The following is a 72,089-nucleotide window of genomic DNA, read 5'->3' as shown; positions in this document are numbered from 1 at the left end:
CAATACAGCCGCTAGCCTGCTAAAGAAAAGGACTCCACAACAGAAAAAATAAGAAACTAGGCAAAGTGGGAAGCTGTTTGGGAGACGCCGTAAGGTTGACGGCCTAATCCACTGGAGTTCGGTCATCATGTGTGTGGCATATGAGCCTGTAAAAACAGAGCTTATTGCTGTTGATTTGATGATTGATGATCCCTATAGGATAGGACGCAGTCAGCGAGAATATATTATTGGAGACAGATTGATTGGCTAAACAGCGGTAGCCACAAAAATTTTGATGCCCAAAATAATGCATAATCGAAGTGATGAAAATTAGATGAGACAGCACCTGAATAGGAACATTTCACAATAAGTTATGGGTAAGTCTTGAAGTAACGGCAACAAAACCTCAAAACTTCATGAATAACATATAACACTTGAAAGATAGCAGCAGCCAATCCTGCATTTCATGCAAAACTTACACAAAATATAAGAGTCAAGGAAAAGATAATCCCGATGAAGGGATAATACTACAAATAATCAATGCTGCTAAAACACAGTCCCTTCTCAAATTGCACTCTGCGCTTGTATCTGTGATTTCTGAATCATTCATCTAACCTAATTCTTGGAGACCAAATAGGGTAGAGTGCTTAGATGGTAAGACCCTCAGGTTGTGCAGCCACCGGTGCCTTTGGTTTGGGCTTCTCCACAACAATAGCCTGTGTTGTTAGGACCATTCCAGCAACTGATGAAGCATTCTGCAATGCACATCGAGCAACTTTTGCAGGGTCGATGACACCAGCTTCTAACAGATTCTCATACTTGTCAATCATCGCATTGTAACCAACCTCCCACTCACTGTCCTTAATCTTCTCCACCACCACTTCTCCCTCCACACCCGCATTATGTGCTATCAAGGCAGCAGGTGCCACCAGTGCCTGTCCGGTCACGAAATAATAAGATCCAATGAATCAAGGATTATTAGCTAAGGGGAGTTTAAAAGGCCTGAAGTTTTAGCTGAAACGAATTCCTTATGAAACAACTTTAGATACAACTATTGTTAAGACTTACTTTTTGCACAATGTCAGCACCAAGGCGCTCATCTGCATCTTCAAGCTTATCCTTTATGGCAGGAACACAGGTAGAGAGATGAACATAGGCAGCACCACCTCCAGGAACAATTCCTTCCTCTATAGCTGCGAAAGTAGCATTCTTGGCATCCTCAATTCTGAGGTTGCGGTCTTCAAGCTCTGTCTCTGTTGCAGCACCGACCTTGACAACTGCCACACCACCAGAGAGTTTTGCAATCCTCTCCGCTAGCTTCTCAGAATCGTAAATAGAGTCTGTCTCTGCAAGCTCCTTCTTTATCTGGGCAATTCTCGCCTGTATCTCATCCTTGGTTGCTGCATCTGCAATAATGGTGGTAGAGTTTTGAGAGATGGTAACCTTCCTTGCAGTGCCAAGCTGCTCCACAGATGCATTTTCTACCAATAATCCAAGATCTTTGGCTTGAAACTCAGCTCCTGAATAGACAGTTGATGAAAAGAATAGTCAGGGAATTGAGAAGAAAGACAGCAGATTAATGGATACAAATAGCTACAATATGAACACAATAATTGCAAATCAGGGTTTAATTGAAGCATGAGGTCTCCCAGTTGAAGGTTTTACTGGATATAAGTTGAAACATGGTTATCACTTCAAAAATCATAGTAAAGTAGTATCTTCTTGAAGCATGATGCACCATAGTTTACAGCTTATGCCTACAAAACAAAAAAAATATCATCAACCATACTTGGACATGCGAAACATCCAGAAGATTCTGACACATGAACCTTTTAAAAATTAGACAGAAAACACCTGTATCTTATACACCTATGTCAAATAATGTAATGATCTATGTATATTAATGTGCTTGACCTATTGTTCCTTTATGTCAGAAAATCAATAAAATGTTTGTTTTTGGCCGTTACGTATTACTTGATAACTTTCACATGGATGTAGACATATAATAATGATCACATCAAATCTGATGCCATTTATAAAGTGTCAAGGAGTGTCGTTAAGTGTGGTAGTGTCCAACACACCAAAGAGCACAAAATTTGGTGTCTCTAGGTAACACTGCAACTATAAATATGCGATGGATTGTACACTCTAATAGAACAGAAATACAGTCAGGTGAATCCTTCCCCTTCACAATTATCACATAATAAAGAATTTTTATAACTACGAGCTCTAGTTCTCTCAACAATAATATAAAAGAACAGAAACTCAAAAGTGAATGATATGAAGAAAAATTCTGTTCTCAACAGTTTTCAGGAAATAGTTGAACAGGAAAATATAGAAATAGATAGAGTACAGATCTGGCATGACTCTGGACAATTATTACATGAATTTTCTATTCTTATTTGTTGTCTCTCTGCAGGCAACAGGGAAAAGAGGTCAACAACTATGTGGAGATAGGAACTCCAAATACCAGTAGGGACTTCACTTCTGAAAAAAGAAAGAAAGAATTGACCCCTCCACCAAAAATATAGAAATTGAATTGGCTCCCTGCAGCTAAGTTCTTGACTTTGTGAACTTGAAGAATAAAGTAAAACTGCCATTCTTAACAAGCTTAGCTCAAACATCAGGCTAAGTTACATGAAAGTATGCATCAATAACAACAATTAACCAATTTCATCACCTGCATCTATTATCCTTGCAAAAATGATGTGAAGAAGATTTTCCGTCAAATACAAATCCAAAATAATTTAATACTCAACTGTCGAGTTTACTTATTTTGAAACAATTAGAACAAATTACTTAACCTAATAGTGAGTTCACAGCCTCAAGAAAATGATTTGCAGAAGTCTCAGCATGCATCCACTTGAGCTGCGTAGCTAAATGACTGAAGAGAACCCTTTTGAAGTAAATATTCACAAAATGATTTGAAATTTCACGAGTCTTATAATCTAATAATAAACCAAATACCTGAGAGAGAACAAATTCAAAAAATAAGGATAAGATGCTAAAAATGCTTCAATGAGAACTGGTATACTATCAAAAAAGGATATACTAGATAAGTAAAACCACCAGTAGTAATCAGATGATACCAATTAAAACAGAGAGATGATGATCTTCGTATACATGTGCAGTGCTACCAAATTCAGTCAGAATATATATTTAAATCTGAAGGAGGATTGAGGTATAAAACTATTTCGTTTGTAATTGTCAAGGAGAAGAAATAAGCAAATCTTAAATCAATTAAGAAACAGAACCTCTAAACGTTACCTGTCACAATGGCAATATCTTGAAGAAGAGCCTTCCGCCTCTCACCAAAACTAGGAGCCTTGATTGCAGCAACATTAAGTATACCCCGCAGCTTATTCACAACAAGAGTTGCCAAAGCCTCACCAGTTACATCCTCAGCAATGATGAGAAGCGGAGCTCTCAGTTGTGTGGTTTTCTCCAACAAAGGGATTATTTCTTTAATTGTTGAAATCTTCTGGTCAGTTACTAGAACTTTGGCATTCTCAAATTCAACTAGTAACTTCTCAGGATTTGTGACAAATTGTGGGGAGACATAACCTCGGTCAATCTGCAATGATGGTTTCAGAAAACAAACATAAATAGAGTTACATAATGCACCTATTTCAAAATATAAAGGAGACAACAGCTGGGGTAGTTTGAGGTCTTGGAAAATGCAACAAACCTCCATTCCTTCTTCAACATCAATAGTAGTCTCAAAGGATGATGAAGACTCGATAGAAAGAACACCATCGGGGCCGACCTTATCAATAGCATCAGCAATCATGCTTCCCACAAACTCATCATTACCAGATGAGATAGAAGCAATAGCTACAACACCAAATAAAAGGATTTTAATAGAAATTTCTATTTACAAGGAATAAATTACTAATATCATCAATTTTTGCACTATTCAGTTTCTTTTCTAACTATACAAGTGACCACTTTTTAAAGTGTGGCGCAACTGCTGACCTAAAAAAGATGCTGATTATCCCAATCCAAATATAATGACAGTTATTAAAGAAACAATAGACACATCAAGTTTATGATACCTTTTACATCTCCATGTCCCTTAACAGGGCGAGCTCTCTTCTCAAGCTCTTCCACCAGCCCCTGTACAGTCTTGTCGATTCCCTTCTTGATGGACACAGGATTTCCACCAGACGTAACACTCAGCAGACCCAAGTTAATGATTTCTTGTGCAAGAACTGATGCGGTCGTAGTACCATCACCAGCAGAGTCATTTGTCTTGCTAGCAACCTTCAATCCACAATAAAAAAAACATGCTCCATCACTAATCCAATTTCCTGTTTACTACAAGCATAACAGCACAAAAGCATGAACAAATTTCTGACAAGAAGCAATCACAACCATAGGATCTAACAGACTGGATGCTGGCCATTCCTTGCTTTTGAATCTTATTATTAAGTTAAACTTGATTATACAAATACTCTCCCACTTTTATTGGCCCCACAATTGCTCTCCCTTGGTAAGGATTCTTTCTCTCCCTCACGCATTAAATCAACTTAAGCATCTTTTACAATTTTGGTTTACATAGGTTCAAACACCTCACAAGTAACACTTTAGATCTCTTCATGCCTTTGGCAAAGTAGGAAAGTATCACTTTTTTAATCTTTTACTACTTATTGCTCTGTTCATTTGTATGATTAATTACATCTGAGAAACCATAACTTTAATGTAATTTTCCCTCCAAAACATGAATTTGTTTGTGCACACTTGCTCTAGCTAAAAAAAGGATTAAATTGCATTAACGTCTACCATCATAATATGTGAACAACCCATGGAACAAAAAAAATATATAAAAAGCTAAAGTGGAGGCAATTAAATGAATGCTATAAAACTATCTGTCTACCTCACGAATCAACGCTGCACCAGCATTCTCCATAGGATCTGCGAGCTCAATAGCCCGAGCGATGGTGACCCCATCATTAACCACTCTGGGGTTCCCAAACTCATCCAACACGACATTCCTCCCTTCAAATCAGAATCAAACCGACACATTAGTGCAGCTACAACCTAAAAATTCCACCAATGTTCAAAAACATACAGCAACTCAATGGCCAGCAAAAAAGTTAAAATTTTTTAGGGATTTGCGACATTAAAGCACTCAGTTCAGATTTCAGACAGAAGACGTACCAACAACTACAAAATACACAAAAAGAAAAAACAACCAACAAAGAAAGGAACGGGAGGAAACAAGAATACCTCTAGGGCCGAGGGTGACTCCGACAGCATTAGCGAGCTTCTCCACGCCGGCTTGGAGAGAGCTTCTGGAGTTCTGGTCGAAGGCGATGTCTTTGGCCACCGCCCGCACGACGAGCTGCCGTTTGCCGCTGGGCCTCTGCCCCGGGCTTGCTCTCCTCCACAGGCTCTCCTGCTTCACCACAGAGACCGCAAATATCAGGAGCAAGGTATTCGACAATAAGCCCCAACCGCAACAAGAACATCGTTCTCATAGATCTTATAACAGAATTCACAGAGAAAAGAGAGAGAGACCTGGCGATGGGAGGAGCGGAGGAAGGAGGCGGTGGAGATTGCGTTGGCTGAAGCCATTTCACCAAGTAATTGAAAGCTTTTTCTCTATAGACGGAGAGGGGAGAGGAGGGATAATAGAGGAGATGGGTGGGGAAGGAAACCTTGAGGATAAGGTGACTGGAAGAATGGCATTTCCCCCGGTTTAGGAGGACTTTGTAATGTGCTCCCATAGGACTTCCAGAAGATTCGGAGTGCCCTCGTTTTTATTTTTCGGGCACACTAGGCAGGGTCTTCAGTGTAAAGCTGATGAAATATCGGGCTCCAATCGAAGCTAAATATCCGGCTACAATAGAAGCTAGGCCAATATATATGCCCAGTCCCATGGTAGGGTTGGCTTGGACATAGGCTCGGGCCGAGCCCAAGCCTACCAGACCGGGCTGACTTTGGATCGGGCTTCCAGTTAGGCCCAAAAAAGTTCAGATTGGATTTGAGTTTAAATGTAGAGTCTATTTATTTTTGTGGCGGGCTCGGATATGCCATTAGTCTGGCCCGAGCCTGAGCTTGAACAAGACCCGAAATGGAGCCCAAATTCATGTCTGAATCAATTTGTTTTTATATATTGCTATTTAGAGAGAATAATGAGAAAGTAAATAATAAATTAAAATAGATTTAATTGGAAATAATATATCATGTATCATTTATTTGTACTATAGGAACGAGCTTAATTTTTAACTAGCTCATTACTTATGAAGCAATATTATTAAAAATATTAAACATTGGTTGGGTTCATGCCAGATCTATTTTTGGCCCAAACGGATAATTTGGGCCAGCCCAATAAAGTTCAAGCCGGGCTCACGCTTGGATTATTCAAAAATTTCTAGCCTAAGCCCGGCCTAAAGCCTGAAAAAAGTCCAAACTGAATTTGGATAGAGGCATGGCCCGACCCAGCCTACTTTCAGCCCTACATATGGGCTAGGTTCAATCTAATTATATGATACAAAGTAGCATCTAAAAAGTTCATTTTAGACAAGTAATAAAATTTAATTCCCTCAACCAGTTGCAATATTGAAATAATTGGTATATTTAAGGCTTAAATGTACTAATTATTAGTTAATATAATTAACATATAATATGTATAATCTTAGATCGGGCTGGGTTCATTTTTTTAGATTTTTCCAGGCCTAACCCTTTTTTTTGATCGGGCCAACTCTTTTTGGTCCAGGCCATCCCATGGGCCAAATTTTAATGCCTAAACCTATTGAATTTTTGGCTGGACTAGGGCGGGCCACCTGACCCGTGATAAGCTCTATTTGGGTGCATCCCTTGGCAAGCTCTTTAGCACGAATTTATGATTTAGCCTTGAAGGTTGGCGGGGCTACTTCAAAGAGCTTTTTTTTTTTTTTTAATGTTTCTTTACTTTATGTTTTCTCATTATCTCCATTGTTGATTTTATCAAAAATATATAGATTTTAATGGGTTAAGTTGTAAGTAAATTTTTTTTTGAGATTTTGAATTTCATTTATAGTTTATTAAGTATAAAAACTTATGATAAAAATGTTGAGAAAGCTTATATTGTTAGTATATTACTTTAAAATCTTGTAATGTTCAAGCCCCATATTGCATAGGAGAATAAGCAACGTAATAATCATGAAAAATTATATCTACTTTTATGTATGAAAAAGATACTCAACAAGTGAATTACGTTATGTAAAGATACAAGATAGTTAGCATGTACATTCTATTGGCCATCTAATGACATATTTGTGATACATCCAAATTGGTTGATTGCTTTTGCTTTCTTTTGAAGAATTGACCTTCTATAAATTGGATTAAAGAAAACACCTCTAAAATTTCATGTAGTGTATTGTATTAGTTCTTGGTTGGGGTAAGCTGAAATTTTGAGTAGTCCCATATCAATTTTACTGCGAACTTCTATCTTACTATTTCATAACTATGCTTCATTATGATAATTTGTTAGCTTTTTCTTAAAATCTGAGATTTAGCATGCTATTATTTTTCCAATCATTTGATATATTGTAGGGATTTGTTGGAAATGGATCTTTATTGCAAAAGGTAGTTGTTGGTTCACATCCTAGGCAGGAAGTTGGCTTGGTGTTTATTTTAGAAGAAGAAAATAAATTTTATAACTCAAATTCTAGGAGATCTAATTCTAATGTTCGTAAGAGTCACTCTAACAGCAAAGGATGAAAGCATGCAGAGTAGAATATTTTTCTAGAATAAGGAAGGTACTTTATGGTATTCAACCCGCATAATAACTAAGAAAACGCGAGTTATTGAGAGATCTAATTGCATGGCTTGGGGTGAATTCAAAATTGACCATAAGAATGAATCAGTTGTGCGTAAAGTTATTAGTGACCATAACCATCCTTTGATAAGTTTTGACAAGGTATACATGTTAATTAGGTGGCGTAGCAAAACACTATTAATTCACATAATGGTTATTGATCAAATGAAAAAGCTGGATTTCACAAGCTTGCAATTTTTTGCCAAAAGATTACAAGGGACCAAAAATATAGGGTCCGCAAAAATAGATTACTCTAATTATTTATGTATTAAGAGATTGTGATAACTTAAGATTAGATATGCACAAGTTCTCATAAATCATTTGAAGAGTAGACAATCAAATAATCTTTCATTTTATTATGCCATACAAATTGATGGAGCAAGACAAGTTACCAATTTCTTTTGGGTAAATGGTAAATTGATTATGGATAGCATATTTTGAGGATGTGGTTTTATTGGTACTACATTTCAGATGAATCAATATGAAATACCTTTTGCAATACTACTTGATATTAATCATCACGAGCAAATAGTCATGTCCGGGGCAACTTTGTTAAACCATTAATTCATTTGTTTAGTTATTTAGAATCTTTTTTATTGCAATATCTGGGAAATAACTTAAAACAATCTTCATGGATCAATGTGCTTGGCAATTAAAATAGTCTTTCTCAATGCATGCCCTCATCTTTGTCTATGGCATATATTTCAAAATACTACAAAAAAATCTTTCTCATCTATATTTTAGCTAACTTGAATTTCAAATTGAGTTCAAAGATTGCATATATGGATGCCATGGAGTGTTTAAGTTACAAAGAGGAAGTGTAATTAAAAAATATAAACTTATAGAAAATAGAGTTCACACACTAAAATATTTCATAGAGATATAAATTTTAGATAAATGTAGAAAAGAGTGGAGAAGAGAACACTCGAGAAAAAGATAAAAGGCCATGTCGAAAAGGTTTAGGTTGTATTTTTAGCACAAAAGGATGATCGATTTTCTTTCACGATGTTGGTTATGGGATCGCTCCTTGCACCGATCTCAAAGCACTATAAACTCTTTCATTATGCACTGGACAGGTCTCAAAGTGACCATTATGCCATTCAATGGTGTATTCACGCAATGGAGATTCCTTTTTTTTGCGCAAAAGATGGTCATGTCGAGATGGGCATTGTCACTCATTGGAAGGCAGTGGACTTGAGCGCTGTGAGACTATTAGAAGATAGTGGGCGTCCACACTCATTGGAGGGAAGAACATTATGAGACAATTAAGTGACTCCACCACGCCGGGCGCAACCCAACCTCGCCATCATCGTTACTCTCACCTTCCGCATCGAACAGAACCAGTCATTGGCTGGTATGAACTCCAGCAGACCTTGCGAGCAATTAATACACCAATCATAGAGTTGGACATGTTATAGTTTAACCAAATTATGGCCCATTAAAGGAGCCATAAATTGACCATATTAGCTCCTTAAGGATACTTGTAATTGAGATCCCACTGGAGAGAATATCTAAAAAGAGTCAGCTCCAAGTAAAAGTCAGATGATTATCTCAATAATTAAAAACATATCTAGGCTACTACTTTAAATCTTTTGTTGGAATAAAATATACATAGAAATTGCTATCTTGCTTTGACAAAATAAAATGAATTAAAAACTTATTATCTACTAAACTTTGAAAATTAATTGGTTGAAAGCTTGCCTAGATTGAGGTATGTGAGAGCACTACTCTAGAAAACATGATTCACCCCCTACATGTTGATCTATGGTAATCTCGTCCTTGAGATAAAATAACTCAGCTTAGCCTGATTCTTATTTAATGAGCACGATTGCTGGAAGGTTTGATCCGAATGATTTCCTTCAGTTGTCCAGAAAAGAAAGGAAGAAAATAGAGAAACAAAGTCTCTATTTGTAGTGGAAGAATGAGAGAAGAGTCTTTGTTGTGGAAGTAGAGTATCAAAAAACAGTAGTGTGTATATCAGATTGTAATCAGATATCCTAAGGTAGATGGATCCCATGCCCATTTAAAGACTCTGTTTGGGTGACCAAGGAAGCACTATGGTTCTGTTCAAAATAGTTTTTCTGCATCTTCAAAACTGTTGGAGCAATATTGCCTAGAAATTTTTATATTGTTTATATAATATTACAACAGTGTTATAAAAGAATAATTTACTAAAATAAATTCAGAAGATTGAAAGTCGTTGGTTGGATCAAGACATATGATGTACACTATCCTAAGAATGTGATTAAGCCCCTATGTGCGGGTCTACGACAATATCATCCCTAAAGTATAATAATCCGGCTCAGCCTAATCTTCCTCTAACGAGTACAATCCGCGGAAGATTTGACTCGAATGACTTCCTTCAGTTGCTCAAAAAAAAGAAGAAGAAAGTGGAAACTTGAAAAAAGAGTACTTCAGAAAAGCAGCGACTTGGTCTCGAAAATAGTGCACTGTGAGAGACGGAGTATCAGAGAAAGAGGGAGTGGATGTGATATGTTCGATGTATCCCAAAGGAATCTATTTATAAACTCTATCTAAGTGACCAAGAAAATGCGATGGTTTCAAAGATACGTGATGTTTTAGAAACACCTTATCACTTTGGAAATCAAGATTCTTTTCAAAAGAGTCATAACTCTTTGGAAGGAGGCCTCAGATAAAAAGGTACTTTGAATCACTCAAACCAACTAAGATTTAAGGGATAAGGTTGGTTTATGTGTTTTGAAAAAAGTTAAATCTTTCTCAAATTAAAACTCCAACAATTCCTCACAAAAAAATTTCTTAAAAAAATATAAAGAAGAATGTCTGAGCAACTTATATTGTGCATAGGCGAAGTGTCCTATGGACTTGAACCTCACTTAATGTTGATTGTATCCATGTGAAGAAATCATTGTGGATTAGATCTTGAACTAAATCCTTTGACTTAGATTTCAACTTATTATACATATTGTACGAATTAATTGGATCTTTATATGGTCAGCGCCATTTAAAGGCCTTTGCATTTAGTATCTTGATTTTTCTTGAAAATTTTGTTAGGATTAGCCCAAATCCTTTGACTTAGATTTCAACTTATTATACATACTGTACGAATGAATTGGGTTTTTATATGGTCAGCACCATTTAAAGGCCTTTGCATTTAGTATCTTGATTTTTCATGAAAATTTTGATAGGATTAGCCCAAACCCCTGGTTGCGGCCTATACGACATTCTCACATCGGTAAATCCTCCAAAGATATTTGTGGACTAATATCCTGTAGATTTTCTTCTATCTTAGGCTCATTAAGAGTATAACTCAACTTTTCTAATTTATTTTGCCAAGGATATTTGTGGACTAATATCCTGTAGATTTATTTTAATTTACTTTTCTAATTTATTTTGCCAAGAATATTTGTGGACTAATATCCTGTAGATTTTCTTCTATCTTAAACTCATTAAGAGTGTAACTCAACTTTTCTAACTTATTTTGCCACTCATCATAGAGATAGGAGAAGACATTTCGAGAATTGTTCTGACACAATCACTCAATCAGTTTCATTTCTATCACATTGAATCTCTTTTATGGGATCTTCAATCACGGATGTTGGGTATCTAGTGTCAGTGGCTAAGTAATGGGCTTAAGCCGCATCCTCTTCAATGTTTCTGCGACTCCACTGCTAAATAAATTCTTAGTTAATTGATCTGCCAAGTTTTTCTCAACTTTGACAAATTTTAAGAAAATGATATTACTTTATTTTGATTTGTCAGTTCTATCATGTCTTTATTATCATAATATATTGATATGTTTGGAATTAACTTTGGTACTAAAGGTAGCTCTAAAATAAGATTTTTAATCTACTCTACCTCAATTTAGGTGGTATTTAGAGCAATCAACTCGGCCTCTATGGTGCTCTGAGATATAAAAGTTTGCTTGGAAGATCTTCAAGCTATGGCAACATCGTCGAGAAGGAAAAGAAATCTATTAGTTGATTTTAGATCCAGAGAATTAGTAATCCTATTTGTATTCTTTAACTCTCAACCACCTTAGGGTATACCAATATACAAGAGAGATAGATCAAGAATTTCCTTAAGATATCAAAATACTCTTTCAATAGTTGACCAATGAGATTATTTGAATTTTGTGTATATCTACTTAGTCTACCTACCAAAAATTGTCTAGTATTAGGGGACTCAATAGTAGAGATCAAATCTAAGATGGTAAGCCAATATTTTACTTGGCTTTGCTATCTTCTAAAGAAGAAACCATTAAATTTCTTGGGTTTAATTGCGCTATGATTATCAGAAAAAGCCATCTATGAAATTTTGGTTGTTTAATTGGTTCTGCAAACATAAATTTCAAGGAGTTACCTTTTATGTTAAATACTTAATTAATGGCTTTCAATAATACAATGCTAGGTATTGAAATAAATGCAATAAAGAGCAATAACAACAAAAAATTCAAATAATTACACTAAGAAATATGATAAGTAAAGTAACTTTGTGATTTTTGCATATTTTTCTAAGCAACAACAATGCGTATTTTGAAAACAACTAATAATATGCACAGTTATTAAAGCTGCAATAATTTTTGCATAGATTTTGAAGATGCAGAAAAATGTTTCCGCAGATTTTAAAGGTGCAGAAAATTTCTGCATAGAATTTAAAGCTCGTAGAAAATCAGTTTGCACAGCATTTAAAGCAACAGAAGAATTTTGCATTAATTTTAAAGTTGTAGTAACTTTATGCACAGAATTTTAAATCTATAGAAAATTTCTGCACAGATATTAAAGTTGCTGAGAAATTTTGCAAAAATTTTAAATCTGTAAAAATTTCTATATAGTTTTTAAAGTTGCAGAAAACTCTGTTTGCACTATTTTCAAAGCAATATTAATTTCTTAAAAAAATAATTTTTGTAAAGAAAAAACCTCTAAATAACACAGATAAAAATTTTCTGTTTTTATGCAATAAAAGTAAATTTTATGTAAAACGCAATTTTTAGTTTTATCATGATTATATTCTTAAACTATTGCTATTTTTATTATTTTAGAATAGTATTAGAAAAGAATAATCTACTAAAAAAATTTTAAGATTGAAAAAACTTTACCTGGATCAAGGTGTGTGGTGTACAATATTCTAAGAATGTGATTTATCTTCTATGTGTGGGTCTATGACGATGTCATCCCTAAGGAACAACAATCTGGTTCAGCTCGATTCTTCTCTAACGAGCATGATTACTGGGAGGCTTAACCCGAATTATTTCTTTTAGTTGCCTAGGAAGAAGGAAGTAGAAATTTGGAAAAGGAGCACTATAGAAAAGCAAATTTCGGTCTCGAAAGCAATGCGCTGTGAGAGACAGAGTATCAGAGGAAGATGGAGTGGATATATCCTAGAAGAGTTTATTTATAGACTCGATTCGGATGAAAGAGGAAATGCAGTGATTCCAAAAATATGTCATATTTTGAAAACATCACGTCTCTTTGGAAACTAATGTTTTCTTGTGAAGAGTCCTGACTCTTTGGAAAGTCATTCAGAAAGAGGAGTTTGACAAAAACAATATTTTAAAGCAATTAAACCAACTAAAATTTAGGGAACAATGTTGGTTTAGTTTTTCAAAAAAAATTAATCTTTTTCCAATTAAAACTCCAACAGCTTTCTAACTTCATATTCAAATATGTTGGACGCTAAGACCTGCAACATCAAAGAAAATCCAATCCCTGATTAAGACTATAAAGGAGGATGAATTTTTAGTGAAGTTCTATGAAGTATTTAGATATGCTTTAATATATGATAAAGGATACAGCTATAGACAAATACATGGAAAGTGTCATTTTTGTTCACCTTATGCTCCAAAAGACAAAAGAATAGAATTCCATCAGAGATCTATACTCCAAATCTATATAGAGTCACCTAATATAGCATTGTTTGGAGCAACATGTTTGGCATAAAATTTTCATTGAAACAAATAACAAACAATTATGCAGCATCAAGGAACAAGCAAGTATTTTGTTAGTTAGAGCAAGATTATGCAATATAATTCTTGTATCAATTCGAGCCGGTGGATTTTTCACTATCTTGGATCTTCACCATGCCCGTAACTTGCACCGCCAACTATCTCATTACTTTCTCCACCAGCCTTGCAGTGCATGGCTTTCCCCACCAGCCTTATATTGCATGGCTTTCTCCACCAGCTCACCACCATGATCATGGGCTCCTCCAGCCCTGTAGTCATCTACAGAACCTTCTTACCTTTTTCACCGAGTATCCGACGAAGCCATTTATCCATAAGTGATCTGCTGATGCTATCATATATGTGCATTGTGCTGCCATGTTCTAGTAGATGGTGTTAAGCAAGCCATTCCTTCGAATTCTAGTCTCAAGAGGGAGGGAGGGAGGGGATAATCCCAGGCTTGTAGGTTGAACCAGTCGAGGATAGCTCGAGAGGGAGGGATAGACTACGATCAAGGCAAGAGGTCTTGAAAAGATGATATAAGGAGATTTGGTGATCATGATGCCACCAGTTTCGAGATAAAAATATAAAAGAGTTTACAACCAAAATATTTCATTGGTTTTCACCATAAATAAATGGGACATTTATTCTAGACCATAAAAATTGAAGATGTTGTTCAATTTAATGAATTACTATGTCTAAATTTATATATATAATATAGAGTTAATGAATTAATAAGAGGAGAAGATCCTGTTGGGGAGAAGTAAACACTTAGTATGAAGGGATTGCAAGATGGGTGAAATGTCCATCATGCTTCATCACATCATATAACTTTTTAATGCTCCATATAGCAGGAGAGAGAGAGAGAGAGAGAGAGAGAGAGAGAGAGAGAGAGAGAGAGAGGGAGGGAGGGAGGGGGGGGGGGGGGGGGTGTGAAGGGATGTTTTAGTCATTTACAGGTACAAATAAAGTGACCAAAGCCTCCTGCTAATTGCTTTTCAAGAGTACTATAAAGATGCATAGAGGGATGTGATTCAGCACTATCACATGCATCAACATGCTATATTCTAACCTCTGCTGTTACACATCATGCGATGGCTAATGCTTAACTATCCTCAATGAAAAGGAATGAAACACTTCTGATAAAATGATTCATTAAACTAGTTAAAAGAGACTTAAATGGACCATAAGAATCAATCCACCAGTATCATCACAATTAATTTCATGGATGTGCAACTAATTTCCTGAAAATACTCTTTTTTTGTGGAAATTTCCCAAACATACTTAACCATATACATGAAGTCACCAAAACGGACCATAAACCGACTAGACAACAGTACATGCCAAATGTCTGCTATTTTATTAATCAACGATTGAAGATTAACCAAGAGTTAAATGAAACCTTTTTAGCCTAGCCTACCATAAGCCTGCAAAATCAAAAATATATATATTTGGGCAATAGAACAGATCCCCTAAACATTAAACTCCAAAATCTGATATTCTAGTATGGTATGCCTATCAAAAAAAATTCAATTCAAAAGCTAAGTAAAACATAAACAGAAAATTAACTTGTACTTGATGAAAGAGTAAAACCAATGGGAATCCTAAAACATAATTCAATGAATGATAACAATGAAACACGACTGCCAAAACTGATAAAAGAATAATCAACTTGCATAATGCCGATTGCTCTGACTCACTTTTCCTATGTGCTTAGCAATATGGTATATGCGCTATTACTTTGGTGTTCTTTTTGTGCTTCGCAATTCTTAGCATGAACGAAATGTTTGAACAAGAGAAAGCACAGACAACAATGTATACAAATTAATTTGTACCGATGGATCTATAAAGGTTAAAAAGCAGCAGAATCCCATGCCTGATAAGAAGAATGCAAGGTTCAATGGTTCTGGATGTAGAAAAATGGCTGCATACACAATGATAGCAGTCCATCTAGATGTACAACATTGTGAAAATTCTGGAATATCTTATCCAAAATACAGTGCAGAGCAAGAATTCTGAAATTCTGATCTAACATATATAAGAAAAATCTAACATACACGTATCAACCAATATATGGAACCATAAGCAAGATTTATTCAAGAAGATGGGGCTATTATTCTCATTGTGATTACAGGGAATAACAAGTATACACAATGTATTAAACTTAGGTGAGCAGTAGCATTCTCACATTACAACCTCCCACCATGCTGCTGGTAATTCATTCTTGTTGCCGTAAAGGCAGGGAATTTCCATTGCAATATTAGGCTACGCATCATCACAATAGAATGAGATCTGATATCAATATCACAATGCAAAACTGACCAAGATTCACTTGTGGTTTCTTGTTGCCGCATGACAACCAAACTCAGAAATATAGAGGTCCTCATCATTGATGTGACAGATGATATATACAAGCATTATGCATATTTCAAAACATATATTGCTGCTAACTGCAACTAAGATAACAAATTGCATAACATATATTTCTCGTTATCATTGTCATCTTCATCATCACAGTCTCCTTACAAGCTTCGGTGTCGATCCTTGCCCCACAAGCTGCATCCCTTTTCCCACTTTCAAATCCCCACTCCTCTTCGAGTTCATCCCTCTTTTTATACTTTCTTTAGAAGTTGCCTCTTCTGAAGAACTCCTCAGATGGGGCTGCAGGGTGCCAATCTCCAATTTCTCTACAATGCTTTGCACCATCTTTGACACTTCACTCATCTTAGGCCGTGATTTGGGATGGCGTGTCAGACACCTGTTTGCCACTGCTGCAAGTTTTGTTGCCGATTTTAGAGAATAGTTCCTTTGTAGCCGTGGATCTATGATCATATGAAACTTCCTAGTGTCAGATTTGTATGGTTTGACCCAATCCAAGAGCCTCTGCTCAGCTTTTGGGCGGTTCCTATCCATTGGGCGACGGCCAGTGATAAGCTCATAGAGAAGAACCCCATAGCTCCATATATCGCTCTTGACAGTGAGGTGCCCAGTTTGGATGTACTCAGGAGCTGCATAGCCAATGGTTCCCACAACCTGTTTGTTTTTTATTATAGAGGAATCAGATTTACCTTCAAAGCATCTTTTATTACATGATGCAATTCTATCTACCTTGAATACAGTTAGCGACATGACAACTACCATTTTGTGGATACTGGCTAATAAATTAGGGTAGTACTTTTTCAAAAGACCAACTCCTGATTCATGCAAACTGTTAAGTTCCTCATTAATTTCATGAATTTTAGTCACTACAGAATCATCCAAAAAAAAAGAATTTGGTCACCACAGAAATGCAGTAAACACATTCTCAGAAGGCTCTCTTGGTGCAAGACTAATACTCAACACAAACCCTCAAAATAGAGGAAGAAACCTGTATTACCATGTCTCCTAATTTGAGAGGTCAACAGGAAACACATAGGACTAATTTCTTCTTGTTTTGTGCTGCATCATCAGGTCAACCATTCATATTATGGATATGCTTTGTCCCAACCTCACCTATTGGCATCCTTACCTATCTTGGCTGCTCTACTTTATCTCTTTTTATACTTCCTGTCAACTTGCAAAACATTGTTTCTTGTTTCTCCTGCAAATTGGTAAATGTTACATTGCCTTGACCATGGTTGCTAAATCACATCCTGAGATGCTACAACAGTCCAGGCAGATTCCTCAAGGGCCCATCACTTAGAAGCAGCTCATCTAGGCAGGTTTGTCTATGCATAAACCTAGGAAGGTGTTGATCCACTTAGGCACCACCTGATGTCCTGGCAATTGTGCAAAAATGCCAAGTTACTAAACCTAACACATAAAAATACCAACATTTTGGTGTCAATTTATAAATCAAGGTACAATCCACTATAGTTTGAGAATGTTTTACAAGTGACTCTCATCCTAATGGCAAGCTTTGATATGTTGTCAATTTTTTGGCCAGGGAAACTATAGGCATATAGGAAGAATTGCAGGAATTCATGCAGTTGGAACCCTATAAAGATTCCTTAGACAAGGTAATACTTGCAAAAAGGAAGCAAGAGACAATATGATTTGACAATTTGCATTTTATATTAAAAATAACAATATAATCTATATTTTTCTTAACATACATATACGTTGAAAATTAGCTTTAGAAAATCACAATAGTTAAGTAAAACATGACTGAGCACATACATCAAAATCATATAACCTATCCCATTACCAAAAAGAATCAACTAATATGAAATTTCTTTGAACTATATGTAGATAAATTTCAGAAATTTATATAATTGATGGATTACAGTCCATGGAACATCTTAAGAAAAGGGAGATGCCACTCAGGATTCTAGGCATCTGATCATCTAGATGACCTGGATCAAGACTTTGCAATCAAAACTTTTCAAAATGCTCCCCACATTGTCCATGAACATTCATATGTAAAAGCTTATATTCTGATAGTAAGCATAATAAAGCAGCTGGAAGGAAGTTCCCGGTGCTATTAAGAGAGACTAATACCAGCTGGATAAGCAATAATGTTGAGGCATCTAGATCATCATATGTACTCACCGCTGTTGAAACATGACTAAACCCTTTTGCTGGTCCTTGTCTAGCGAAGCCAAAGTCGGACAATTTTGCATTCCAATGCTCATCCAAGAGAATGTTGGATGCTTTCAAATCTCGAAAAATTATCTGCGCATACAAATTACTTTGAGTAAATGATAACCTTTTCAGCGATCAGCATGATCATCATTAGCAACATAAGCAGGTTAGAAGTAAGCAATTAAAAATCAAAAATCAAGTTTTTTTACTGTTCATTGCAGGGGCGGCCCAATACATTTTGGGGCCTAAGGCAAACTTACTAAAAAAGGCCTTTTTTTAAAATAAATAAAAAAAAATTAATAAGTGTAAAATACACGGTCGGGCCTATCTTGCGGATAACTATTGATCTTCCACAACCATCCAGCTTAGTCAGCACCGAGATTGGGCTCGATTTCAGCGGCAACAGTATCCAACTAGAAATTTAGAACATGTCTCAAAGATATCAAATTTGTAATCCTATTAGGTTCCACAAAATTTGACCTAAATTCGAATCGAGTACACAAAAACACTACTTTTTTTTTTGCTAAAGCACAAAGACACTACTTTGATATAGCCATTATACACACGTATGCATATACGTCCGAGTTACTCTCAGAGAACACTCATACCAGGAAATCTGCAGTACGATAAGTTAGCCATTAAACAGAAAATAATCTATGTATTAAAATTAACGGAAGAGTGGACTAAGAGGTCAAATTCAATTAAGTATAAACAACTGAATCATCTCGGTGTCACATGAGAGACGTTAACCTGATGACTAGGGAATGCGGGGACCAAAGGCAAGACATCTTGCTGCATCATTGATCTATAAAATTTATAACCTAGCAACACCAATCAAGATTTTTAATCCAAGTGGAAAAAGCAAACTCGTTCACACAATTTGTCAAACAGTTGGTGGACCACGAAAAGATTCACGATGTGAGATCAAGTAAAGCCAAGCCAAGCCAAGCCAAAGCCTTGGCCTGGCCATTTAACAGAGGAATGGTTATCACAAAAAGAGTTCGGAGAATGAGACAAGAAGAAAAAAGGCATACCTTGCGAGTGGAAATTAAGTCCGGAGACGAGTGGCCTCGACTTCGGTGGATTCGTCTTGATCTCAGGCCTAACTAGAAACGACCGCGGATCAGCGGATGGGATTGGGAGCGGCCGAGGACTTGGGTAAGAGATGGGAGATGTGATTTTGGTGGAAGGCTTCTGGCTCCTGCGACCCAGTACCGGCCACCGGGGACTCAGAGAGGCGGAGGAGACGAGGTCGCCGGCAGGCGGTCGGTGAAGCAGAGCTGCAGAAAGAGCCGAAGAGGAGCTGAGGAGGACCGAGGACGATGAGGATTGAGGAGTGGAGCCGTGGAGGACAATGGGAATTTAAAAAAAAGGGACGATGAGTGATGGGATTGGGACGCCCGACGCTGACTCACCCTCACTCCCTCAGTCATCTTGTCGAGCAGTCGAGGTAGCCGTTGGCTCTGCCTTTGGCCCTCTACGCTCTACCTCCATGGAGGACAGACTATTGTAGCTAGTCGGTCGGGCGGGGGCCTTTTTTCGGGCCGGGGCCTTAGGCGACCGCCTATCTCGCCTAACGGTCGGGCCGACTCTGGTTCATTGACACAATAAAACACTCTTTAAGTAGTTTAGAACAACTGGTGGCTGTATATACTGGGATTAGTAGTTAGAATAAAAGTATAAGTGTTGTTTTATTGCTTTTCTCAAAAAAGATGCGGTTTTATTGATCTATACTAGTAACTAAAGGACAATATATAAAGATATGTTTCTTAAAATTGAACGAACATTTTCCATGCTCTAGCATTTAACCATTTTTGTAGCACTACCCCAACTGCATGCTCGAAGAATAAAGATATTTATCGACTATTTCTTAGAATATGATTTTGTAAGTTGGGGAGGGGGGGTGATTTCATCGCTCACCATAGCCACATATCCATGCCCTGTCTAAAGTGCTACAAAGTTTTGTTATGAAGAAGATGTACCATTTAAGTTGCCAAAGACCTAGCAAAGTACTGCACAACTGCTACTATATTGCCAATAAAATTCACTTCATATTGTTGGACTCAGAAAAAGTTTAAGCTCTCATCTAGTAACAACAAAACTTAAATCCTAGCCAAACAACATTGTAGATGCACCAAATGTACAAGTACATATATTATGTAGAAACATTTATCAAAGGTACATTGAATTTTAAAAAACAAAAAGCATGGTTAAGAATAATGTATCAAGAATTTAAAATAAATAGATAATATAACTCCAACTAATTAAACTAAGGATCACTGTGCCGGTATCAAAGCCCGTACGGGTTGCCTGGTGGCACAGTTCGGTAATGCCCCCATGCCACTGACACAGCAGAGAGGGCAAGGGAGAGGGAGAACATGAGAGAGGAAAAGAGAGAAAGGGGGGAGGGAGGGAGAGGGAGAGGGAGGAAGGGAGGGAGAGGGGGAGAAGGCTGGTGGAGCATGGCTCGACACGGCAGAAAGGGCATGGGAGAGAGAGAACGGGAGAGAGGAAAAGAAAAGGAGAGAGGTGGACAGAAGGAGAGGGAAAGGAAGGAAGAGAGGGAGAGAGACAGATGGTGGCGGACAACCAATGGAGGCTCACGGATGGCCACGGAGGGCTGGGGAGGGGCTCTACCCTCTAGTTCCCCTGTTTCGAACGAAACAGGGATTCCGGAGGGGGGCCCTTTTTTATTTCTAATTAAAGTAAGTCGGCAACCTCCTTATCGACTTCACTTAATTTTGTCCGAATAAAAAAAGACCTCCACCCTCTTCGCCCCTCCTCAAGCCTCCACCGACCGTTTGCCATCCTTGCTCTCTCTTCCTCCCTCTCCGTCCCTCCTCTCTCTTTTTTCCTCTCTTTCCTTCTCCCTCTTTCTTTCTTCGCCGGTTTCTCAATTTGAAAACCAAAACCATCGTAGTCTACTGTCGATACAGCTCGGTATCTCCCGAACCGAATAGTTTGGGACAATTTCGCGGATCTTGAATAACATTTGCCAGTAAAATTTTTCGATTTTGATCCCATATGACCATATGTATAACATCATTGCATGAATCATCCAATAAGACAATTTGTACATGGCATATATGGATAAGGTTATAAGGGAGAAGGTGCACGACCCTTAATGTTGAGGAAAGCTTTAAGATATAAGAAAGTGTAGGGAATCGAGATATCCTTTAAAGAAGGCAAAACGATAAAGAGGGTAGTGAAGAAAGTGATAGAGAGAAGAAGACCTAACGAAATTAATGTACTTAGTTTGGTTCAAAGTTCACCATAAGGGTGCATACCACTCCATATTGACCATATCATACTGTACTAGTACCAAATCGAGACTTAGTATGGGGAGCATACCGAGTCTCGGTACGTGAAACTGACCACCATACCTGGCGTACTGACACCGTACCGACATGGCACAGGTATGGAATCCAGTACCGAGAAGGCGAACCTTGGTTCATGTATCTTTGAAATAGGTGGCTGGCCTTAGTAGCTCAAATAAATTAACATCATTGTATTAAACATCCAATAAGACAATACATATTTGGCAAATATGGATAAATTATAAGGGACAAGGAGCACAACCCTTGATGTTAAGGAAAGCTTTAATATGGAAGAAAGTGTTGGGAGTCAAGATCTCTTCTAAAGAAGGTAGAAGGATAAAGAGGATAGAGAAAAAAAGTGATAAAGAGAAGAAGATCTAATGGAATTAATGTACTCAGTTTGGTTCATACATCTTTGAAAATAGGTGGTTGGTCTTGGCAACCCAAATATTTTACTTGAATGTTGCACCAACTCTAGCACCCAAACTTAGATTTTATTTGGTCTGTGTAAATCTTTTATTAATAGGCGGCCAGCAACAAGTCAAGGGATTAACAAATAAGCTAGGTGCTTGGGACGATTTAGAGATCTTATTTCTAAAAACAATACCTAGAATTATGTCATTTACAATGAATAAGCCAAATAATAAATTAAAAAAAAAAAAACTTATGCACTAGATGCAAAACAGGAGGGAGGATGCATGAAGATGCAGTAATAAATCCCAATATATATAGCATAAGTAGGAGAGATTGTGACATCATCTGACACTTCTGACTTGGTCAGCACAAGTGGCTAGTGCACAATCCATGCTCAAGACAAGGTAGTTGTTGAGATACTGTAAAAGATCGCTATAATGGTAGCGACTGATCATTTTGATCTTATCAGTCAATTCAAATGTTCCCATGCAATAAGGCACTCTCACATGGATCCCAATTCCAAACTAGTACACAGTGAAAAATTGAATGGACTGAAATATCTAATAATGAAATGTTGAATCTAGAATTGGTAATTTGATATCAAATAGGACCTATAGGTTTTTCGGGTCTGAATTTGCTTCAAGCAGCTCAAAAATTAATAAGCATATTCTGCGAAGATTGAAGTATTGACTAAGATAGGGCTGTCAATTGATCTGAGAAGCTCGAGCTCTGCTAGAGATCAGCTTGAATTAAGCTCGAATCTAGCATGGTTCATATTTAATTGAATCAAGTTTAAATATGAACCAAGTTTGAACTTGAATCACAGGCTCAAAATGTTATATATGCATCAGGGTTGTATTATATATATGGAGTGTTTCTTTGCATACTTAGCAGTTTTTCTAGACTTATGCTTTATGATTAACTTTTTTTTTCCAAATTTAATTATTTAAATCAGTTAAACATTGGTTCAAGCTTAATATAAGCTTGATTTCAAGTTCTAGCTGATCGATTAGGCTCATGTTTGGCTCCATTCTTGAACTAGGCTTTGATAAAATCATAGAATAAATGAAGCTTGATTTCAAAATTCAGGCTTGAAAATAATTTCAAGCTGACCTTGATCATTGCCAGCTTGATCAATCTTGACTTTATTATACCCTTAGACAAGACATCCACGATTTCTCGATAACATAAAAAAAATGACTATGATCTAGGTAAAAGCAAACTGACAAAAATAAACACAAAATACCTGGAAATCTGCTTCCTCATGCAGGTATGTCAAGCCACGAGCAGCATCAAGAGCTATCCTAAGTCTCATGGCCCATGAAAGAGGTGTAGTAGATTGACTTGACAAATAATTCTCCACACTCCTATTAGGCATAAATTCATATACAAGAAGACGTTGCATTCCTCTTTCATCATCTTCTGCACAGTAGCCAATAAGTTTGACAAGATTTGGATGTTCAACAACCCCAAGAACATTAACTTCATTTAGCCACTCCTTGTGTCCCTAAAGACAAAATTAGGAGTGAAATTTGTCAAATTAGTTTCTTTCTAGTTGAACATAAATACCAATGCAAATATCAAAATTAAGCATAAATTCACAAGCTAATAGGACAACCACTCATTTGATAAAGAAGTGAAGAAAGAGTAGCAAGCTCAGCAGTGAGGCATTTATTGTATACCTGTTATCATGAACACTTTGCCGTATAAGTCAAATCGATATATTTAATCAGAAATTTGATATGCTGCCGAATATATTGTCTAAACTTTTGCAGAGATTTGAGCTGGTCACAAAAATTCAATGGTTGATGAATAGTTGTCTTTCAAAGTGGAGGTGACTACCACAATTGAATTCATGAAACTTACTGGTACCAATTTATCTACTGCAGCAGTAACTAAAAAGCTTAGTAACTTTTATCCAGTGATATGTATGAATATATTGGGCTGAAAAGGGGAAAAATCCTATAGGACACTTTTTTCAGTGAACATCATATGTTGAGGATTTTGAGACAGGATCATAAACGAGAATAATTTGGTGAATACAGTAAATTGGATCTATTAGCAGTCAAGTTTACTCATATTTTTATTAAGCCTTATTGGATCAGGAGGCTCAGATTGTGGAGCCCAAATTTACATTAACAGTCGGTCTTATTTCACCAGTCGCTTCAAAGTGGAAAAAATGTCTTATATCATATGCTTTCTCAACACCATGAAAGGAACATGTTTCAGCGTTTCTTCCAAGGTTTGCTGAACCAATACTAGAGGCCGTACTGGCTGGTGATCGGTTCGATATGGTACTGGTATTGTCACGCCCCCGCCTCTGCGAGGCACGTGAGGCACCTAGTGCCCACGTGGGGGCCACATGAGGGGGGAACACGGGGCTCTCCTGCCAGATATTGTCCGGTTCTGGGGCTTCACGCAAGCGTCCTTCACCCCTCCTCGATTTTGTTTTCCACCCAAAACGCGTCTGCAGGATTTGGAGACACCCGCCTCATATGCCCAGGCTCTGGAACGAGTCTTTCCGATGTGGGACTATTGGGCCTCACACCCTTCCCACCATCGGACAAGAGCCGTCCTCGGCTCTGATACCAAATGTCACGCCCCCGCCTCTGCGAGGTACGTGAGGCACCTAGTGCCCACGTGGGGGCCACATGAGGGGGGAACACGGGGCTCCCCTGCCAGATATTGTCCGGTTCTGGGGCTTCACGCAAGCGTCCTTCATCCCTCTCCGGTTTTGTTTTCCACCCAAAACATGTCTGCAGGATTTGGAGACACCCGCCTCATATGCCCAGGCTCTAGAACGAGTCTTTCCGATGTGGGACTATTGGGCCTCACACCTAATGTCACGCCCCCGCCTCTGCGAGGCACGTGAGGCACCTAGTGCCCACGTGGGGGCCACATGAGGGGGGAACACGGGGCTCCCCTGCCAGATATTGTCCGGTTCTGGGGCTTCACGCAAGCGTCCTTCACCCCTCCCCGGTTTTGTTTTCCACCCAAAACGCGTCTGCAGGATTTGGAGACACCCGCCTCATATGCCCAGGCTCTGGAACGAGCCTTTCCGATGTGGGACTATTGGGCCTCACACCCTTCCACCATCGGACAAGAGCCGTCCTCGGCTCTGATACCAAATGTCACGTCCCCGCCTCTGCGAGGCACATGAGGCACTAGTGCCCACGTGGGGGCCACATGAGGGGGGAACACGGGGCTCCCCTGCCAGATATTGTCCGGTTCTGGGGCTTCACGCAAGCGTCCTTCACCCCTTCCCGGTTTTGTTTTCTACCCAAAACGCGTCTGCAGGATTTGGAGACACCCGCCTCATATGCCCAGGCTCTGGAACGAGTCTTTCCGATGTGGGACTATTGGGCCTCACAGGTATATACTATACCAACCCGACACATGCCCAAAACTAGAGGAAAAGAGAAGGAGAGAAGGGAAAGCAAGGAGAGGAAAGGTGGGAGAAGGAGAGAGAGGACTCACATGGCCATGAAGATCCTGGTGCTGACCTGAGGAGGATGAGGTCGAAAAGGCCGAGGTGACAAAAAAGGCCCTCACCATGGACGAAAGCAGCGTTGGAGTGGATGCTAGGGTTTTCCTCTAGAGAGCGGAGGATGACAACTCGAAGCAGAGGCTAGAGGAGGAAGTGGGAGAGGAAGATTGGGCGAGAGGGAGAGAGGGGAGAAGGTGCAGAGGGAGGGAGGGAGAGAGGGGGGAAGAGAGAGGGAAGGGCACTCACCTAGCCACAAAGATCCTAGCACCGACCCAAGGAGGATGAGCACAAATAGACCGAAGTGATGGAAGAGGCCCTCACTGTGGGCGACAGGGAAGGGGGTGCTAGGGTTTTTCTCCAAAGAGCGAGCAACCAAAACCTGGAGCAAAGGCCGGAGAGGAAGCTCGAGAGATAAGGAGAGAGGGAAGAGGAGGATCGAGAGAGAGAGGGAGAGAGGGGAGGGGAGAGGCAAGGGGGATTCGGGATAAAACAGGAGATGTGGAGTTATCAGAAAAAGGTGAATGGTGAGAGGTGAATTTTATCTCATAGATGACCTGTAATTTAATTATATAAGGAAAATAATGGGTGCCATGGAACATGTTAAGATTTTGAGAGAGAAAAGGAGGAAATTTAATGGCTGTCATATATGATGGTAATTGCAAAGATAGCTTTGCAGTGGATGGTATTCAAATGGACTAAGCGTTCAAGAAAATGTAACTGCAGAGTGACTAACAAAAAGTATCAGTTCCAATTCAATTTCCTAACTCATTACTATCAGTTAGTAATCTTGTTTACTTCTTTTTTTGGTATTCCATTGGTAATTTATTCGTGGCAATATATGTTATATAGAGCTGGACAAAGAAATAGTTATTCACAGACTTTGTTCCTTATCATGCCAGTGAGAGTAGTCACATGCATAAAGCGCGTAAAATTTCTGAGCTCCAAGTGACAAGCTAACGAGGAAAAAGTCATTTTTGGTGTGTGTGTGTGTGTGTGTGTGGTTGATAATTTCAGATATTGATAAGGTAATGAAATAGTGTTTCATGACATAATCTTGGATATTGATAAGGTACGTCAACCATCATATTCAGGCTAGAGCTTACCAGTTGAAATTCTGATATGTTATAGCAGTAAAGAAGACCAGAGACACAGGACCAAGCATAAAGAATTTATAATTATTTATTTGTAACAAGTTTGAGTTTATGTATTCTTCAAAATGACATGCATCAGTGGTATAACATTTTAATCAATGACCATTTTATTTCATGGAATATATTTGTGAGCAAAATTTGAGGGACAGCACAAATTCTGTATTAACCGACTTCCTGCAGCAAATCACACACTTTTAGTTTTTGTCATCTTTCTCTCCTTTCCAGTTTCTGAGTCATTTTTTCCAGATTTTCTTCTGCATGGGAATGCCTATATCATGATACCTCTGATTTGGGCACAGCTAAAAGATGACACTAACAGAGAGTTATAGATTGTTCTTTAGCGGAGGAAAAAAGTGTAGTGCATTTAAATCTCATTGGCATCAATTTCAAAAAGAAATAGCACAATGATGTGCCTCAAATTTGGTATTCTATAGTGCTCAAATCTTTCATGCACTTTTTTCTACTTTCTTGTGCTTCACCTCTTTGAGGTAGTCTTGGTGGCAATGTTCCAAGTCTCAATATCAAGTCCATACCAGTACCTTGCTAGTACAGTTTACTACTACTATGCCCCCATACTGACATGTGGCAGAGTCAAAACAGTATCCATACCATGTATCAACACCGGCATATAGAACCCATACCATACTGGTACCATATCAGGTCAATAATGATACATTCCGTACCAAACAATATAATTCGGTACTTAAAGCCTTGCTTAGTGAATCTTGTATGCAAGCAAAAAGCATAGAATTTAATTCATAAACAATTACTCAAAGAAAATAGATTCTTAAATATAATCCAGTAAACAAACAAGCAAACCATCTAGGACACTTGTACAAGACCTTGCAAATCCGAAGTATACCATCTAATTCAACCCAAAACGAGCGAAAGAACCTTACTAATTTGATTGAAGCTCAACTTTATTCCCATAGTGTAAGTTTAAGGCCCAATTTTGACCATCATAATGACTAAACAAGCTAAAACTCAAAACACAAAACTAGTAAGAAATGAAGGCATTGGCAACACAAGTACTTGCATGCCTCAGATGGCACTGTGTAGCTCAAATTATGACCAGGGGTGCACAACTAATTATAACATCTGAAAAATGATATGATTTTAATTCCAATAGAAATCCTTGTGTGCATCGGCATGCCATCTAGATCATACCTCCATTCATTTCTCTCGCAGTAGCTGACAACCCAAGAATTTATATTCTCTTATATCTACAATGACAATCCCAATGGATTGACAAAAGCAATAAGGAAAACGATGATCCTCAACTATCTGACAAATAGTTGCACTGAGAATTAGTGTAATAGACAATTCATATTTATAATTAGACTAAATGGCTGATTACGCAATAATTACCTAAATAAAAGATAATCTATAACCATGACATTATAAAACATGGATCTATGCCACTCGAAGAACTTTTCCCTCTTACTGATTATCAACAAAGTGTTACTCAATTGTATGATGAATAAATGACATAATGTTATGAAGAATGAGTAACATACAGACTATTTTGGGGAAAGTAAGATAGTAATTTTAATAAATGAGACTTATCTATTCATAACAGACTCTAAAATAACTTGCCTGCAGCCCACTGCGATGGAGTTGTTTTACGGCAACATCTTGCCATGTGTTTGAATCATCAAAGCTCCTGATTGTGCCCCTGTAAACACATCCAAATCCACCTTCTCCAATCATTAGTGAGCGGCTGAAATTCCTTGTAGCATTCCTCAGTTCTTGAAAAGTAAATGCCCTGAGATTGCATGCCCTCTGTGACAAACGAAGGAATGGAGACCCCCAATGGAGTCAGCACTCCCATGTGTGACATTTAGCGAGTTGATCTCAGACCCTGACTTCCTCATATCACGATCTGTCGATGTGGTACTGGCTTGACATAGCTGATGGATATTTTCGGGCTTGAGGCTTTCCCTTCTCTCATTTGGAGAAAGGGAAACACTTCATAACCCCACTCTGTAAGACCCCTTATTTTACTCTGCAGACTGAAATTCACAAAGGAAAGAGACACAAAACCATGAACTTTTTGTGTAACAAAGAACAAAACGTCTCCATTACATCACAGACAACATCATATAGGATCATTAAGATATGCATACACGATCAACAATCCACATCTGAAGAATTTGATTGTACACTAAGATCAAGCATCAGAGACTAATATTTTTCTAATGAAGGCGAGGAAAGACTCATGAAATATATAAGAAATATTCCAACATGCATCAACAAAAACAATGATTTCCCCCTCTCAAATCATGTCCCAAAAGCCAGCCTCTAAGAGTGGAAACATTTCACCTCCATTAGAGCAGAAGTCATCATTTCCTCTTATTCAAATTTCAGATAGCAAGACTGATATCCTTCAGGTTTCTTCGAGAGAATCCTCCACCATCTTAAATTTCATTATCAATAAGTCACATGTGCATTTAAAGCAGGAACTCTTTTCTAAATAACCAGTCCCATTGATGGGAGAATTTCAAAGGAAATTTGGAAAGAAAAAAAAGGCAAAGGTTACACGACAAAAATAACTTTTTATTTATTTTGTTTAGTAAACAACCATCTTTTAGTAAGTCGTGCAAACCCACCATTTGCACTTGTTCTTCAGCAAACCATACACAAAACCATTACAGAGTAAAGAAAGAAACTACCCAATGTAAATATATCTAAACCCATATCAGAAATTCTACATGGCAATACTAAATTACTCAATTCTTCAGAAAGTTAGCAGGCAAATCACCACATTATACCAACGTAACCTATTATCCTCAAGCGCTTAGCGTCTAAATATGGAACAACCTTCGAAGCCTGTCTCCGATATTGTTTCTCCTACGATGTCCCCAGGGCGAAAGGGGCCACCTTTCTCCTTCTTTCCTCAATCGTTCCGATCATCTCTCCATTTCATTCCCTTTGGTTGGGGGCTCGAGGTTGGTTCGTTTCCTCCTCCTATCTACGCAATTCTCTGTCTTCGTTCGTGATCATGTCAAGCGAAATGATAGGTAAAAATTTTGTAGGGGGGGCGGCTGTGGAAATGGGCGATTCCCCCTTTTCCATTGAAGTAGAGAGGGTCCCCTTCCCTACCATTCCGACTTATTAAGGGATTTGACCGATGCTGAAGCTAGTCGCCAGAAAGAAGCGAGTTTTGTTTACGAAACAAGCTCAGACGACTAAAGTTCCAAAGGCTCAATATTCAAAGAATAAACTAATGCTTTCGTAGAAATTCCAAAAATTACCGAAACGGATGCCCAAAGAAACTTCCTCCTCTCTCAAAAGCGAGACAAAAAATCCACATTTTTCTCTTCAGAATCCTATCTTTCTAACAAAATTCAAAAAAAATGGCTTAAAGAAAAGAATAAACCAATGCATTCTTACTTCAAAAAAGGAGCTTTTTCTTCTGTTCGAACTCAAACTTGCTTTACGGGGAGAAAAGAGCAAGAACCCACGAGTCTCCTTATCTCTCAGGGGCTTGGAGAATTTCAAAGGCTCAAGAGGGTCGTCAGAGAAGACTGGACAACGAGCACCCCACCTCACCCCACCCCACCTCACCTCAGCTCACCTCACCTCCTCTTCTCTCTCTGTCTTGGGAGAGAGAGAGAGAGAGAGAGAGAGAGAGAGGGAAGAGACGTGGAAAATAATCTTTTGAGAGGGAATGGACGTGGAAAAGTCTTTTGAAAGGGATTGGACGTGGAAAATAGTCTGAACGGGAAACGGAAGCAGCAAGACCCCGGAAATAGAGAAGATTAGATCCCAATTAGCAGGGGTTTTTAAGTGCACCCCCTGACCCTGTTTTTCAAAGGAGGGAGAGAGTGACGTCTACTTAGCTTTTTTTTTTTCTCCCTTCATAAAATTGTCTATAGCGATCAAGGTAAGTAGAACTAGATGATAAATTTCTAAATTGAATGGAGAGTTAGTAGAACTAGATTTTTGAGAAGAGAAATATCTGTTCGATGATTATGATCCAATCAATAAAAATTATTTGCAAAAAGATTAAATTATTTTAAATTTTAATTTTCTTTGTGGGTGGGGATAGGGTTCACTTTACTGAAGAACCAGAATATGTTTGTAATGAAAATATCAAATATTTTACTACTTTGTCTTATTGCACATGCTATATCACAAGGAAACATATAGGTGATGGAAAATTTTGGTACAGACTTGTCAATGTAGAAATTGTGTGCGGATGGCTCCAAGAAACTAGAAAATGCAAAGACTAGGACTTCTTTGGTTTGCCAGAAAAAGAAAGAAAAAGTGTAGTCAACGAAAAAACAAAGAAAGACCACTTGTTTAGTTGAAGTTTTCAAAACAAGAGAAATAAAAATAGCATTTTTGTAGGAATAAATTTTCATATTTCATAGAAAAAAAATTCATGAAGAATATGAGAAAAAGTACTTTTCTATCGATTGAAAATTGAGATTTTTTTTCAAACTACTCTTAAGCCATAAAAATTATAAATATTTATTTAGGTATAATAGATATTTCAACAATTTTTTTCAAAAATTAGATGCTCAACCAAACATAAGCTACTATATAATGTCCACTTTCTCATAGTTAACCAAACATGCCAAAATCTTTTTTCAGGCATCGTATTTTTAGGAATTAATTTTTAAGAAAAATATTTCAATGAGAAAAAAAAAATTCATGAATCAGACGAGTCCTTAACGAGTAAACTAATAGAAATTCTTTTAACAAACTCATTTCACATTTTTTTTATTATTATTATTGAAGGCATGGCTCCACTTTGCGTATTCTTACCTAGTTATTTATTAAATAGTATTTGATTTAATTTTTTCATTTTTTTGGGGAGGGTAGGGTTGGGGCTCTACTTCAATATGTTGGAGTATATTTATTGAAAAACGGAGCATACTTTGTCACGATTCACTAATGTATAGTAGCACAGACTTAGAAGACATTTATCTATTAAGAAGAAACTCTTGAGCTCTAAGTATCCATTCAAAATCCTCTCACAATGGTTTGTTTTAGCAAGGTTGTGAGAGTAATGCTGTCAAGGTTGATAAATTTCAACAGTATCTGAACAGCGTCAATTTCTGAATTTAAGACCTTTATAAATTTATGTATTCTAGAATTACCATTGCACCCATGCAAATGTTTTGGAAGATTTAAGTTGTTATATGAATATTGTTTAGGCAGAAAAAAGGTACAAAATTTTTATTTGATTGTTTATCTTTTCAGCAGGTATGGCAATTGAAGCCGCTCCATCAAATACCCAATCTGACCCGATCTTAATGGGGCGAGTTTTACCTAACCTATTTAAAGTCAGTGCTAGGGGTGGATTTGATTCTAAAATCTACAATGGATTTTGATTCTAAATCCACAATGGATTTGAGGAGGTGCCGGTATTCTCGAACCTGACTTGATATTATATAACCTTCTCAAAAATCCATTACTGAATTCCCCTTCGCACTTATCCTTCACCCGAATTGCTTGTCTAGTTATTTGTTATTTTCTATATTTAAAGAAGATTTTATTTCTTAAAGAATAATATTTTTATTTATTGTATTTCTAACGTTATTAAAAATTTGATTTGCTATGCCCTATGTCTTAGACTCTTTTTTCATTTAATATTATATGAAGTATAGATATATATACTTTATATTTTTTATGTGCCTAATTTTAATAAAAATAATAATTTTTGCAGCTTTATCTAACCCATCCGCCACAACTCGTCTTGCTAGTAGGTATGGGTACCTGGTTTCTAATTGTGGAGTGGGTACGTGATCGGCCTACCTGACCTATACTTACCTTGTTGTCATCCTACTTTTTAGCTGATCATATCTTATTTTTTAAATTCAGATTTTTCAGATTGTATAAAAATTTTCACTGTTTATTTAAAGTTGGAATTTTAATAAAATGCCTCTATATATAATTTTTAAACTAATTATAAAATTATAACAACAAAATTTATCAAAATAAAAGAATTGTATGTAATATTTTTTTAATAAAATATTATCAATAAATCTAGGACGTCATCACATTTTGCATAGCATGTACCTCATTCTAGTTCTATGTTTCATCCCAAAAGGACAGATTGAAAGTGATATTCTATTAAACTCATATTGCAACTTAATAAAATACATTACTTATCAATTTTCCCATACAAGGCGCAAACTAAGGAGAAAAGTATCAGCATAAAAGATAAACGTGCAAATAAGAGACAAGCATTATATATGCCTCAGAAGGATGATCCGGGACCTGGAGAAACCAAAACTTAAGAGTTGTATGCACGGGTAAAATAATAATCTCATTGCCTTATCCTTTCGAGAGCTCTAGTAATTCATATATGTATGTAACGCCATGCACGAGCCTTTTATATTTCCTCCAGGCAAATAAGTTACATTTTATTCACAATCTCAAGTAGTTTTAAAAGGATATTCCATTGATTATTTGTCTTGACATGGGAAGGTGAAAGAGGAGAAGTAAATCTCGTAGGAAATCAAAGTATTGGTCTTGAAAGAAGCTAACAATATGAAAGGGAAATAATATAAGTGCAACCATGTCCTCAAGTTGTATGTGCAATATGCTTTGGAGGACAGAGGTAGCAAAGATCATGAATTACGGGTGATCAAGGACACATGTAAAACGTTAAAGCAATCCGATACCAAGTCGAGGTTGAGATTGAACCAGATCTAGTATCACCACAAGAGACTTCGTTAATGCAAGCTTTTGGTGCCCTCTACTCTCATGGTATCAAACTCACTCTTTTAGTGAATTTAAATTTTGAAAAAAGGATGACGCAATATCCATCATAATTTATCCAAATCACGAATTTTAATGAAGGCGGGGATTTGAATCCAAGTATCATGTATCAACTCCAAGGGACTTTACTGAGTTGATTCAATTGGCTTCTTTAATAAGGTTTGAACGTTTCAACACTAGGATAGGATCCCAGGTTTATAAAGGCTGAAATTATTTTTAAGCTAACTTTAGGGATAGACCGATAAATTTAGATATACATTGGTGTCAACAAATTTGAGAAACTAAAGAAAATAAAATGCCATAGGATTTGTTGTGCATATGTCGCTATTGAGTCATCAAAACATCAACTAACGTAGGAGGACAGGGATGACAACCTACTTAGGACTTGAATTAATATTTGAAAATTAGAAGGATCTATTTAGAAAAAGAAAGATGAAGACAATTGTTGCCCAAGGTGACAAGCCAAGAGGGGGGGTGAATTGGTTTCTTTTAATTTTAACTATCTTACTCGAGTCAAATGAATGGTTAGTGAGCTAAAGCAAATTACAATACAAACAACACAAAGTATAGTGGGTTCGGTGCTCTCCTTAGCACCTACGTCCACTCCCCAAGCGACCCCTTGGGAATTCACTATAATCCTGCGGATTACAGTTGGATTGTTTCCAGGCTCACAATCCAAAAACCTTTACACTTTAGTTTTCTGGGTTCACCAAAAACCTTTGTTGGTTTTACGGGCTCACCAACGAACCTTTGTTGGTTTTACGGGCCTCACCAACGAACCTTTACAATTAGTTTTCCGGGTTCACCAATCAACCTATTCCGTTGGTTTTGCGGGCTAACCAACCAACCTTTACAAGTAGTTTCAACAAATAAAGAAAGAAGATTTAAACTCCTAGATGAGCAAAATAAAACAATATAAACTACAAAGAAGAGTTTAGAAAGTATTTATCGCTTGAAGTGACTTCTCACTTCTTTGTCAGGATGCTTCACTCTTCAAGGGAGGATGGAGCTCTTGATGACTCTTTTGAATCTGCTCAACCCCTTTCTTTGATTCTTGAATGAAAGCACTTGGATGAAGAAGATTAGGGCACTTTCTCTTTCTTGTTACTCTTTGATATTCTTTGGAAAAGATGTTCTATCTGATGAATAGTGCCACTTTAAATAGCTTCCTACATCCATTGGACAAGCCCCAATGGTTAGAATTCAAAAACTAGCCGTTACTCACTTTTGGAAGGACAAAAGTACATCTGCAGAACTAGCCGTTATGCTTCTGTCCGTGTTTGGGTCGGCTCAACCTGTCCTTGGTCGACCCAACTTTCACTCGGGGTCGACTCAAACATTCCTTGGGTCGACCCTCTCAGAAACACAGAAACTTGCAATTCAGCCTTCCTCACTTGGGGTCGACCCAACCTTTCTTTGGGTCGACTCAAGGTTCAGTTGGGTCGACTCAACTTCTTCTTGGGGTCGACCCCTAACAGGGTTCCAGAGAACCTTTTCTGTCTTCTTTTCTGTCTTGCCTTTGGGTCGACCCTCTCAGGGTTTGGGTCGACTCAAGCTTGGGTCGACTCAACTATATCTTGGGTCGACCCTCTCAGTAAATCCAGAGAACCATTTTCTGTTTTCTTTTGAGGATCTTTATGTTTGGGTCGACTCATGCTTTCCTTGGGTCGACCCAACTCACTGTTCATCTGTGCCATTTTTGCAGAAGTATGGCCAAATGATTTCTTGATGTGCCCGGGGTCGACCCAATCATCCTTTGGTCGACTCAATCCACACTTTGCTGCATCTCAAGGTTAGATTCATTCAAATAAACAATGAAATGTATCTATATCAATTTAAACAAATATACTAAGAGTAACAGACTTAAGCATGTAGTATCGATTTAACTTATAACATACTCTAGATAATTGCTTGTTAATCATCAAAATAACACTATCATCTTCAACAATTTTGCCAATATATTGATACCTCTACGGTCCATGTCCTAAGATATTTATGTAGGCAAAGATCCTTTCTTTATTGAGTCTATATAACTTCGCCATCATCTATTCGTTCATCATTTTGGTATATTGGATTTGTATACTTTGAATATTTGAACTAAATAATTAGACAAGAATACCTCTCGACTCTTCTATAATTGTAATTACTGGATTAGAATAGAATACTGGATTGTAATTAGACAAGAATACCTCTCGACTCTTCTATGGTTGCAATGACATGATTAGAACATTCCTCTCTCTTAGAAATGAAATGACTCTACAATTGTTGTTACGGAATAAAATACCTCTATGATTGTAGCTGCGTGATCTTGTACGCTCTATATGTACTGGTTATTGAAATAATAATGCAATATAGTCTAGTCATTAATTCCCACTTTTAACAATACAAATACATGGCTCGTATAGTGTGAGGCCCGGCCGGTCTGTTGGCCTGGCCCAATGCCAAAATATAGGCTTGAAGGCTTGTTTCGAGTCAAAAACAAGGCAGAGCCCTGGTAGAATTCGGTGGAGGAAAACTCTCCTCCTCCAACACGAACTTCGCCGGAGGCTAGGATAAGCCTAGCCTCCACATCTATTTAAGCCCTCAAGCTCCCTAGTTCTTCCTCACAGAAAGATCGTCGTAGCCGCTGTCGTTCTTCTTATCTTTTCCTTAGATTGCCAACGGCTTAAACTCTTCATGTTTCGCTAGAAAACACGGCTAATCTCTTGCTAGAAGTCCAGGTAAGAGTCTATATCTTCTTCTACTTTATTTCCTCGTTCACCAGCCTTGTCGCCGACCAAGTTTTATTGGAAAAATCAGAGAAGAAGAGGCTTTGTTTTTAGATCTATCAAACTCCTATTTTTCAATCCAAAATGCTCTTTGTTCGGCCTCCTCCACCATCAGTGCATCTAGTCGGAGATGGGGACTTGTCCCCTACGCCACTTTGGGACGTCACCGAAACCCCCACCATTAGGAATCATGAAAGAAGAGAGAGAGAAAAGGGGGGGGGGGGGGGGGGGGGGGGCGAAACTCCTGTTTTTAGCCCTTCTTTCCTTTCTTTTTGTCGTCGGCCGCCCTGGCACTGCCGCCGGTAGCCTCTGCGCCAGTCTTCTGGCCGTCGATCACCACAGCCACCCGACCATGGCCCTCACATTCTCCTTCCTCTTCTTATTCTTCTTCCTCTCTTTCCTCTTCTTTTCTTCTTTCTTTCTTCTTCTTTGTTTCTATATTATTTCTCTCTCTTCTCGCTCTTTCTCTCTCTAAGCACGCCTAGGAATCTTGGTTTAAGATCTTGCCTTTTGTTCAAGTTCTAATTGACTCCAATGTAGAGACCCTGAACTGCTCCTAGTTGACTCCATACGCTCCTTCACTACTGGAGCGCAGAGAGGCATTGGCCACCAGCTTGGCAGTTAGATTTCTTCTGGAGCCATAGAGTCTTTGGGTCTCCTTACTGTGGGCAAAGTATGGGGACCCAGCTACCCTAGTTGCCGTCTGAGCGGGTCAGGCTTCCTCGTTTATTTGGAGGGAGATTTGTGCTTTGTACCCTTAGGATGCTTCCGACGATTAGTTGGGAGGTTGGGGATGGGCGGGCTATCAGCATTTTGGAGGATAGGTGGCTGGCGGAGGATACACTACAGGGCTAGCCCACCCTGATTGACCATAGATGGCTAGAGGGCCGCACAGTCAGTGACCTATTTGTTTGGGGGGGAGTGAAGATGGGATGCTGATCTTGTCAGGAGAGTTTTTGGTGGGGCAGCTTGCTGAGTAAGTGCTATCAGTGCCGATCCCGGTGGAGGAGGTGGAGGATAGGAGGTATGGAGGTTGACTGGTCGGATGATGGTGGGCATTCGTGATATACTAAGGATGAGTGGGAGATCGGTGGCTCGGCAGATGGAGGGCGGTTGGATTTGGAGGCTACATCTTCACCCTCACATTGCACTTTTTCTATGGAAGGTAGCCTGGGGTTGCCTACCCACGAGGAGCGTTCAGGCTCGGCGAGGTGTGAGGATTTCTTCAACATGTGGATCCTGCTCGAAGGCGGAGGAGACCATATACCATGTGTCGATTGAGTGCCCATGGGCCAATCAGATATGGAGGAGTGCCGGGGTTCATCTTGACCAGGGGCGGAGGTGGCCGTCCATTGAGAAGTTCCTGCTCTTTCTGGAGGAGTCGGCATTAGGACCTGGGCTGGAGGAGGGAGGGACTCGTGCTGCCTACCTGGCCTGCCACTCGTAGTTGGACAGGAACGCTCGAGTTTTTGAGAGTAGCAGTACGCCCCCGAGAGTGGTGGCAGCCAAAACACTACTGCATGCTACAGAGTTCACTAGTGCTACCGAGATTTCACCTACTGGTCTGGTCAGGGACATCTAGAGCCCCCTTCCTGCTCTTGTAGTGCCCAGGTATGTGTTCGTATCTTGGGTGCCCCCACCCTTTGGCTTTCTGAAGATGAATTTCGATGATAATGTGGTGGGCGATGGGAGACACGGTGGTGCAGGTTTTGTCATTAGAGACCATGAGTCCAGACTAGTGGCGGCAGGTGGCTAGTGGATCTTCAATGCTTGGTGGTGTGTGCAGAGCTCAAAACGACCTGGGAGGGTATCTCTTTTGCCCGTCGGACCTTGGGTGCAGATCGGCTTATTCTCGAGGGTGACTCGGCTACGGTGATCGACTGAGTCCGGGGCCGAGGTCGTGCAGGCGAGGGTAGGCCACTGCTTCTTGACATTCGCAAACTGTTGCAGGAGTGTGATGCCCATCAAGCCACACATACCTACAAGGAAGCAAATGGAGTGGTTGATTGGGCTGCCTCCTATGCAGCCCACCACTCTGGAGGTTTTGTGTGGATGGAGGGTGGTAGAGTACCGGCTTCTTTATCTGTCTTGTTATTTTCTGATTTTGTTGGTCGCGTCCATACCTGTAGGGTATGAACCACTGCTGTACCAAAAAAAAAAAAACTACTCCGGTGCCCAGGTGATAGGCCGACCCATTACCTCGACCCTTGTCAGGTCTCTTTAAAATTCGGTCATCATTGATCTTCATTGAGTCGCTTAAATCATGTTTGATCTTAACTAGTTCAGTTTACCTTATTCAAATCGAGCAATGCGGTCGGATACCGCCGCCAAATTGACCTTACCTTTCCTCCACTTGATTTGGGCATAAGGCCATATCCACAATAATATTTTAATTTTTAACTTTGATTGGCTTTCAAGGTAATGATAAAGTTGATTATATTTTAATGATATTAAAGCATGTGAATCTAACCCATCTAATTATAGTAGAATTTTGAAACAAGAAGAGGTAAGTAACTTAATGCTTCAAAGCATATTTTTAGAATTTTAGTAAAGTGGTAATTAGATTATTCTATTTGATAGTGATATTTATTTTATACTTGATTAAACAGGTCAGACATGTTATTACAGTAATAATTGTTTGAACATATATTATGTGTTATGCTATTCTTATAAGATAAAATTTGGAAGATATGATTGGGTATAGTATAAAATTTATTATATATATATATATATATGTAGTCTCAGTACGACTATAATCTGGACCCGATAATTAGAATTATTCATTGGCCCTGTCGACTTAGAATCTAAGAAACTAGTTTTGACATGGAGCCATTGATAATTAGAATAGTGGGTATCTGTTATCTGAAATTTTATGCACCTTGTATCTACTATCTAAACCATGACACTAGGTTACTTGGCCATAGCTTGATGTTGGGTCTTTAGTATCAGTTTATAAAAATAATATATATATATATATACACACGTTTTACAAAAAATTGATTTATTTCCATCAGTATCTTAATATTATCTATTTATTTGGCATGCTTAGACTTCATTTATTGTATTATGTTGCTTACTGAGCTAGCATACTACGGCTCATTATTTTTTCTTTTTTTATTTTTTAGATCATGACTAATAATTGCTTGGGACTTGGGAGAGTGTGCTAAATATTCACAATTACTGGACTTCTAGTATAGGCTATAGTTAGGCTAGTTTAGTTTGAATATTTTATTTGAATTGAATCATAATAATTAGTTGGCATTGTTTTTGTCTTATGTTACGTTAGACCAATTAATTATGAGAATTATTTATTTAAGATCCTGATTTAAATTGATTAAAAATTATTATTATTGTTTGGAGATTATGTGATCGGGAAAGCGAGCAAGGCATAGGGCCGGTGAGACGGTTGCGGTCGAGGCGGAGGAAGCCAAGAGGAAGGGAACCGAGGGAGGGCGGGATGGAGCTAGAGAACCGGTTGAAGGTTCTTCTGTAAAATACATGGTTGAAGAGATAGTATCTGAAGTTTCAGCAAAAAAAAAAAAACACAAAAGAGATAGTATCTGAAGTTTCAGCAAAAAAAAAAACAAAAAAAGAGATAGTATCTGAAACCAGGACATTCTTGAAGGAGTTTTAAAGTAAGGATGGCATGTGTGAGAAGGTGATGCAGACTGGAGATACAGGAGATCATAATATCATAGAAATGGGTGCAAAATTAGCAAAGCAGCTGGCGATGGACGTAGAAGATGAAGAACGGAGGTGGAGGGTCTTGGCAAAATTTTGGGTGGAGTTGAAACCATTCCTTGCTCCATCAGATAACGCAGCAGCACATGCAGAAAAACTAGTCACAGGTGGGGAGTTTATTGCACATTTGTGGGCTCTATTGTACCATGCAGGCATTCTTGAACGAACTTAATCTTCTCACGTTGATACGGTCACTGCCTTCTCCGTCTAAGGTTGTCGTTCCTACATACTGTTGTAAATATATGTGTACATACATGTTGAAACCTCTTGCTTTGCTTCCATCATGTGTTGTCATCAAAAACTCATCTCTAAGCTAGGTTTCCTTGTGGAACTCTCCGTCTAGTGGATGTGTTGAAAGCTCTTCCCTTTTATTACCGAACTTTTCTGGTTTTTTTTTTTGGAAAACGGTGGTGAAATCAATGCTGTATTGATTCTAAATAATGTGTTTGGTCAAAAATCGTATCTAATGTCTATCTTGGTTGGTTTTCTTTGGGTTGATATTTTTGGTGCACTGGCCTTCCCATGAGATTGTGTTATATATTTTTTAACGGGCTGCTAATTTTGTGGATGGTTAATCTGTTTATACTTTCCATTGTCAAATTGTTTCTCTCTAGTTGAACATAAATACCAATGCAAATATCAAAATTAACCATAAGTACACAAGCTAATAGGACAAGCATTAATTCGGAAAGAAAGTGAAGAAAAGAGTAGCAAGCTCAGCAACTGAGGCATTTATTGCATACCAAATCGATATATATAATCAGAAATTAGATATGTTGCCCAATATATTGTCTAGGCTATCTGAACATTCTTGAATAACCCTGATGTCTAAACTTGCTTAGTGATTTGAGCTGATCCAAAAAAAATTCAATAATGGTTGATGAATAGTTGTCTTTCAAAGCGGAGGTGAACTACTACAATTGAATTCATGAAAGTTACTGATACCAATTTATCTATACAGCAGTAACAAAAAAGCCTAAGTTACTTTTATCCAGTGAGATGTATGAATATATTGGGCTGGAAAGGGGAAAGAATTTATAGGACATCTTTTGCAGTGGACTCATGTCTAGGTTTTTGAGACCGTCACAAACGAGAACAATTTGGTGAATACGGTAAAGTTTTGTTCTATTAGCAGTCAATATTCATGCAGATGCCCATTCAAGTTTCCTCTTTTGTTTTTTTTTATTGGGCCTTATTGAATCACGGGGCTGACTGGGGAGACCAAATTTACATAAACAGTAGGTCTTATTTCACCAGTCAATTCAAAGAGAAAAAAAATGTCTTATTAGGTCAAATGTTTCAGTAAGTACTTAAGATATGAACAATTCAACAGAACAGTTGTGTTGAAGATTAATTGTCAAGCAATAGTTGAGCGAAGAAAAGTATTTGGAAATCATACAACAATCATGAAGCATGCCTGCTTCTGCATTCTATCGCATTTTAACTCTCCATTTTTCAGCTAATGAATCAAAACAGTAATTTTTATCAGATGGAATATCCCCAGAAACAATATTTGATGGAGAGAGAACTTTTCTTGTTGTACTATATTCACATTTTATTTGGTCTTTGTTACTGCTAAATAAAATAATATATATAAATAAAATAAATGAATAAATGAAGAAGTGTTGGAGTTTTGTAAAAAAAAAAATAATAAAGGGCAATTTTGTTGACGTAGAAACGCCATGTTTCACATTATCACATACTCCATTCATCATTTTTTGCATCTTCCCAAAATTAGGAGGATGGCAATTGGTGGGCCAGGATGGACCAGCAATTCTTGTTTTTCATCCATTATTTTTAAGAAATTTTTTGACCCGAACAGTGGATTGGGATCATTGATCCTTCCAACTCCATTCATCCAACCTCATGACCCCCAACCAAACATAGCAAGCAATGATTGTCTCCCAAGGATTTATGATGTTTACCTCTTTACCTTGTGCAAAGAAAGCATACAAAGAAAAAGATGACAGAGATCTAGGCTGTCGCGGAGCTTGACCTTAGTGGGATATGGATGGATTGTTATCTGAAATGAAACTTTGGTAGCTTCTTAATCATCTTCCGTAGAGCAGGAGCCTTAGATCATCAACTGCATTAAAGGGTTCTGTGAAAGGTTTTGAGGCTTGCTTGCAGTCCTGCAGGTCCTACTTCCATGATGGTTCAGAGGAGGTTGAAAATTTTTGTAGCTTGCCACTTCATTTGACCGTCTTGTTTGTAGCTTCAGCATTTATTCTGTCTTATAAGTACACAGTACCGAGTTGTTTGGCTCTGGTTTGAAACAGGTCATTGCTTTTCTTGATGGAAACTATAGAAATGTGATACATTCATTTTAAGGTTCTCGTTGGTTGGAAGGTAAAAATAGTTTTGTTAGATAAGAAAGGAGGGCTCCTTGATTTTGCTAGACTCACTTGAAGGGATTTTTTTGAATGGGTGTGACCGGGTGGGGAAAGGTAGATTAAAGTGCAAGAAAAACAGTATACTTGACGAAAAAAATCATCACCAGAAAAAAATATATATAAAAAGTGTGTCGCTAAAGATATCTAGTGACGATAGAAATATTTCATCAACAAATATATATTAATTGGGACAAAAATATATTCATCACTAAATGATATAGTATTATTTGGTAATGATAGTTTCCACCATACAAAATTGAAAATTTTATCATAATATGACATATTTTTCACCATCAAAGATTAATATATAGTGACATAAACAAACTTATCACGAAAAAAATTATAATTTTGTGACAATATCATTAGTCAAAAAAAGTATAAAAAATTCGTCTAAAAGATTAGATAAATTTTAGAGTAGTAAATAAGATAAATATTATCCGACCAAGTCCGCTTTGATATTTGGTCGAATTAGATTTAGATATGGTTCTGGATAAATGTTTACAAATTAATAGAAAAGAAAATTCTTTTATATACCTATACAAGGAATCCAATCTATCGGTGGCAATCGGGTTTGATTAGGTCAGATATTGATTGGGTTAGATGCAGGTTGGGTCAAAAATTTATCAATCCAAACTCGACCTATTTATTAAACTAGTCAAAATTTCAAATCTATATCCAATCTTTTTATTAAATAGGTAACCCGATCCAACATATATAATACATTTATTATACAACTTAAATGAGTTAGAAGAATTTTTAACGGGTTAAATAGATTTAAACAAGTTAAATAGGTTAAGCAGATCGAGTTAAATATGTCAAAAATAGGTTAATCAGATTTTAAATAGGTTAAATAGATCGGTTATGTTAAATGGGTTAAATGGGTCGAGTTATAACCCGACCTAATTATTATATGGATCAAAATGGGTTAAATGGGCAAATGTTTAAATCTGAATCCAACCTATTTAATAAATAGGTTTAGACGGATTAAGTCATTTACGACCCAAACATATTTTTGTCACAACTAAACTTGCTTAAAATGGATCGTTCATGGGTTAGATTGACAATCGAATTATAAATTGCCATCCTTAATCAAATCCAAAATCTATTGTTGCATGCTACTCAACCACTATGACAATATTGACTTCTAATATATAGGTATGGTTTATCAGGCTTATTCGAACATATTCACATTATACAAGAATGCTCATTTCAATTATGTTATGATAATTCATATTTTAATAATTAGATTTTTAATATAAAGTTTAATTCTCTTTCTTTTGACAAAAAAATAATTAATTTTATTTTATTCTTTATAATATTTTGAAAACTTTTTATTAAAATATTTTGAAAGATCAGTAATCGGTATATTCCAATAATTGTATATATTTTTTAAACTTCTTTAAAATCACATAAGTCATAATTGTTTTTATTCATATTGCAATTAAAAAGTAATATATTTAATATAGAAAACTTTTAATATTTTATATAGTTTAATTTTTAGTATATTTTTAATTCAAATCAGATTAGATTAGTGATCCAATTCTTAGTTGAATCAAGCTTAATACAAGTTTAATATTTAAATCTTAGACTAGTATTTAGTTACTACAACTTTTGGTTTCTTATTTATTATGACGAAAGTTATTTCATGAATATAATTTTTGTTACTAAAAAATTAGCAACACTAATTGAATAGCAAATCTTAGTTTTCGTCAACAAAAATATAATTTTTAGTGATTTAATTTTATTGTCACCAACAACAGTTATAGATTTTTAATTTTATTGGGGATTGACCTTACTCGAGAAGTATTGAGCCCGTTGGATGAGTCAACTCTACCAGCCCACTGGGCCCATTCGAAACCGATACCTCGCCCCTCGTCACTCCATCCGTTTCTCCAACACCCGATCCCTCGAATCCTGGCAGCCGCAGCCGCATCCCAAACTCCTTTCCTCAAAACCCTAGCGGCTTCACCATGTCCTCCTCCTCCGCCGCCGCCTCCGCCGCCACACCGGAGCAACCAGCCGCCGTGTGGGCTCGGATCCGTCTCGCCGACAGCTGGGACGTGCCCCACATCCACCGCCTCATCCGCCAGATGGCAGAGTTCGAGAAGCTGACCCACCTCTTCTCCGCCACCGAGTCCTCCCTGTCCTCCACCCTCTTCCCCTCTCCTCCACCTCCGCCCTTCCACTCCTTCACCGTCCTCATTCTCGAGCTCTCCACGAATCCCTTCTCCCAAGGCGACGAAGAGCCCAAAGACGCGGCGAACCCCTCTCTCTTCCGCCCGATCGTCCGGCGGGTGGAGCTGAAGTCCCCAGTGGAGGACCCGGAGGCAGCGGAGTTCGCGTCGCCGCGCGGCGGAGGGGCGGTGGTGGTGGGGTTCGTGCTGTGCTTCCCTAACTACTCGACGTTCCTGGCGAAGCCGGGGCTGTACGTGGAGGATATATTTGTGAGGGCGGCGTGGCGGCGGAGGGGGTTTGGGCGGATTCTGCTGTCGGCGGTGGCGGCGCAGGCGGCGAAGATGGGGATGGGGCGGGTGGAGTGGTGCGTGCTCGATTGGAACGCGAATGCGATTAGCTTCTACGAGGAGATGGGGGCGGAGGTGCTGCCGCAGTGGCGGATCTGCCGGCTTACTGGAGAGGCCCTTCAGGGTTATGGGGTGGAGGACGGTGACCGGAGTTAGAGTGAGTTTAGTTCCCTCTTTTTTCTCTCTGAATAATTGAATTGTTTCCTTTTTCTTTAAAAAAAGCACAGAGCAGGAATGGATTTGCCTTTACTTTTCCTTTCAGTATTCCATGGATTTCTTCCTCATTGTTTTCCTGGGAGATTTCTTTGTAGGGTGGAAATGGACCGAATAATATATGATAACATGTGTGCGGGCTCTCCCGATATAAATTTAAATTTATGGATATGGATGGATAACTATTGTTGCTGTGATTCCATTTTAATCTCATAGTAACCATTGGTCCGAACGGGAGATCTAACATAAATGTATTAATTGTATTAAGTGATATCTTTGATTTTATGGCATTAAACTATTTTATGCTCACAAAGTTTAATGGGCTTATATCAATTTTTATATACATACTTTTAGTATCCAATATATCTGTATTCATTTGAATTAAAAAAACTTATAATTACATTTTCAAAGTATCAAGTTATATATCTATGATAAAACTTCTACTTTGTACCTTTACAATGTTCATTAATAAATTTAGTATATCTGGTTAAAATTTAATATCAATTCATTTATTTTTTTGTAAAAAATATAGATGACATTGTATCTCGTTTTTTATAAAAATGAGAAAAAGTAGCTTGAGATGATGAAGGAAATTGATGATCAAATATTTACTTTGGTTGATAGGCATATTGGAAGGATATTTTATTTTATTAATTATTAGATTAAAAATAAAAGGAATTTTTGCTTGAGGATTTACTTTGTAAAGTAGGTTGACACCAATGATTTGACACCAAGTAGCTGGATTCTCGGATCAATTTGCAAATAGTCATTTGGTTGAAATTAAAAACTAATTATATGGAGAAATAATTTGATGTAATTTGAAACTCCGGCAATCATATGATTCAGTGACGAGTTGACGATGCAAATTTCTCCCTCTATATGAGAGCTCTTCTGGTGCAGAGGTTGTTCTGCTGGCCTAGGTTTTGATTAAGCTTATGGACGCCCTCTTTCTGTTTCCGTTGATCGCCATTGTCTAGGCCTCTCCCATAGAATAACCCGAAAACACCAAAAAAAAAAAAAAAAGGGAAAAAGCCTAGCCAGCGTTGGTGTTGGTGGTATTATTCGGAATAGCCTCGCGAGAAAGAAAAACGGGAAAGAAACATCATTAAAGCAGCGAGGAGCCTGAAAGTTGTGGGCTGCGAGAGTGCTCGGGCCCAACCCAGATTGGCCTGGTCCCCTAGCCCAGATAGATTATTCAGCTTAGAAGTTATGCCAAGCACAATGTGAGTGACTGAGATCATGTTTTTCTTGCCAATTGTTTCATGCTAAAGTGTGGCAATATCACATGGGAATATGAATACGACTGCATTTTCTAAATTCTTTATCAACTATAAAACTTGCAAAACTCTATGCATCAATCAATTTATTATACCAAACTATCATCTTATATTTTTTTTATCAGTTTATCTTTAAAATATTTGATAATTCATATTATAATTTATCTTTATGCAATTAGCATGAGATAATGGAGGGAATTGATTGAAGTTTTATTGTAACAACAAACACATAAGCTTCGCACATCCTTCGCACATAGGTAATTTCTTTAGTTTAGAAAATATATCTTTTCTAAAATATTATTTTTTTTTAATTAAATAGTTATTTAGACAATAATATATTTTTATTAATAAATAAAATATTTATTTTATTAATAAATACTTTATTAGTTTTTAATAAAATATAATTTTGTTAATATATTAATATATAATTAAATATTATTAATTTTTTAAGAATATCATTAATAAAAATATTATTACTTTTGGTAATATTATTGATATTAATATTTTTGCTAAATATTATTAGCTTCAATTAATATGTTAAAATATTATTACTTTGTATCAATATTTTTATTAAATAACCCACGTTATGTGCTTGGAAGTTTTTTATTTAGAAAATATAGGAGCCCCAATATATTACTTTTTTATTCATTATATAGTTATTAGAATATAATATATTTTTATTTATTTATCTAATATTTATTTTGTTAGAATGCTTTATTAGTTTTTAATAAAATATAAATTATCAATATATTAATATATTAATAAATACGATTAAGTGTATAAGGAATTTATAAATTCAATAGAGGCTAGTTTTGTTGCGAACTCTCTATTCTCCTCGTTGTTTATTGCAATATTGTTCATTCTATATCTTTGTTCATTCTCTATCTTCTGTAGAGTTCTTCTGGAGATGAAAGGAAATGAGACTTCCACGGTTAGGAAATTCGGAACTTGGTATTGATGGCAGTAAAGCAATATCCCTAGTGTAGGCAATAAAGTGATATCCGTGGCGTAGGAAAGGCTTTGGTAGGTGGGAACTCGATAACGCTGAGCATGTGCACAGTTGACTCGGAAGCTCGTGGCTGGTATGTGGAGCCCACACTTGAGAATAAATCGGCAGTCAAGATTGTATACCCACCGAATGGACGAGGGCTCGTTACCTTATGGTCCGCGGAGCTCTCTCTTCATGGTGATATATAGAAAAAAACACTAGAGCTTTATATCTATTTTTATCCTTCATTTAAAAAAACTATTAAGAAAAATTAAATATTAAGATTAGCTTGGGTTAGTTATAATGAATTATTTTGCTAATTAAGAGCATACGATAAAATAAAAATATATATATGAAAAATTGACATTTTATAGCAATTGATCATTAAATTCTGGCTCGTTGGCTTTATGTAACCTTGTTGCCATATAATTTGTATTCTATAATTAGCTATAAAGATAATTATATTTATTTTTTTATGAGAGTTTTGGTAAATTATATGCTTTCATTATTTTTATAGCGGGTGCAAATCATTCTTCTTCTCCTCTTCCATCACTCTTTATTTTTTTTCTATTTTCGGTGAACGAATTGCACATTGTGTTTGTATCTTCTTCGTTGCTTTGAAACGCGGTGCCCTTCTTGTCTGAAATTTGAAACCCTAGTCTCCTGATAGGGTTTGATATATGATCTTTGGGCAAAAAAGATGTTTTTGTTAGGGATTTCTAGGGTTTGATTTCAATCTCAGGTAACATTTAGATCCTCATTTCGATCTTTGAGGTAAAGAGATCATAATCCATGAAGGATATCGCTTATTAGCTTGGGTTCCCTATGCTCCCTCCGGTGTTGCTTAGCTATTCTCTTTACAAATGCACAGTTTTATTTAGATCCTCTTTTCAAGCATCAGTTGAAATCCGCCAAAATCTGAAATTTATGCGACAAATAAGATAGAGCAGTTTCTCACACATTTAAAATCAAACGATAGTATCTATAGTAATCACTCAAATTAATCAAGAAGATGTAATTCACTTGTTTCTTAGACGATACCAAGTATGTTTATCACGATATTATCATCATTAAGAGAGAAGAACTCCAAAATCGAATCCGTCACCTATATAGATGAGAACAGGAGCAACATTTCCCTTCAAAAATAAAACCTTTCGTCTTCAAACCCATAATTAACACCACATTCCCAATTAAACCATGCACAAACCTCAATCCCAACAATCCGGCCAATTTTCCCCTAAAGAATTTTCTAAGCAGTTGACACCCGCAACTCATCCCATATTCTTAGTCATTCTTGCACTAATATAACCCTAATCAAATAAATAAATCAATCGAATCAAGCACGTTTGTTCAGGCACCATTTCCTAGTTGGTTTGTTGCTAGCAATTAAGTTTGGATACTCATATGCATACTCACATCATATGATTCTAAGCTTAACTAGACCATCCTTTGTAGAAGTACCAACGCAATGACATATCCAAGCCTGATTCGAAAAATAAATGAACTTTACATTTAAATTCAAATCCGGCCTAAGATCTTTCGGGCCTAGCCCGAAGCCCAACTCGAGGTTGAGCCGGCTCGTTAGGGCTCGGGCCAGCCCGAGCCCATTTCTAACCCTACCCCTAGTGGATGGAAGGTGGCCGGATCAAGCATGTTTGTTTAGGCACCATTTTCTAGTTTTGTTGCTAGTAATTCTCATATACATACTCACATCACATGATTCAAAGCTTAACTAGACCATTCTCTGCAGAAGTACAGGTGAGAAAGTGAATATAATATTGAGTTCCTAGGTAGGTGATTAGGTATGAACATGAGTGATTTTTTTTTTTTTGTGAAAAGTACTGGATGAGAATTACCATCTACTACCAAAGCATCCCGCATGCATCTCTTGAGTCATCTTCCAAGAATCTGGTACCGAATCAAAGAGAAATAACATAATTAACTCTTATAAATATGCAAAACAATTACAAATTGAGCCCAGATACTGGAGATGGCTCAGATGCAGGTTTTGTTGTATAGCAAGCATGCAATTAGTCTTGCCAACAGCATAAGACATCATGCATTACAACTCAAATCAAAACCAAGTCTGATTAGTCGATAATTTAAGAAGGTTCTACAAGTTTATAGCAACTCTTGTGCTTGCTGCTATGGGTCCCAGCTATGCACATGTAAATGTGGCTTTCTTTGCTATGATTGAACAAACTAATAAATGAGAAGTTGCATTCATGGGAAAAGCATCTCGTGTTCCTTGCCTTCCTTAAGAATCAGGTGTTCAATCAAAAGGACATTAGCTCTTTTAAACAAAAAATGGGAAATCTTAAGGGCTCGTTTGGTTCGCGGAAAGCATTTTTCTTCCTAAGAATATGATTCCTAGAAGAAGATTTCTAAGAAGAGAATGCCTGAGAATGTACTTTTGGTATGTTGGTTAAACATGAAAAAATGACAGATTTTCAGAGTGCTTATGTTTGGTTGACCAGCACTTTCCTATAAAAGTTATGTGTAATCCTATTATACCCTTAATAAAAATTAAGTCTTTAATGCCTCTTTAATTTTGAAAGGTTTTTTTGGAAAAAAAATAAAAATTAGAGTGATTCCTGCCTCATGGGAAAGTAACTTTTCCATAAAATATGGGAATCATATTCTCATGGGAATACAACTTTTTCATCTCTCTCCTTTGAAAACTCCAACCAAACAAGAGGCATCTCATTACTTTCCTATTAACCACACTTTTCCTTTTCTTTTTCCGTGAACCAAACGAGCCCTAAAAATAATGTCCTACCCTAGAAGAAAGATGATTTGATCTGATCAAGCTTATGGATTACCCACTGAGCCAAAAAGGGCAAAAGGACATAAAATAACTCCTAAACACCCATCCTTAATGTAAAAATCCGATGCTGATGATGCCGTTCATTGGCCTCTTGGCAACCATAACGGCTAGGACCTCTATTTCCATGTGAGCTTCTCTGGTGCAACACCAGTTGTAGCCGATCACTGGCCCCCAGTCTTGGAACCGCTCATCCCGAGATAGGGATCAGCTCTCTTCCTCCTTGAACCAGTCTATGCTATTAAGGAGGTTTTCCTTCCATCCCTGTGCGCTGCCAAACTTGGATAGGATAGAGTTCTTCGGAGTGCCTCTGAGATTATTCAGTCTCCCATTGAAATGAGGCACCGATGAACCAGAAAAAGAGCTCACATTACAATGAATTGAGAGAAATCTCAAAGAAAGATTTATTGAATATTCTTGATAGATTAACAAACTGAGTACAACTAGGGATTTTGATAGGAGAGATTTTCTAAAACCAATAATTTTTTCTTAATACCTGGAAATACAATTTATCTAAAGAAAATAAAATAAATTTAAATAAAAAGTAGAAAATGGTTTTCTAAACTTTTCTAAATTTCTGACACATCTAGCATAAATTTTTAGAAGACATAAAAATAACAAAATTTGGATAAAAATGAAAGGAAATTGTCCTCAATTTATTAGCTTGTATAATGGCATTTTTATAAATATATGGGTGGTTATCATTACGAATACGTCTTCAATAAATTAACTTTCTTGTTTAACTAGGGTGATTCAAAATCATGAAGGATTAGAAGTTTTATGAGCACCATGGAAGTGGAGATGGTGGCTGTCTAGATTTCTTCCCATCACTGTTGTGAGAATTTTATGAACGTGGTTTAACATTTAGTTGGTTGCCGCAACATATTAATGCTTTAAAAATCTCTCTGTCCCACGCGCCTATGCTACTACTTTCGGAAGTCTCTCTTCTGAATGTGCATACAAATGTGCTTATCTACATAGAAAGAACATACAAATATCTTTTTAATAATTTTATATTTTTTTACCAAGGTTTTTTTTAATACAACGACGACTCACACAGATTAAGCATGAGTACAACCAATAAAGTCAGAAAAGAAAAGTTGACGGAGAGGAGGAGCAACAAACTCATGAGTCTCCCAAAGGATCTCTTCCGAATTATGTACAGCATAGGAGGAGACCCAGTCAGCAATACTGTTCGCCTTTTGATAAATATAAGTGGTCCGAAAGTAGCCAAACTATCTGTGAGCCCGCGTATGTCCCGAAGTAGCGGGTGGCGGTCATTGTTGCTGTGCTAGCTTTGAATCTACTTAATCACCAAGATAGATGCTGTCCGCGTCTAGAACCAGCCTCACGTAAATGATGCCCTTCCATGCTGCTCCTTTTGGATAATGCTAAGGTCTCACTGTTAAAGGTTAACATATTCATACGGAGAATGCCTATCATGTGACAACTATGCCCATTAGTCTGATTAAATTTTTCAGGTTCTCTAACTATAAAACTTGCAAAACTACATGCATTAATAAATTTATTATACAATGATTAGCATCTTATATCTTTTTCTGTCAAATTATCTTTAAAATATTTTATAAATTATATTGTATTTTTTCTTTATACAATTGTCTTGAGATAATGGAGAAAATTGATCGCTGAACATTTTGGTTGTTCCTCTCTTTGTTCCCTTAGTCCATCAAGGACCGTCGGTAGAACCCACTGGAGATTTGACTTCTTGCTTTATCTTCTGAATTAGGATGTTCCTTGCACCTTTTGCCCACATCTTGAATCCATGGAGTGGTCGACCTGAACCAAAAAGAAAATCTTCATAAGAGTTATTTCATTTGTTATATTATATTGCTGATTAAATTATCTTTGGATGCAATCACATTTGTCATGATTGATATAGAAGATAAAAGAAATAAAATCTTTTTATTCCAATAGTCATCCTTCACCCCTCTGTCTTTCTTCTACGGAAGGAAGAACTAAACAGAGGATCAGCCAAAATAATTTGGTAAGACATGAAACTAGAGCCAAGAACCCAAGAAAAAAAAAGTTAAATAAAAAAATTAGTCATCACAAATAGCGTGTTGAAGTATTATGGTCTTGAAAAGTTTAACCATTCTAAAAGGAAACAAGTATTAAATATCTCGGTTCTGAGCCCCATGATTCTACTAAAGAATTTAACAATTAGAAGATCACCTGAATTTTGATCCAAACCTCTCTTCCGAGTGGTGTTTGAAGGTCAATCATAAGGAGATACCGGATTAGGACATTACGAAAACATATCAGCAATGATCATATCAAATATCCGGCAGCTTTCGATAATCATCTCCAGGAAGGTGGCAGAAAAGAGGGGCTCGAAGAAAGAAGCAAAGTATCATTGTCGAAGACCCATCTTTCTTTCTTTTTATAAATGTTAAAATATGAGAATAATGGATGGAAGCTCAATAGTACCATGGGCATTAAAATATCGGTTCTAAGCCTTAGCACGAGTGGTGGACGTTGCAACGAAGTCTCGCACCTTCAGCCAAGACCATAGAGAATGGAGAACCAAAGGGCAGATGAAATTAAGGAGTGATGACATTGCAACGGTTCAATATGTTAGAATTTGGTGGATCAAACATTTTAAAAATGGAAGGGAAGAGGGAGGCACCCTTCTACCAATAGCAAGCCTGAAACCACTCTCGTACCTCCATGCAGCATGCTTTATGTGTGTAAAGAAGGCAAGCCACTATTAGGCTTGCCACATTACATCAAAAGGGGTATTTGAGCTACAACCAATCTTGAAATAGTTGTTCAAGCTTGTCTTTTTTTTAAAAAAATTGAGTGAGTTTGCTAACGAGTTGAGCTTGAGTACTTGTAATTATTATTAGTCTTGCTCAATAGTAAGTTGTTTGATAGTAAGTTATTAAGTTGCTTATGGCGGGTTAGTTGACCTTATTCACTACCAGAAAACACGCGTATAGTGACGGAAAACTAATGACGGCCCGTTATCAGTCACTATTTGTGACGGATTAGTGACAGATAGAAATTTGGTCACCGTGGTGTGAACTTAGTGACAGATTAGTGACAGACCGGTCATAGAATACGTGGGTAGGATTGGCGCCAAAACTTAGCGACCACCGTAGTGACGGGGTATCAGTCACAAAACTAGTAACCGAAATTGCAACCAGACAATAACAAATTCAGCCGTCACAAAAATTGTAACCCAAGTGTTTATAAATTTTTAAAAGATTATTTTTGGTAGTGACGGGATACTGATAGAAATTTCCGTCACCAAATTTAATTTTTAATTTCAAAAATATGAAAAATATTATTTTTGATAATTATAAATTAAAAAATTGTAAAACAAGGGAAATCCAAAATGAAACTAAGGGTGTCCGCCGCCCCGTCCAAATTTCTTCGATAGCCCAAAACCCAATCGTTCTCCAGAAAACCCAAATCCCTTCTTTTCATTTCCAAATTCCATGGCGTCGGCCACAAAGGATGACCCATTTGCACCCCTAGTGATTAATGGCAGTAAACTGTTTGGAATGCTCCGCCAAGGTTGAAAGCGGGTCGGATTTGATCCGACCGTATCCATTTCCGTATTTGATTTGGGTTGGATTCGAATATTGTTTTCTTCATCCGATGGCGGATTCAGATAGTTAGGTCATATCGGGTCCTCTAGGATTTAGAATCCAGATGATGGATCCATCAGTAATCCTATCTATGAGTCCATGACCCACCGCGGCATCGCCTCAGGCCCAATAGCTAGAACAAATCCCGCGCCCGCAATCCATTTCGTCTTCGGTTCTTCATTTTTCCTCCCTGAGTTCGTCCATATCTTCGTCCCTCTTTCCTCCCTGAGTTCGTCCATTTCGGCTTTGGAGGCGATATTTGTGAGGTGGTTGTTGGCTAGGGGTGGTAAAATATGACCCGACCCGCCAACACGATCCGTGTTCAACCCGCCAACACGATCCGTGTTCGACTCGCCATAAACAGGTTTGTGTTTGGCCTAAATAGGTTCAAGTCGTAAACAGGTTAACCCATTTAACCTATTTATTAATTAGGTTATTGTTACGGGGGAACTTAGCCACCATGCCCCACGTGACCGGCACGCGCGCCCAGGAAGACTACGGCTGCCCCTTGATCCAGCAATCCGACCTCGGGTCGGATATCTTCGGCTCCGCAGCCCGACCCCGAGTCGGCTGCCCCTTGGTCCAGCAATCCGACCCCGGGCCGGATATCTTCGGCTCCGCAGCCCGACCCCGAGTCGGGTGCCCCTTGATCCAGCAATCCGACCTCGGGTCGGATATCTTCGGCTCCGCAGCCCGACCCCGGGTCGGCTGCTCCTTGATCCAGCAATCCGACCTCAGGTCGGATATCCTCGGCTCCGCAGCCCGACCCCGAGTCGGGTGCCCCTTGATCCAGCAATCCGACCCCAAGTCGGCAATCTCTTGACAACAACAGACTGTTCCCCTGAGGCACGCCGCGGCCCCCTGCTCCACTACTCCCTGCAACGGCCGTATCCGGCGCTGCCCCACGATCCCCTGTAACAGCCGTACAAAGCGGAGCTCCACTACGCCCTGCCATGGCCGTACCCGGCGCTGCCCCACGACGCCCTGTAACGACCATGTCAGTGGCAACCCCATCGTGCCACACGATGACCAATCCCCAGAAAAACCCCCCAGCCTGATATATATGCGGCTGGGGGGGAAGGGGAGGGTAAGAAAGATTTTTCAGAGTATCATTTTACCTGCTACCTCTCCTTCTCCTTCTCCTTCGATCTCCCCTGACTTGATCGTCGGAGGGCCCCCACTACCCTGGAGGTGGTGCGAGGCTTGCTTGCAGGTTTTCCGGCGGAGGGCGGAGCGCAACCAAAGCAATTCAAAGGGAACCCCGTTCACACCGCTGTGCCAATCATTCTCGGTTTGGACCCCCAGCAACAGTTGGCGCTAGAGGAAGGGCACCGGATCTCAGAGCGATCGTAATGGCACGGCGAGGTGGTCGTGGAGCTTCCAATGCTCCCGGTCGCGGGGCCTCTCGCGCCTCTGGCCGGGAGGCCGCTGCATCTCCAACACACTCTCAGCAACACTCCACCGCCCCACCGCCCATTCAGACGGTCGAAGCCGCCCAGTTCGACCAGCTAACCCAGCAGGTTCGCACCCTCGCGGAGACGGTGCAGAATCTGCAGGGTGCGATGTCCCGGGCGCCGCAGTGGGCTCAGGAGCCGCCGCTACCTGAGCGTTCGCCTGTCCTCCTCAACCCGCGCTCCTTCCTCTCCCATGGGGAGGAGCGTCGGCGCGAGGAGGATTCTCGAGCACGCTCCATTCTGCCGGGACCTTCCCACCGGAGCTGCGCGGGGTACGAGAGGCGGGCCCGGGCGCGTTTCCAGACCCCCCAGTCCTCGAGGAACCCGCGCTCCAGTCGGTCCCCCTCTCGCCGCTCCTTGTCTCCCACCCACCGGTCGCGCTCCCTGGACCGGCGGGTGGACGATCTCCACCGACAACTCCAGGTCCTGAAGGGCCATTCCAAAGATCCCTTCGCCGACTTAGAGATCTCCTCCCAGCCGGCGCTTGCTTCGAGGATCCTGCGGACCCCGAATCCGCCGGGGTTCAAAATGCCGGCGATTGAGCCCTATGACGGGGCGGCGGACCCGCGGGATCACGTCGAGAGTTTCAGGACCCTCATGCTCCTCCACGGAGCATCAGATCCCCTTCTCTGCAAGGCTTTCCCGGCAACCCTCCGTGGCCCGGCGAGGGCGTGGTTCGCCGGGCTGGAGGCTGACTCAATCCGGTCCTTCGACCAGTTCACCCGCCTCTTCATCACTCATTTCGCCGTCAGTAGCCGGCGGCGACTGGTCTCCGACTCCCTCTTTGATGTCCGGCAAAACGAGGGAGAAAGCCTGCGGGATTATCTTACCCGCTTCAACAGGGCTACGCTGGAGGTCCGGAACCTGAGTCAGGAGGTAGCTCTTTCAGCCCTGAAGCGTGGCTTCCGGAAGGGCAGACTCACCTTCTCCCTGGACAAACGCCTGCCGCGGAGCTTCCCAGAGCTGTTGTCCCGGGCGAACCAGTATGCGGACGCCGAGGAGGCGGCCGCCCACCAGAGCAAGGAGGCCGTCGAGATCCCTCCAAAGCTTGGGAAGAAAAGGCGGAAAGAGGCACGCCAGAGGAGGAGCCCGACGCCCCAGCGTCGGCGCAGAAGCCCGTCGCCGGCGAAGAACCACGGCGCCCCGCGCCCTCGTTCTCCGCCCCGACGTTTCAACCGGTACACCCCTCTCCTGACTCCCCGGGCCCAGATCCTTATGGAGATCAAGGGGCGGGAGGACCTCCCGGCCCCGAGACAGATGCGGAGGATACCTGGGAAGAGGCCCTCCCGGGCGTACTGTGAGTACCACCGAGACCACGGCCACGACACAGAGGACTGCTTCCAGCTTCGGGACGAGATCGAGGCTCTCATCCGTCGGGGGCGTCTCGGTCGATATGTGAGCGACCGACGTCCCCCCGCAGACCCGCGTTCGGCCGACCCGGCTCCTCCGGAGCCTTGGGAGCAGAATCGACCCGTTGCGGGCGTGATCCACACTATCACTGGGGGCTGCCCCCGGCCCGTGAGGAACGCAGGGGGCTCGACGGAAGCGTCAGGGGCGGCCGTCGCAAAGAGGCAGAGGGTCGGCAATGTAATCACCTTTTGTGATGAGGATGTAAAGGGGGTTCAGACCCCCCACGATGACGCCATGGTGATCTCCCTCACTATGGCAAACTATGATGTAAGGCGTGTTCTTGTGGATAGTGGAAGCTCAGCTGATATCTTGTTTTACGAGGCCTTCCAAAAGATGGGCTTGTCCAGACAATTGTTGCACAAAATATCCACCCCCCTCATAGGATTCACCGGTGACGCTGTCCCGGTGGAAGGTGTCGTTGAGCTGCCTGTGACTGCGGGAGTCGCACCCGCAGAAGCCACGGTGCGACTCGGGTTCTTGGTCGTCCGTGTTCCCTCAGCCTACAACGCTATCCTCGGACGACCCGGACTGAACGCCCTTCGCGCGGTGGTCTCTACGTACCACTTGCTCATGCGGTTCCCCACGGCGGTCGGGATCGGGGAGGTCCGAGGCGACCAACCGACCGCACGGCAATGTTTCCTAGCGACTCTCAAAGGGAAGAAGCCCGCAGAAGCCCTAAGCGTCGAGTCCCTTGATGCCAGAGACGAGGTGGCCTTGCGGCAGGGGGAGCCGACCGAGGGTGTGGTCGAAGTTCCCCTCGAGGAAGGCCGCCGGGACCGGGTGGTCCGGGTCGGCGCCAATCTCGACCCGGGAGCTCGGGCCCGGTTGGTGGAATTCCTCCGAGCCAATGCCGATGTATTTGCCTGGTCGGCGGCCGATGTACCTGGGATCGGCCCGGAGGTCATTTCTCACGCCCTCAACGTCGACCCGACCCACCGGCCAGTGAAGCAGAAGAAGAGACACTGTGCCCCGGATCGGATCCGGGTGGTCGACCAGGAGGTAGACAAACTCTTGGAGGCAGGATTCATAAGAGAGGTGAGTTACCCCGAGTGGCTGGCAAATGTTGTACTTGTCCGGAAGGCGAGCGGAAAGTGGAGGATGTGCGTCGACTATACCGACCTGAACAAGGCGTGCCCTAAGGATAGCTTCCCGCTTCCGCGGATAGACCAACTGGTCGACGCGACTTCCGGATATCAGCTGCTGTCTTTCATGGACGCCTTCTCCGGTTACAACCAGATAATGATGGCCCCACAGGACGAGGAGAAAACTGCCTTTATAACGGACCGGGGGCTGTACTGCTACAAAGTAATGCCCTTCGGTCTGAAGAATGCTGGCGCCACTTACCAGCGCCTCGTCAACAAAATCTTCAAAGAGCAAATCGGCCGGAAAATGGAGGTGTACGTGGACGATATGCTGGTGAAGAGCCGCCAGGCAGACCAGCACATCGCGGATCTGGAGGAGACTTTCACCATCTTACGGAAGTTTCGCATGAAGCTGAACCCAGCGAAGTGCGCCTTTGGCGTTTCGGCCGGGAGGTTCCTTGGTTTCATTGTCAACCAGCGGGGTATCGAAGCCAACCCGGACAAAATCAAGGCCATCCAAGGTATGTCCCCTCCGACCAAAGTAAAGGAAGTTCAGGAGCTCGCTGGAAGGGTCGCCGCGCTCGGACGATTTGTGGCAAAATCGGCCGAACGCTGCCAACCATTCTTCAAGGTGTTAAAACGCCCGAAAGACTTCCTCTGGACGGCCGAATGTCAAGCAGCGTTCGACCAGCTCAAGGAATACCTGGCGTCTCCTCCCCTGCTATCCAAGCCGCAGGAAGGGGAGATGCTCTACCTCTATCTGGCGGTCTCCCCAACCGCGGTCAGTGCGGTGCTGGTTCGGGAAGAGGCAAAGCTCCAGAAGCCTGTGTACTACATCAGCCGGGTCCTACGGGACGCCGAGACGCGGTATATGAAGGCTGAAAAGATCGCCTTCGCGCTGCTGACCGCGACCAGGAGGCTCCGCCCCTATTTCCAGGCCCATTCTGTCACCCTCTTAACTGATCAACCGTTACGACAGATCCTCAGCAACCCCGAGAATGCGGGACGGCTGGTGAAGTGGGCAGTAGAACTCGGTGAGTTCGACATCCGCTACCAGCCTCGACCCGCCATCAAGGCCCAGGTGCTCGCGGACTTCCTCGCTGAGTGCACGGTGCAGGAGGCGGAACCTAGACCGCCGGAAACGCCCAGCCTCGACCTCCCGACCTGGACGCTTCACATCGATGGGTCGTCGAACCCCGAGGGTGGAGGGGCCGGGCTGGTCCTTACCAGTCCTGATGGAGTGATAGCCGAGTATGCCTTGAGGTTTGGATTTCCAGTTACCAACAACGAGGCGGAATACGAGGCCCTAGTCGCGGGACTCAAACTCACCGGGGAGCTCGGCATCCGGCGTTTGAAGGTCTTCACCCGACTCCCAGCTGGTGGTCGGGCAGGTCCGTGGGGAGTTCGAGGCCCGGAGCCCGACCATGCAGAACTACGTCCGGAAGGTGCAAGCACTCATTCCCGACCTCGGCAGTGTCGACATCCAGCAGGTCCCCAGAAGCGAAAATGCCAGGGCCGACAGGTTGTCCCGCTTGGTGGGCGCAGAGGCGCACAACTTGTCGAGGGCAATCTACCTGGAGATCCTGGATGCCCCGAGCATCGGCGAGGCTGGAGCGGTGATGGCGATTGATCCGGAGCCGTCTTGGATGGACCCGCTCGTCGCCTACCTCGCCGAAGGGATCCTCCTTGAGGACGAAGATCAAGCTCGGCGACTTGTCAAGAAGTCCGCCCACTACGTACTCTATGAAGGGAGGCTGTATCGGACCTCGTTTACCGCCCCCCTCTTAAGGTGCCTCCGCCCCTCGGAGGCGGCCTACGTCCTCGGCGAAGTCCACGAGGGCGTCTGCGGATCCCACTCGGGGGCTAGGTCCTTGGCGCACAAGATCATGAGGCAAGGCTATTATTGGCCTACCTTGTTGGAGGACTCAAAGGATTATGTACGGAAATGCGACGCCTGCCAGCGCCACGCCAACGTCCAGAGAGTCCCTTCTGTCCCCTTGGCACCAATCACCGCACCTGCGCTTATATTTATAGCCAAACTGTGGCCCCCTGGTCGTTCCGATGCGGGTGGCTCCAATAAATGCGGGCACATCGAATCAGGAGCCGTTTCGGCTCTCGAGGTTTATCCCCCCACGATCTCCTAAGCGTCGTTCTCCTTAATTGCATTCTTCGTGCAGGACACTCCGGGCGGCGTGTATCCCGCGGCCCACATATCTCCGCACGCGTCCAGGCTGCATCCGCCTAGAAGAACGCGCGTATCGCGGCCGCTTAACTGGCACTCCTCGCAAGCGGCAACTGGCCGGTCCGATTTCTCAGGTAACGCCTCAATTAGCATTTAATGGCCTTCTGGTGTTCCCCAGGCGACGCTTCGAGAGGAGGAGAAACACGATCGCAGCTGGCCACGGAGAAACCCCGTCGAGCGGCAAGTGATAGGGGCGCGACCAATGAGCGGAATTCCCCGAGGCTTGGCCCTCGGATGCCAGGCTAACCCGATGATCATCCCGGGAGCAGACTAGCCTGAAGCCCCGACCGGTCGCCTCGGCTTGCGCCAGCCTTGGCCGACCAACGAGCGGAATTCCCCGAGACTCGGTCCTCGGATGCCAGGCTAACCCAATGACCATCCCGGGAGCAGACTAGCCTGAAGCCCCGACCGGTCGCCTCGGCTTGCGCCAGCCTTGGCCGACCAACGAGCGGAATTCCCCGAGGCTCGGCCCTCGGATGCCAGGCTAACCCGATGATCATCCCGGGAGCAGACTAGCCTGAAGCCCCGACCGGTCGCCTCGGCTTGCGCCAGCCTTGGCCGACCAACGAGCGGAATTCCCCGAGGCTCGGTCCTCGGATGCCAGGCTAACCCGATGATCATCCCGGGAGCAGACTAGCCTGAAGCCCCGACCGGTCGCCTCGGCTTGCACCAGCCTTGGCCGACCAACGAGCGGAATTCCCCGAGGCTCGGTCCTCGGATGCCAGGCTAACCCGATGACCATCCCGGGAGCAGACTAGCCTGAAGCCCCGACCGGTCGCCTCGGCTTGCGCCAGCCTTGGCCGACCAACGAGCGGAATTCCCCGAGGCTCGGCCGTCGGATGCCAGGCTAACCCGATGATCATCCCGGGAGCAGACTAGCCTGAAGCCCCGACCGGTCGCCTCGGCTTACGCCAGCCTTGGCCGACCAACGAGCGGAATTCCCCGAGGCTCGGTCCTCGGATGCCAGGCTAACCCGATTATCATCCCGGGAGCAGACTAGCCTGAAGCCCCGACCGGTCGCCTCGGCTTGCGCCAGCCTTGGCCGACCAACGAGCGGAATTCCCCGAGGCTCGGTCCTCGGATGCCAGGCTAACCCGATGACCATCCCGGGAGCAGACTAGCCTGAAGCCCCGACCGGTCGCCTCGGCTTGCGCCAGCCTTGGCCGACCAACGAGCGGATTCCCCGAGGCTCGGCCCTCGGATGCCAGGCTAACCCGATTACCATCCCGGGAGCAGACTAGCCTAAAGCCCCGACCGGTCGCCTCGGCTTGCGCCAGCCTTGGCCGACCAACGAGCGGAATTCCCCGAGGCTCGGCCCTCGGATGCCAGGCTAACCCGATGATCATCCCGGGAGTAGACTAGCCTGAAGCCCCGACCGGTCGCCTCGGCTTGCGCCAGCCTTGGCCGACCAACGAGCGGAATTCCCCGAGGCTCGGTCCTCGGATGCCAGGCTAACTCGATGATCATCCCGGGAGCAGACTAGCCTGAAGCCCTGACCGGTCGCCTCGGCTTGCGCCAGCCTTGGCCGACCAACGAGCGGAATTCCCCGAGGCTCGGTCCTCGGATGCCAGGCTAACCCGATGATCATCCCGGGAGTAGACTAGCCTGAAGCCCCGACCGGTCGCCTCGGCTTGCGCCAGCCTTGGCCGACCAACGAGCGGAATTCCCCGAGGCTCGGTCCTCGGATGCCAGGCTAACCCGATGACCATCCCGGGAGCAGACTAGCCTGAAGCCCCGACCGGTCGCCTCGGCTTGCGCCAGCCTTGGCCGACCAACGAGCGGAATTTCCTGAGGCCTAACCCTCGGACGCCTGGCCTAGCGCCGGAAGAATTTTCTGAGGCCTAACCCTCGGATGCCTGGCCTAGCGCCGGAAGAATTTCCTGAGGCCTAACCCTCGGATGCCTGGCCTAGCGCCGGAAGAATTTTCTGAGGCCTAACCCTCGGATGCCTGGCCTAGCGCCGGAAGAATTTCCTGAGGCCTAACCCTCGGATGCCTGGCCTAGCGCCGGAAGAATTTCCTGAGGCCTAACCCTCGGATGCCCGGCCTAGCGCCGGAAGAATTTCCTGAGGCCTAACCCTCGGATGCCCGGCCTAGCGCCGGAAGAATTTCTTGAGGCCTAACCCTCGGATGCCCGGCCTAGCGCCGGAAGAATTTCCTGAGGCCTAACCCTCGGATGCCCGGCCTAGCGCCGGAAGAATTTCCTGAGGCCTAACCCTCGGATGCCCGGCCTAGCGCCGGAAGAATTTCCTGAGGCCTAACCCTCGGATGCCCGGCCTAGCGCCGGAAGAATTTTCTGAGGCCTAACCCTCGGATGCCTGGCCTAGCGCCGAAAGAATTTCCTGAGGCCTAACCCTCGGATGCCTGGCCTAGCGCCGGAAGAATTTCCTGAGGCCTAACCCTCGGATGCCTGGCCTAGCGCCGGAAGAATTTTCTGAGGCCTAACCCTCGGATGCCTGGCCTAGCGCCGGAAGAATTTTCTGAGGCCTAACCCTCGGATGCCTGGCCTAGCGCCGGAAGAACTTCAAGAGTCAGGAGTCGGCGAGGCGCTACCAGGAGTTAAAAAGAGGAAGGACGAAAGTGAAATGAGGAAACACTTTGTTTGCATTAACTTTCGTTGCATCAGGGTCGAGACCCATACAATGTGGCAAAACGCCAACATACAAAGAAAAGAACAAAGAAAAGTACAGAGAGTCAGCTTGGAGGAACCCCTGGGTCGGGAACTGCGAGCGCGTCCGCAAAGGGTAGGGAGACGGTTGGAGAATCGGCAGGCAATGGCATCGGAGGGGAGTCGAGGAGGGAGACCCCACTCAGGTCAATTTCGGGGTATTTAGCGGACACCCTTGCCAGGCCTTCATCGAAGCCTAAGGCAAAGGAGTCGGACCCCGCGTCCGACATGTCACGGATGAACTCGGCGGACTGACGATAGGCCTGTACCGCCTGACGCCCGATTTCCGCGCTCTTCTCGGCCAGCGCCGCCTCCGCTCGCTCCGTAATCTGAGCTTTCACTTCCATGACCTTCGCCACAATCCGGTCGTCCGCCTCGGAGGAGACCCTCAGCAGATCGGCCCGAGCCTCCATGCGCTTCGCCTCGGCAGCGACGCGAGCAGCCTCAGCCTCCTCCAGGCGCGAATGAAGCTCCTGGTTGCTCGCACGAGTCCCCTCAAAGGCCGACTCCAATTCGGCCAGCTTGGCTTCAAGAGATCGGGCTCGGTTGCGGGCGTTGTCGGCCGACTGCTGGGCCTTCTCCCACCTCTCCCGGAAGTCGGCAGCCTTCCGGGACTGCTTTTCGGCCCGCTCCTCCGCCTTCCTGATCTCGCTTTCGAGACCCGAGGCAACCTTGAGTTGCTCCTGAGCCTCCAACAGTTGCCTCTCGAGGGCGGCGAAGCCGAGTGCCCGCTCTTCGGCCACCTGGAGCCTCGTCTCGAGGTCCCTGGTCGTCCTCCCCGCCGCAGCCCGGCCTCCCTCCTCTACAGCTTTCAATCGGCTCTCGGCCCTCGCCAGAAGCCTCGCCTGTTCCTCGTGGCTCTCCTCCAGGCGGATCATGTATTGGGCGAGCTAAGAGGTAGGAAAAATGAGAGCGTCAAAGGAGGAGCGAACGAACAGTCCGACGGCAACGGCAGCAGCACAAGGGAGAAACTCGAGGATGCCTGTGAAGAGAAAGGCGGACGGGGGAGGGCCCCCGGTTAAATAGGCAGAAAGGCGGGTAACGCCTCGGTGACGCCAGAGGACGCCTGGCTACCGAAGGATCGTTCGCGCCCCAAAGGCGAATCGACGCCATTAAGGAAGGATGTCCGCCGAAATCCGCAGACCGCCAGATCAGCGACAACCGCCATACGCCATAAAGAAGGCGGGGAGATCGGAGCGCGCGCGCCTTTCCGAGGGATGGCGGCAATCTCGAAGCATCACTCCCTTCACCCGTTCCCCTCCTGGTTCCAGGCTCGGAAGTGGGGGGCTACTGTTACGGGGGAACTTAGCCACCATGCCCCACGTGACCGGCACGCGCGCCCAGGAAGACTACGGCTGCCCCTTGATCCAGCAATCCGACCTCGGGTCGGATATCTTCGGCTCCGCAGCCCGACCCCGAGTCGGCTGCCCCTTGGTCCAGCAATCCGACCCCGGGCCGGATATCTTCGGCTCCGCAGCCCGACCCCGGGTCGGCTGCCCCTTGATCCAGCAATCCGACCTCGGGTCGGATATCTTCGGCTCCGCAGCCCGACCCTGAGTCGGGTGCCCCTTGATCCAGCAATCCAACCTCGGGTCGGATATCTTCGGCTCCGCAGCCCGACCCCGGGTCGGCTGCCCCTTGATCCAGCAATCCGACCTCGGGTCGGATATCTTCGGCTCCGCAGCCCGACCCCGAGTCGGGTGCCCCTTGATCCAGCAATCCGACCCCAAGTCGGCAATCTCTTGACAACAACAGACTGTTCCCCTGAGGCACGCCGCGGCCCCCTGCTCCACTACTCCCTGCAACGGCCGTATCCGGCGCTGCCCCACGATCCCCTGTAACAGCCGTACAAAGCGGAGCTCCACTACGCCCTGCCATGGCCGTACCCGGCGCTGCCCCACGACGCCCTGTAACGACCATGTCAGTGGCAACCCCATCGTGCCACACGATGGCCAATCCCCAGAAAAACCCCCCAGCCTGATATATATGCGGCTGGGGGGGAAGGGGAGGATAAGAAAGATTTTTCAGAGTATCATCTTACCTGCTACCTCTCCTTCTCCTTCTCCTTCGATCTCCCCTGACTTGATCGTCGGAGGGCCCCCACTACCCTGGAGGTGGTGCGAGGCTTGCTTGCAGGTTTTCCGGCGGAGGGCGGAGCACAACCAAAGCAATTCAAAGGGAACCCCGTTCACACCGCTGTGCCAATCGTTCTCGGTTTGGACCCCCAGCAACAGTTATATATATATTTTAGATGTCTGACCCGTTTAACCCGTATAACTTGTTTAATTATTGGGCTGATAAAAAATAAGGGCTACAACCCATGAGGCCCAGGGCCGGCCCAACTCCCCGCCGCATCGCCCTCGGCCTCTGTCCGCAATTTTGTCTTAGGGTTAGGGTTTGTCCAATGGCGCCGCCCGAGCTCTCTTCCCTCACCCTCCGTTTGGGATTTTTGGGGAGAAAAAAAAAGAAAGAAAAACCTTAATGAGGAGGCAAAGAAAAGAAAGGAATAGAATAGACTTTCTTCTTCTCTTGTTTGGGAGTTTTAGAACGAAAGAAAAAGTACTTTCGTTCCTCTTATTTGGGAATTTGGAGAGAAAAGAAAAGAAAGCATATCTTTTTAACACATTTACTAAAATATCCTTATTATAAAAGGTTCATGCTTATGAGTAGAGGTGCAAATTGATCGGATCGGACCGGATCATGAGTGACCCCGACTTAACCTGGATTCTTGTTCGGGTCCTAATTTTAGACCCAGACCCAACCCACTAGAAAATCAGGTCAGGTCGGGTCGGGTTGGGTCCACGGCCCTAGGATATATTTATCCTTTTAATTTGATACTTTTTTAATTTAAAAATAAAATAGATATTATAAAAATTTATCTCTAAATTCTTCTACTTATAGAAGAAAAAAAAGAAAAGAATTAGAGCCCAAAATTTCTACTCCTACTCTATTCTTTTCTTTTTCTTTCCCTCCACTAAAAAACTCCGAAACATCCTTTCCATTCCATTCTCCTCAGTGTCCCTCTCCCCTCTCCTCTCCTCCGGATACTTCACCTTCCGAGCTCTTTTCTTTACCTGTCCTCTCCTCCGCCTCCGGCCTCTCCTCCCCTTTGCCGGCTACTTCTGCCTCCCCGTCGACGGCGACTGCGGCGGTTATCGTCATCGAGCCCCCCAATTGGCCGATCCCAGTCTCACCCGGGACGAGATCATCGACGGCTACATCAAGACCCTCGCTCAGGTCCTCGGAAGGTCAGCGTTCTCCCTTCTCCGCCTCCCTTTCCCTCCCGCTTCTCTGTATGCATAATTGTTTCATTGGTGGAGCTTATTGATGGAATATGTGAACCTTATTGTTTTGTTGTATGCTTTATTGGTCGCGTTCTCTATGATGTTGAATTTTGTCCTCAAGGTCTCTCTCTCTCTCTCTCTCTCTCTCTCTCTCTTTCAGTATAGAGCTTATCCCTTCTTTTCCCTCTTGATTTTTGGGTTTTTCTTCGTTTTCTCCTGATATTATGTGGTAGATTTTATAATGGTGGTTAGGATTTGCGCTACATGTACCAAGGTTAGGGTTTTGGGTTGCCCTGGGGCCTGGTCTTGAAGTTTCCGGATCTGGCTGTAGCTATATGAATAAAGAGAAGAGGGAAGAAAACTGGTCGGCTTGCTCTCCTTATTGTTGGCAACCCGCTTACCAAGCTTCCCACATTAATTTGTTCTTAAAATGTAGCTTCCTATTTTATTCTTTTTTATTTTTTGTGAGAAGGGCAGAAGAAGGAGATGGTGCATGTGTTAGCCATTTTTAGAGGACCTTCTCACACATCAAGAGCTATCTATTTTCTTTGATTTTTTAATGTTTTTATTAATTTTTCAAAGTGATGATATCTTGGCCACTATCCAGGCAAGCTGCTTTTTAATTGCTGCAGATTGTGTCATCAATGCCTACATCTGAGTCTTATTTTTTTTTAATCTGTCGCTCTATTGTTCCATGCTGTTCTCTATAATCTCTCTAATTACTTTTTTGGTTGTGTATTGCTATGAAACTTTTTGGCCCTCCTATGTTTTGGACTTCACACCTAAGTGCAACCAGTTTGATATGGGATTATGGCTGATATGCCACCCAAACAATAATGGATATTTTTCAGCTGTTAATTTATGTCTCCAAAAAATCAATGGTAACTTAACATATTCAATTTTACCATCAAATTAGAATGAGGTTGCAGAGCTTAATTACTGTAGAAAGAGCTTTATAAAGATTTTAAGTAGGTGATAGATATGTCTTTACCCTGTTGCTGATCATCATAAAGATTGAAAACATATGGTCCTGGTATTTTGGATTGGGCTTTCATTCTCAGGATCGAAACGACACAAAGTCTTGTACTGTAGCAAATTCTTGTATTTTGGATTGAACAGCCTCATTACTTGCAGCTTTCGAAGCGGCAATTTCTTCTAGGCGCTTCCATACAACTTCGTGTTTTGACTTAATCTCCTTTTCTTTATATTTATCTTCTTCAAACTTCTTCAAGCACTCCGTGAATAGCCTAGGATCATGATCAGAAAATATCTTACGAACATTTAGTGTGAGGCTCTGAACAGCTTGGTTCCAGTGAGACTTTGTATTTCTCTCCAAAGCAGGGAAGATAATTGGTAAAATCGCCTTGCAGTTTTGTTTGATTAAGTTTTCAATATGATCATCGTTCCATAAAAATAACGCTCTCTCTGCAACCTGCAAAAGGACCACAAGAAACTTCCTGCATAATTTTCTGAACAAGCTATTTGCGAGGAAACAAGTAAAGCACATCATCAGGGTCCCCAAAAATATGTTCAAATGCATGTCACATGAAAATTTTAATTTTTAAATGAAAGATAGGATATATGAATATCCATGCATTTCGAATTTCAAGTAGCCATGTAAAAGCTTGTTCACCTTTATCACCATAAGCATTAATTTTCTTAGTAAATTACAAGTTCTCAACAAAACTCACAATATATTTTATCATTCTTATTTATCTCAAAGCAGTAGTATGAATCATGAAACTTCATCAGCTTCCAATAGGCAATCAAAAATAGAAAGTGCAATTCCATATATACTCATACTTGATAGTGATAGATTTGTTACCCTGGTTAACTTATTAGTGTCACACATCTTGATATTGGTGCTAGAAATGATACCAGTAGGAATTTTCTGGGTTTTCCTCAATGAAATGGACAATTATTCCATCTCCTAAAAACAAATCTAAAAGTATCTGGTGTCTGAAGTTCTCTATTAGTCCCTTTTGCTAACCAAAATCCTCAAATATACTGGGACAACTCATTGTTGCTTACTGGGTAACAAGGACCAGGGTTTCATAGTATGTATTAGTCTTTATTAACATCTTGTAAGGACTGAATCTGCTTTTAGTATCGGTGGCAGGTACTTGATAAGTATCGTAGTGCACTTAAATTGAATATTGCCGAGGCCTTGATTTGTACTCAAGATTGGGTGTTGGAAAAGAAAGGTATATGTTTTATTAATTATATTTCTATTATTTTTTGAATAAATTTATTATTAATTATTGCAATATTTCAATGTAGATGTTGAGAATGCCGAGTTAGATGAGATTGTAGAAGATGTCATAAACTCAAGTTTCTACAATGAAACTCAATCAACTCAATGCTCGGCCAATGTTGAATCCAATTCATAGTGAGATGAATTATGATCATGGGATACTCCCTTTTGGTTTTGGTTTAAATATGGATGTTGTTATAGTTTGGGACTTTTTTTTAGTTTTGCTTTGACTATGGATGTTGTCATTGGTTATTGTAATTTCGGTTAATAATTTCAGATTCTCAAGTATGCCCTCATCTAATGTCACTCTTAACTTTTGCTCATGTTTTTATATTTCTGTAAGTAACTATGAACTAAATTGTAATGCTTTCTTTTCAACTTCAGATGGGATATACTTTGCTAAAGGAAACAGATTAAAGAAAACAAAAAGGGGCAATGCTCTCTCTCTCTCTCTCTGTTTTTTTTTTGCCCCTCTGATGAATGGAATGAAACAGGTTAAACGAAACAACAAGGGGCAATGCAAAAGCAAAGGGTCAAAGCATACTGCTGGCTTTCTATCTGAACAAGTACAAGTTCTTGTTCCGACTCCTTCCCGGTTGACAGAGTTGAAGTCATTTATGTCAGTCCATTGGAATCATATACTGACGACATTTATATATGTCTGTTGTATTCTGGAAAGAGAGATGTTGAATGAAAAGCTTTCAGCAGAACACTTCCATTGTTTTGTTTATACATATGACTGGATGAGGCTCTAGCTTGTATTTTTCTTTTATTATGAGCCAATCAATGTACCAAATGTACCAGATTATTGGAATGTGATCAGTGACCAAATTTGGTTACTGAATTGTTTACCAAGTATTGTGACGAGTTAACATAAACTTAGTGACAAGATTTTGGTTTATAAAAATTGATTTTGCTTAGTGAGTCAGTGACGGAATTAGTGACAAAATTTGTGACCATGTCTGTGACGACTAAATCTGTCACTGAAGGTTGTGACAAATCAATGACCAAATTTGTGACCGAATTCTGTGACAAAATCAGTGACCTAGTTACCTTCGTCACTAACTCAATGACTGGTTAATGACGGGAAATACGTAATTTTTTAAATATTTAATTCTTGAATTTGTAATGGCTTAGTGACGGTGGTTCTGTCACGGAGTTTAGTGACAGGAATCGCTGCCGTCATTGAAAATTTAGTGACGTGTGTTTTTGTAATCAATTTCGTGACGAGAGCTCTGGTTACAAATTCCATATTAGTAACCGGAAACACAGTATAGTCACTATACGCGTGTTTTCTGGTAGTGATTGCATGTTCAATTTGAGTCTCTGGACAGGAGAATCGTGTGAGATGAAATGAAGAGAGGAACCACAAATGTCCTCTACTCTCAAAATACTGGACAAAAGCTTCAATTGTGGCACTTGGAGTGCCGAAAATAGATGTCATGTGAGAAAATTATAGCTTACGAAAGTTGAGTTTTGTGATCTTGCCGGGATGTAATGAGTATTACTCTCGAAACTTGTCTAGATCTTCCTCGATGACCAAATTGATCCATGATGGGTCAAATGTTTTTCTTGAACCAAATCATAGTTGTTCATGTATTGTGTAAAGACTCTGATTGAAAATGTCTCGTGCAATGTATGAGATGATAGGTTGCATTCTACCACATGGGCCTTCTCAATTACGACCACAATATAATATATGGAAGATTGTTTGAAAGAGTACCGCTCCAGTTCAGCCATGAATTTGGGAGCACCATAAATTTGAGTTTCTTAGGGACTTTATCGAACATGCCGGTTCGGAATCTAAAACGAATCAACGAATAGTAGCGGAAGAAAAAATTAGATAAAAAAATAAATTTATTAAAAAAAAAAGGCCGAAACAATTGAGTTTGGATCTTCTTTTACAGAAACTTCACGTTTCTCTAGGACGTCTTTCTCTCTCTACTCCCATTGAACCTCTGACCATATTCTAATGGCACGTCTACACAAACAATCCAAAGCTTGGGCTAGCAGTTAAATATACATTGAAAGCGCGTCGTTCTGCATGGTAATAATTTTTTAATAAAAAGATGACTTTCTCTTCCCTCCTAGCTTTTTCTTCCACTACCTCTTTCTTGTTTTTTTTTTTTTTGTACTTATTCTAGATCCTGGACCGATATGTTTGATCTACACCAACTAATTTACCGTGCTACAATATATTGCTCTAGCTTGGCTTGTTATATAGAAAAGATAATCAAGTTTCTGTTGAGTATTGGTACCGATATTTAAGATTAGATCTATTCTGATTCTAAATTAGGTTCCTGGAATGAGATTATTGTCGAGTTGAATCTATTTTTTATTTACATTTACAGAGGCGGAATTCTGCTTCCAATTTTGTACAACAATCCGACCAAGAAAAAGAAAGGGCTTATTCCTTGAGATCCACGTACAAATCATTGGCGACATCTCTCAAAGTTGCAGGAAAGAATCTGACCGCCTGATCAATTCGTCCTGCTGTCCATTGAGTTCGCAAATATTTGCATGTCTAATGCGCTGAAAGTAGGAAATTAGTTGCGGACATACAGATCGCGCCCCTGTGGGTTGGGCCAACGTATTCACAGGGAGTCACCCAGGTTCGGGTCCATAAGCAGTGACAATCGCCCTATGAAGACTCGCTTTCGCTGCGGCTCAGGTGGGTTCCCTTAACCAAGCCACTGCCTATGAGTCGCCGGCTCATTTTTCAACAGGCACGCGGTCAGAGATCACATTCTCCGAATGGGATCCTTGGTGGGTAATGGCTCAATCTATAGATAGAAAGCCCTATGATGGGAAACTACCACGTTAGGTTTGGAGAGAGATGGGACCAGTTATAGTTTAGGGGGAGCAGATGCAAGCTTTTTCTTTCCATAGCCGGCCAAATGACTACAGGATCATCGGTCTACTCTACCTCAATTCACCATTTCGAACCTTATACAGAAGGTTTTTCCGTACCAGCTCCTTCTACCTATACCGCAGTTGAAGCACCTAAAGGAGAAAGCATTTAACAAGAAAGCATCAACCGGATTCATTGAACTTAAAGTACTTTCATTGATTTTTTTGACTAACTCAGGAACTTTCCCTTGGGTGCAACAGCAACCACTGCAGCTAAACGCTCTAGAAAGTCGAACAACATTCGATTACTCCTTTCTTCAAATGAAGGTATTTACAAATTGAGAATGTAAATTGAGAATTTACATTCTTCTTCTTCTTCTTCCTTTTTTTTTTTTTTTTATTATTAAGAGAGAGAGAGGTGTGGGCCGGTGGTGGGGAGGGGAGAGCTGATTTATTTATCAGTCCTTTGACCTTTGGCTCTTTCTAAGGCCGAAAGCAAGTCTAAATTAATGAGGAGCCGCTTAGTTCAATCATGGTCTCGGAGTGGAAAATTTTACATCCTTATCCAACAAAGCTTGCGTTCGCTATTCACGTGTTACTCTCCCTGGTCTTTTTCTATTATAACCAGAAGGTTCCAGCTCGAATACTGAAGCCTTTGTTTATCTCTCTAATAATACTTTGATGAGTTAACATAAGGTATTCCATTGCTCAATAGATAGAGGATTTCAACGATATTATAGTCAATAAAATTAATATTGGAGAAGAGAGATTAACGTGCTCGGGTCCGAGAGAATTCCCATCCAAGACAACACCGACAAATTACTGGCTGCAAGAGCTTATCCGATCACCATGGCATCAGTTCACACTACTCAAGATTCCTCAAGTGTTTCTGGCTCGAATGCTGAAGGCTAAGGAAATAGTTGACTGTTCGGATGGAAGTCTTTCTTTATCTCTCTAATAATGCTTTAATGACTTAACACAAAAGACCCTTTCTTCCACGGTAATCACATTTTTGCATGGCCGGTGGTACTGGTGAATGAAGAAACTGAATTTAAGACGTCTCGCTGAAGGTAATGGGCAACTTGAAATTTTGATGAGGTCCCGAAGCATCTCCTTATACAAATATGTTTAGCTAAG

General features: G+C 41.3%; 2 protein-coding genes, 1 long non-coding RNA gene, 1 other non-coding gene and 1 pseudogene across 5 annotated transcripts; 3 read left to right on the top strand and 2 right to left on the bottom strand.

Moving 5' to 3' along the window:
• Positions 1-326: 326 nt before the first annotated feature.
• LOC103705413 (ruBisCO large subunit-binding protein subunit alpha-like) lies at positions 327-5,676 on the bottom strand. 2 transcript variants are annotated; one of them, XM_039126756.1, is made up of 8 exons: positions 5,500-5,676; positions 5,209-5,380; positions 4,856-4,977; positions 4,035-4,242; positions 3,668-3,813; positions 3,247-3,553; positions 1,048-1,499; positions 327-914 (listed from the first exon to the last, which is right to left on the bottom strand). In XM_039126756.1, the coding sequence occupies exons 1-8, from the start codon at positions 5,554-5,556 to the stop codon at positions 627-629; spliced, it is 1,752 nt and encodes a 583-aa protein (XP_038982684.1). In that variant the 5' UTR covers positions 5,557-5,676; the 3' UTR covers positions 327-626. The 2 variants fall into 2 exon arrangements, with proteins under 2 accessions (XP_038982684.1, XP_038982685.1); XM_039126757.1 differs by having other exon boundaries at positions 5,209-5,377.
• A 10,099-nt stretch (positions 5,677-15,775) lies between these two features.
• Positions 15,776-28,619, bottom strand: LOC103703665 (annotated as a pseudogene).
• A 15,515-nt stretch (positions 28,620-44,134) lies between these two features.
• On the top strand, positions 44,135-47,649 carry LOC103703648 (probable acetyltransferase NATA1-like). Its single transcript, XM_008786573.4, has 2 exons — positions 44,135-44,951; positions 47,179-47,649. The coding sequence occupies exon 1, from the start codon at positions 44,243-44,245 to the stop codon at positions 44,948-44,950; it is 708 nt and encodes a 235-aa protein (XP_008784795.1). The 5' UTR covers positions 44,135-44,242; the 3' UTR covers position 44,951; positions 47,179-47,649.
• A 17,941-nt stretch (positions 47,650-65,590) lies between these two features.
• Positions 65,591-68,549, top strand: LOC120110863. Its single transcript, XR_005511983.1, has 3 exons — positions 65,591-65,812; positions 67,968-68,052; positions 68,129-68,549. It is a non-coding gene; the product is annotated as an uncharacterized LOC120110863 (long non-coding RNA).
• LOC120110960 lies at positions 66,171-66,265 on the top strand. Its single transcript, XR_005512079.1, has one exon. It is a non-coding gene; the product is annotated as a small nucleolar RNA snoR109 (small nucleolar RNA).
• Positions 68,550-72,089: the final 3,540 nt, after the last annotated feature.

Source organism: Phoenix dactylifera, chromosome 5, assembly GCF_009389715.1.
Source record: "Phoenix dactylifera cultivar Barhee BC4 chromosome 5, palm_55x_up_171113_PBpolish2nd_filt_p, whole genome shotgun sequence".
In the NCBI taxonomy this organism is placed as follows: Eukaryota; Viridiplantae; Streptophyta; class Magnoliopsida; order Arecales; family Arecaceae; genus Phoenix; species Phoenix dactylifera.
This window is presented reverse-complemented; position numbering and strand designations above follow the sequence as displayed.

What these genes read in the sequence shown, in the direction of transcription:
- LOC103703648 (XM_008786573.4), top strand. Translation starts at nt 44,243, where the DNA reads ATGTCCTCCTCCTCCGCCGCCGCCTCCGCCGCCACACCGGAGCAACCA.
- LOC103705413 (XM_039126756.1), bottom strand. Translation starts at nt 5,556, where the DNA reads ATGGCTTCAGCCAACGCAATCTCCACCGCCTCCTTCCTCCGCTCCTCC. An exon ending in AGATATTGCCATTGTGACAG is followed by an intron (nt 1,500 to 3,246) that starts GTAACGTTTAGA and finishes CTGTCTATTCAG; the next exon opens with GAGCTGAGTTTCAAGCCAAA. An exon ending in GTGCTGACATTGTGCAAAAA is followed by an intron (nt 915 to 1,047) that starts GTAAGTCTTAAC and finishes GTGACCGGACAG; the next exon opens with GCACTGGTGGCACCTGCTGC.